The following is a 72,089-nucleotide window of genomic DNA, read 5'->3' on the forward strand; positions in this document are numbered from 1 at the left end:
CAGGAGGAATGTCCTGGAGCTGCAGGGATAATTGGGATTTCTACTTTGTGCTAAGGATGCATTAATAAGTATCTATAAACACACATTACTGAGGCCTGTTATTAACAGTTCAGTACAATCGTATCACTGCACGCTGTTTGTGGAAAGTGTTTTAAAATGTTTCTTTTTGAACACCTTAGTTTATTACTGGTTTTATAACCCTGTATTACTATAGTATATTTACAGAGGGTTTACCCATTTGTAACAGATTTGTCAGCTCAGTGACAGAGTCAATCCAGGCTTCAGGACTGGCATTCAGTCATCTTTAGGGTTATTTTCTTTAGAGTTTGCCAATACATTTTTTTTAAAAAGCTTATCAAATAATCGAGTGGTTGGTCTCTTCCTGTTTGTGGGTCTTTTGGTTATTTATTATTTTCATCTGTGATGGAAACCTCGGTTTACAGTAAATAAGATGACCTCATCAGAGTATTTACACAGAAAAGCAGTCGGTGTGCCTGCTGTGTGTATGCTGGGATCTGTGCAGGAATGTTTCTTTGTTAATGTTTCTTTGTACCCCCCTCATTTCATACAGGTGTGTTTGTTTCAGGCTGTTTTTCTCTCGTCCAGGCTGGAGATGCCAGATCAAAACAAGCGGGGTCCTGAAAGAGAAGAGGGCCGTTGCGTTGCCTGCTTGCCTGTTTGAAGTGTCTTCTCATTAGAGAGGGAGAGCAGCGCTTGCTCAGGCTCACAATGGCAGCAGACCGTTTCCTAATTGCACATTCTACCTGGCCTGTCGCGAGCCTCCGCCCCGCAGAGTAGAAAGCCATTTCGAGATTACCAGGCCGGATGGGACGGAGCGGTTATCTTGCTCCTGTCCCGGCGCCAGCAGCGACACAACGGAGTCTAATTAGAAGCTGAATGATTTGCTTCCCATGGTGCACTGCGGGGAAATTCAAATGACTCTATTTCTTTTGTTTGGCTTTTTTTAGCTGGTAGCTATCAGTTTAATGTATTCTTATTCACAGGTAGGCAGCAGGGAGCTTTCTTTAGTCATGTAATTGCTGTGTAATTTTTTTGCCCTAAAGGTGTCACTTACCAGGATATTAATGGCTTACTTCATAGTGCATATATTCTATTGTCTGCTCAATGATATTATTATTGCTGTAGTGTTTTACATTGGTCAGCAGAGCCTCTGCCTGAGTTTGTGTGTCAGACGATAGTGTTAGGCAGTGATTGATATGGATTTGAGGCAGTCAAGCACTCTGAGTCTGTGTTTCAGACGATAGTGTTAGGCAGTGATTGATTTGAGGCAGTCAAGCACTCTGAGTCTGTGTTTCAGAGGATAGTGTTAGGCAGTGATTGATATGGATTTGAAGCAGTCAAGCACTCTGAGTCTGTGTTTCAGACGATAGTGTTAGGCAGTGATTGATTTGAGGCAGTCAAGCACTCTGAGTCTGTGTTTCAGAGGATAGTGTTAGGCAGTGATTGATATGGATTTGAAGCAGTCAAGCACTCTGAGTCTGTGTTTCAGACAATAGTGTTAGGCAGTGATTGATATGAGGCAGTCAAGCACTCTGAGTCTGTGTTTCAGACGATAGTGTTAGGCAGTGATTGATATGGATTTGAAGCAGTCAAGCACTCTGAGTCTGTGTGTCAGACGATAGTGTTAGGCAGTGATTGATATGAGGCAGTCAAGCACTCTGAGTCTGTGTTTCAGACGATAGTGTTAGGCAGTGATTGATTTGAGGCAGTCAAGCACTCTGAGTCTGTGTTTCAGACGATAGTGTTAGGCAGTGATTGATATGAGGCAGTCAAGCACTCTGAGTCTGTGTTTCAGACGATAGTGTTAGGCAGTGATTGATTTGAGGCAGTCAAGCACTCTGAGTCTGTGTTTCAGAGGATAGTGTTAGGCAGTGATTGATATGGATTTGAAGCAGTCAAGCACTCTGAGTCTGTGTTTCAGACAATAGTGTTAGGCAGTGATTGATTTGAGGCAGTCAAGCACTCTGAGTCTGTGTTTCAGAGGATAGTGTTAGGCAGTGATTGATTGATTTGAGGCAGTCAAGCACTCTGAGTCTGTGTTTCAGACAATAGTGTTAGGCAGTGATTGATTTGAGGCAGTCAAGCACTCTGAGTCTGTGTTTCAGACGATAGTGTTAGGCAGTGATTGATATGGATTTGAGGCAGTCAAGCACTCTGAGTCTGTGTTTCAGATGATAGTGTTAGGCAGTGATTGATTTGAGGCAGTCAAGCACTCTGAGTCTGTGTTTCAGACAATAGTGTTAGGCAGTGATTGATTTGAGGCAGTCAAGCACTCTGAGTCTGTGTTTCAGACAATAGTGTTAGGCAGTGATTGATTTGAGGCAGTCAAGCACTCTGAGTCTGTGTTTCAGACGATAGTGTTAGGCAGTGATTGATATGATTTGAAGCAGTCAAGCACTCTGAGTCTGTGTTTCAGACGATAGTGTTAGGCAGTGATTGATTTGAGGCAGTCAAGCACTCTGAGTCTGTGTTTCAGACGATAGTGTTAGGCAGTGATTGATATGAGGCAGTCAAGCACTCTGAGTCTGTGTTTCAGAGGATAGTGTTAGGCAGTGATTGATATGGATTTGAAGCAGTCAAGCACTCTGAGTCTGTGTTTCAGACAATAGTGTTAGGCAGTGATTGATTTGAGGCAGTCAAGCACTCTGAGTCTGTGTTTCAGACAATAGTGTTAGGCAGTGATTGATTTGAGGCAGTCAAGCACTCTGAGTCTGTGTTTCAGACGATAGTGTTAGGCAGTGATTGATATGGATTTGAAGCAGTCAAGCACTCTGAGTCTGTGTTTCAGATGATAGTGTTAGGCAGTGATTGATATGGATTTGAAGCAGTCAAGCACTCTGAGTCTGTGTTTCAGACGATAGTGTTAGGCAATGATTGATATGAGGCAGTCAAGCACTCTGAGTCTGTGTTTCAGACGATAGTGTTAGGCAGTGATTGATATGGATTTGAAGCAGTCAAGCACTCTGAGTCTGTGTTTCAGACAATAGTGTTAGGCAGTGATTGATTTGAGGCAGTCAAGCACTCTGAGTCTGTGTTTCAGACAATAGTGTTAGGCAGTGATTGATTTGAGGCAGTCAAGCACTCTGAGTCTGTGTTTCAGACGATAGTGTTAGGCAGTGATTGATTTGAAGCAGTCAAGCACTCTGAGTCTGTGTTTCAGACGATAGTGTTAGGCAGTGATTGATATGAGGCAGTCAAGCACTCTGAGTCTGTGTTTCAGATGATAGTGTTAGGCAGTGATTGATATGAGGCAGTCAAGCACTCTGAGTCTGTGTTTCAGACGATAGTGTTAGGCAGTGATTGATATGGATTTGAAGCAGTCAAGCACTCTGAGTCTGTGTTTCAGATGATAGTGTTAGGCATTGATTGATTTGAGGCAGTCAAGCACTCTGAGTCTGTGTGTCAGACGATAGTGTTAGGCAGTGATTGATATGAGGCAGTCAAGCACTCTGAGTCTGTGTTTCAGACGATAGTGTTAGGCAGTGATTGATATGAGGCAGTCAAGCACTATTCCAGTCACACCTACTGTAGGGTGTTTATGTAACAGACAGGACCCTTGTTATTAAAGGAATGCATTATCTTCATACAAAACCATCATCGTTTCCTTTGTGAGCTACTCTTCAGAGACCATCAAGAACAATCAGGTTTACCAAACTCCAGTCATTGCCAAGTCTGTTTTTCACATGGGGATATCCGAGGATTGGAGTTCATTTTATTCCTATAATGTCTTAATACCAGAAGTATTCCTGCTTGTGCATTTGAGATATCAAAGCTTTGGCAGGCAGGTCATTAAACAAGATCCACTAATTTACCCCACAGCTGTTGAGGAAATGATTGCTATCAGTATATCTGAGGATCATTCTGGCTCCCTACACAGACATGCTCTACCAATCTAACAAGCTCTTTCAGAGACAAGCACAGAGTCTGATGATGGGTAATTAGCTTTGCTAAGTAGTTTGGGGGGGTGGAACCAGGCCATTTCCAAACATCCATGATCTTTAAGCCACTCAATCTGGTTTTCAGATAGCAATTCAAATGTGCTAGTCAAACGTTTCCAACACAATTCTCCCTCAGAGCCAGTTAGAGGGGCACACAGGTTGAGTGTTGGATCATGAATCTGAGGCGAGGTCCTTCATGGACAGCTCTCTTTGATTGGAAGCGGTGCTGGTCTTGTCATGGAAAGCCCCGCGTATCGGACTGCGCCTCTGCCAGGGAGTTTCTGCCTCAGTGGCAGACGCAGTCAGGGCTGGCATCACCCAAAGCAGGGCTGAGTCGAGGCCTAATGTGTGGAAAGCCAATTAGTCAGCTTCAGTGATCAGTTCCATTGCCACTGCATCACTGGGAATGTCTACTGACGCTTAGAGACTCACACAAGTGCTGAGAGCAAATCCACCTATTCACAGTCAGGAAGTGTTAATATGATAGGAATTCAATAGGAAACCATGCGTCCGTATTGGTTCAATATTATTATTATTATTATTAGTAGTAGTAGTAGTTATAGCAATAGTAGCATTTTGCTGCTTCTAGGAAACTGCACTGGAATAATACAAAATATACCACATTACTAAAAAGCTTCTGAAATACAAAGTTTTATAAAACTCTAGAACAGTTACTGTTAGATACAGGGCTGCCAGCTCCATGTGTGTGCATCACAGACTGGGTGCATATTTGACTCAATACAAGACAATATCAGATGTGGAACTAGAGGTCATTCGGTCACCCTTAATATAAAGTCCATTTGTAATTTCAGTTTCCCATGCTTTACCAGATAGTTATCTGTGATTTTGACATGCATGCCCACACTTAATCATACAATAATGTCACTACTATTTGTCCTATGTTTAGTATGGCTATCCTTCGACTATAGTATACCAAAGGTCACTTACATAAGGGCAAGACCGATCTGCCAAAGGCTAGCTGCTACAGGACTGGCAGCCTCCGACCCAGGGAAAGAACAAGCAACTTTCACTGAAGCTGTGTCACACAGTCTTTCATGCAAGTAAGGAGATGATGTCTGTTTCCATGGGTGGGCGTTAGTATATTAAAGAAATCAAATTAGTGGGGTAAAAGCAAGAAAACAGAGCTCACCTGAGCTAAATGTTTATTTGCGATGGATAACCCACTTTCTGCATTATATTGAGTTGCATAACGCTGTTGAAATGTCACTGGGTTTAAGAAGCAAAGCAGCGGCTGAAGTTTTGTCTTTATCATTGATCTGCTGCAGGAAAAAGCGAGGACCCTCGTGGAGGGAGAGAGGTCATCTTGTTAATGTCTTTGAATTTGTTCAGTTCCATGACTTGAAGCTGCTGTGTTCATCCACCCAGTTTTACAGGACTCATCGGGGTCTCTGCACTATAGTTTAGCATTGCTTTTTTTGTTTGTTTGTCTTGTTTTTTAAATTATTGTTGATAAGCAAAAATTAAATATCTCTCTCTGTCTCTCCCTCGCTTTCCATCTCCCCCCCCCCCTCTCTCTCTCTCTCTTTTTATTCTTCCTAGTACAAGAGTTAAATGTCATGAGTTTTTCATGCTTAATGAGACCTTTTAGCCTGGAGTGTGTTCACTGTAACATTTCAATGTTTGAGTTCTGGTCTTCAGTGGGTTTTCAGAAGCAGTTCAGGGGCAGGGTGGCTGTTCTCAGGATTGACCTGCTCTTTTCACTGGTTCCCTCCTCCCTGTGCCCCCTTTTAACCCCTTTAAACTGTCAGTCCTTCTGTATCTGCTTTATATACACATTAATTCTGCTTCATTTGCAACTTTTGAAATAAAGTAATCTGGTGTACAAGGTTTCCATGGTAAATTAGCATAGAATGTTGCTGCTGTTTGTACAGAGAATTTACTCTGCTGTGCTTAACCTTCCTTCACCTTGCTTTACCATGTCTTGCAAAATGACCTGGATTCGCAAAGCTCTTTACTCCAAATCCACATTCAACAAGCCCAGTAAAGTTACCAAACTAGAAACCAGAAACTCAGTTAAAGTTAGGGCTAGGGCTAGGGTTAGGGCTAGTTTGTAAGTGGTCTGTGGCAGAGCAAAGCTCTGCCCTTTTAAATTGGCAGGGATGGGGTTAACTTCCCCTGCCTGCCTGGGTTTATTATGTTCAGGTGGCTGGGGTTGATTAGTTGATTAGGTTGATTAACGATCAATCAGCGCCCAGCCACCTGATATAAAAGGAGGCCTCAGCTTCTCATTTGGGGAGAGGGAGCTGAGGAAGCAGGTTGGTTTTTTTGGTTGTGTAGAAAACTTGAATCCAGTGAAGGCATTGCCCAGCCTGGAAACTGTTATTTTTGTGAGTTTTGTTTTTGCTTTATTTGTGTTTGAGTATTTGTTATTTTGCCCGTGTGCACTTTATTTTTGTTTATTTATAATAAAATAGTTATTTTTTTGAACTGCAGTCTGTCTCTGGGCCTCTATCCACTCGCCAGCCTGCCACATGGTCTTAATGTGTTTTTTTAATTAGTTGTAAAACTGGAATTTCAGCAAATAAATGGTGCTAAACAGCTTTGCGAATCTAGCCTTAGTGTAATTTACTCATAATAAAGGGGGTTTCTATTGCACCTCGCTCCCTGGTCCCAATGGGGTTCTGAACACACTCTCCTGTGTGATGAGCAGCGCCTTGACTAGCCAGGCAGGAGGGATGCAGTGACAGCCTGGGCGCCAGTGTGAGGGGCTTGTTTTTTGTTTGTTAATTCATAAATGTCACGCTATTCATATAGTTTCATGCATCATAACTACCTTTGGGATGCGCTTCTGCGCAGGCCAGTATGGTACGAGGACTGGAGAGTGGCTGCACAATGCACGCTGAGTCAGTTTTCAAACAGATCTCTCAAGTGCCCTGGTCAATACCTGATGCGATTATCATTGTAATACAAATATCAGATTTGAATCAGGAGCAAAGTCTTAAAGGTTAATCAATAACTCTGTTTTGCTTGTAGACAATTACCCAGAAATATTATGCTGTACCACTGCAGGCAGTGTGCCTGAATCCAAATCCTCTGCTCATGAAGACTGCAGCCCTGGCTGTGCAATTGAAATGTATCCTCTGCTCATGCAGACTGCAGTCCTGGCTGTGTGATTGATATGTATCCTCTGCTCATGAAGACTGCAGCCCTGGCTGTGTGATTGATATGTATCATTTGTGGCTGCAGCCTGATGACTCCAGCTGCTCTCAGGCTCATCCAGCTCTGCCCATTATATCTGCCTCACCGCCCCCAATGAGTTTGAGTGCGGCCAGGTCAGCCCTCAGAACCCAGCCAAGGCAAACACTCCTAACAATTCCATACAGCAGGTATCATTTCATCAGCAGGGTTGTGAGGGGTGTTGTTGAGCAAGTCCATCAGGGCTCTGAATTACCCAGGCTGCTATCAGCGAGTCCATCAGGGCTCTGAATTACCCAGGCTGCTATCAGCAAGTCCATCAGGGCTCTGAATTACCCAAGCTGCTATCAGCGAGTCCATCAGGGCTCTGAATTACCCAGTTTTGGAGGAGGCTGCTATTGCTATATCCACTGCTGAGCTGCCTCAAAGAACAAGAACTAAACAGAGAGAGTGTGTGCAATAGATTAGGAGCGGGACAGCTGACCAAGCCAACCAGGCATTGATTCTCACACTTGTTGTTTTTTGTATTTGATTGCTGACAAGGTGCTTGGTGTCTGTCTGAACTGCAGTCAGTCTCCACGTCCCTGTGTGAGTGAGGGCCGGGCTCAGTGAGAACAATTGCAACAGGAGGCCTGCAGTCACACGCGCTTCATTGACTCCGCTGTTTACAAGCTTCTCTGTGCTCTGCCTGTGGGCATCTGCAATTAAACCTGGGTTGAATGTGTGTGCTTAAATCTGTGAAGGGAATCGAAGAGCATGTTCAGAGTGCCTCCTCCATGGAGAGGTATCAGCGTCACTGCTGCCCTGTTCAATACTGTCGCACATTGTGGAGGGGGGTTACACTGAGAAACAGCTTGGGAATCACGCAAACCTAAACTAGAATGCTGGCTCAAATCCCCTGTATTGGTTTTTTCATTTTGAGCGACGCATTCTGTTCCTGTCCTTCTTGTGTATTTACTAGGCTTCTGCTTAGAAGGCTGTTGAACTTGAATGAGATTGGATAACACATTATCATCCACTTAACTAACATGCTTTGTTAGCCTATAATCATGTGGCCATGTTCAGTCAATAATGACACGTGGGGTTTTTATGGTATTGTGCACGTTGCTCTCAGTAGAAACATCATTTGAACTGTGGTTCTATTAAACCCTGCTGGTTTGGAATGGGAATTTTATTGGCGCCTCTTCTTAAATCTTTACCCCATCTGCAAAGGCTCTAGTCCCGCCACCCCCACCCCCCTCGTGGTTTGGGGGAGTAAGAGGCCTGCACAGCTGGGGAGTGTGGCGCTTCACATAGAAACACAGCTGGTGTCATCAATGTAAAAGTTCAGAGGATAAGGACACATTGCCTTTATACAGATAAGAAGAATGAAATGTACTGTAAGATGTCTGGTAACCAAGGCAACTGACGAAGTAAGACATTGGAGCCTGGATAGCATTGTTAGGAAGCATATCAGAGCAAATCTGAGTATTTCTGCTTTAAGTGAGTGAAGAGGCCCCAGCAAGGGCTTTAGTGGACAGCAGAATACATCAGAATTAGGCTGAAATATGGCAAATTAAATGTATTATTATTATTATTATTAATTATTATTATTATTATTATTATAATATTATTATATAATAATAATAATAATAATAATAATAATAATAATAATAAATTAATCATATTAATAAATATAAAGTGTTGCATATCAGTTGCAAAAAAATTATTATTAACAAAAACAAACAGATGGTGCAGTACCAAACTAAAACAGGCCCGCCATGAGAAAGATTGGCTTTGCAGTGAAAGGGTTAACAGAGTGCTTGCTTGTATTTGCAGTGAAAGGGTTAACAGAGTGCTTGCTTGTATTTGCAGTGAAAGGGTTAACAGAGTGCTTGCTTGTATTTGCAGTGAAAGGGTTAACTGAGTGCTTGCTTGTATTTGCAGTGAAAGGGTTAACTGAGTGCTTGCTTGTATTTGCAGTGAAAGGGTTAACTGAGTGCTTGCTTGTATTTGCAGTGAAAGGGTTAACTGAGTGCTTGCTTGTATTTGCAGTGAAAGGGTTAACTGAGTGCTTGCTTGTATTTGCAGTGAAAGGGTTAACTTGCTTGCTTGTATTTGCAGTGAAAGGGTTAACAGAGTGCTTGCTTGTATTTGCAGTGAAAGGGTTAACTGAGTGCTTGCTTGTATTTGCAGTGAAAGGGTTAACTGAGTGCTTGCTTGTATTTGCAGTGAAAGGGTTAACTGAGTGCTTGCTTGTATTTGCAGTGAAAGGGTTAACTGAGTGCTTGCTTGTATTTGCAGTGAAAGGGTTAACTGAGTGCTTGCTTGTATTTGCAGTGAAAGGGTTAACTGAGTGCTTGCTTGTATTTGCAGTGAAAGGGTTAACAGAGTGCTTGCTTGTATTTGCAGTGAAAGGGTTAACTGAGTGCTTGCTTGTATTTGCAGTGAAAGGGTTAACTGAGTGCTTGCTTGTATTTGCAGTGAAAGGGTTAACTGAGTGCTTGCTTGTATTGGCAGTGAAAGGGTTAACTGAGTGCTTGCTTGTATTTGCAGTGAAAGGGTTAACTGAGTGCTTGCTTGTATTTGCAGTGAAAGGGTTAACAGAGTGCTTGCTTGTATTTGCAGTGAAAGGGTTAACTGAGTGCTTGCTTGTATTTGCAGTGAAAGGGTTAACTGCTGCTTGTATTTGCAGTGAAAGGGTTAACAGAGTGCTTGCTTGTATTTGCAGTGAAAGGGTTAACAGAGTGCTTGCTTGCATTGGCAGGATTGCAGAGTATAAATCCACTAAGGCTATGGGAGGTTTTGTAACACACTGGGGAGGAAGCAGACCAGCAGTGATGGGCTGCACCGCCTCATCTCATTTCATTACCCAGGCAAGGAAAACCTATGTCTGCTTCCACCAATACAGCCCTGCATGGAAAACAGGGAACTCTCCGGAAACGTGTGAATACATGTTGTTAGATGTCCAAGCTGCTTTCAAGTCTGTCAGAGAGCCCAGTGTTTCCACATGAAGTGGAGGTGCCAGGAATCTACAGCACGGGAAGGTTTGCTTGTTATTTAACACAAGCTCATGAACAGAACGCTAAAGTCTTCAGCACAGCGCAACTGACAGGCAGGTTGGGTCTAACACATAAACAATGTAGTATGTCCTGTTTCAAGCACCTCAGGTTGGAGGTACAGTGTGTGTTCATGACAGCATCCCAAAACAGTTTAGTTGCTCCCAGTTCGTTACATTACTGAGGCTCTATATAACTAATGAAAAGGGGAAAGACGAGCCTGTCTACAGATTGATGGTGCTCTAAGGGTTAACACATTCTCAACTGGCTCTCGGTCAAACCCAGTCTTTGTTTATTAAAAAGAACCACAGAAACAATCCCTGGGTGGGGAATTATTATGCTTTAAGTGAGTGAAGAGGCCCCAGCAAGGGCTTTAGTGGACAGCAGAATACATCAGAATTAGGCTGAAATATGGCAAATTAAATGTATTATTATTATTATTATTATTATTATTATTAATTAATATTAATAATAATAATAATAATAATAATAATAATAATAATAATAATAATAATAATATTAATAAATATAAAGTGTTGCATATCAGTCACAAAAAAATTATTATTAACAAAAACAAACAGATGGTGCAGTACCAAACTAAAACAGGCCCGCCATGAGAAAGATTGGCTTTGCAGTGAAAGGGTTAACAGAGTGCTTGCTTGTATTTGCAGTGAAAGGGTTAACAGAGTGCTTGCTTGTATTTGCAGTGAAAGGGTTAACAGAGTGCTTGCTTGTATTTGCAGTGAAAGGGTTAACTGAGTGCTTGCTTGTATTTGCAGTGAAAGGGTTAACTGAGTGCTTGCTTGTATTTGCAGTGAAAGGGTTAACTGAGTGCTTGCTTGTATTTGCAGTGAAAGGGTTAACTGAGTGCTTGCTTGTATTTGCAGTGAAAGGGTTAGCTGAGTGCTTGCTTGTGCAGTGAAAGGGTTAACTGAGTGCTTGCTTGTATTTGCAGTGAAAGGGTTAACTGAGTGCTTGCTTGTATTTGCAGTGAAAGGGTTAACTGAGTGCTTGCTTGTATTTGCAGTGAAAGGGTTAACTGAGTGCTTGCTTGTATTTGCAGTGAAAGGGTTAACTGAGTGCTTGCTTGTATTTGCAGTGAAAGGGTTAACTGAGTGCTTGCTTGTATTTGCAGTGAAAGGGTTAACTGAGTGCTTGCTTGTATTTGCAGTGAAAGGGTTAACTGAGTGCTTGCTTGTATTTGCAGTGAAAGGGTTAACAGAGTGCTTGCTTGTATTTGCAGTGAAAGGGTTAACAGAGTGCTTGCTTGTATTGACAGTGAAAGGGTTAACTTGCTTGCTTGTATTTGCAGTGAAAGGGTTAACAGAGTGCTTGCTTGTATTTGCAGTGAAAGGGTTAACTGAGTGCTTGCTTGTATTGGCAGTGAAAGGGTTAACTGAGTGCTTGCTTGTATTGACAGTGAAAGGGTTAACTGAGTGCTTGCTTGTATTTGCAGTGAAAGGGTTAACTGAGTGCTTGCTTGTATTTGCAGTGAAAGGGTTAACAGAGTGCTTGCTTGTATTTGCAGTGAAAGGGTTAACTGAGTGCTTGCTTGTATTTGCAGTGAAAGGGTTAACAGAGTGCTTGCTTGTATTGACAGTGAAAGGGTTAACAGAGTGCTTGCTTGTATTTGCAGTGAAAGGGTTAACAGAGTGCTTGCTTGCATTGGCAGGATTGCAGAGTATAAATCCACTAAGGCTATGGGAGGTTTTGTAACACACTGGGGAGGAAGCAGACCAGCAGTGATGGGCTGCACCGCCTCATCTCATTTCATTACCCAGGCAAGGAAAACCTATGTCTGCTTCCACCAATACAGCCCTGCATGGAAAACAGGGAACTCTCCGGAAACGTGTGAATACATGTTGTTAGATGTCCAAGCTGTTTTCAAGTCTGTCAGAGAGCCCAGTGTTTCCACATGAAGTGGAGGTGCCAGGAATCTACAGCACGGGAAGGTTTGCTTGTTATTTAACACAAGCTCATGAACAGAACGCTAAAGTCTTCAGCACAGCGCAACTGACAGGCAGGTTGGGTCTAACACATAAACAATGTAGTATGTCCTGTTTCAAGCACCTCAGGTTGGAGGTACAGTGTGTGTTCATGACAGCATCCCAAAACAGTTTAGTTGCTCCCAGTTCGTTACATTACTGAGGCTCTATATAACTAATGAAAAGGGGAAAGACGAGCCTGTCTACAGATTGATGGTGCTCTAAGGGTTAACACATTCTCAACTGGCTCTCGGTCAAACCCAGTCTTTGTTTATTAAAAAGAACCACAGAAACAATCCCTGGGTGGGGAATTATTAGAGGTCTACCTCCACAGCCTTCTCAATTGTTACAAGCCCAGGCCTGACGAGCTCTGGGTAATGAATGGTCATGTCAGTGCCGGGACTCTCCCAGACAGGGAGCAGTCTAGTGGAGTCACTTCACCTCAGATCACTCATCGACATCAAAACCGAAGCACTAAATTAACCAAACCCCTCTCTACACTGACAGCAGAGAGAGGAGTCTAGGTGCAGCGTACAGCTCTTAAATGAATGAAATTCATTAGATAAACGAACAAGGAGAGGAGTGGGGTACCATAGAGGGAGTGTGCAGGCAAAGCAAACCTGGGTAACAATGACATCAGGAAGTTCCTAAACGCCCAATTAGCAAAGAAGACCCTTCAGCACAGTGAGACGTGTGTAAAGAGCGGCATGGCTTCACTATCTTCCTATCTAATTAATATGCAGAGGCTGCTGATCACCTCGTAATTAGGTAGTGTGGCTGCATCTCCAGCTGCCTGCTCTGGTGCTGGACTGACTAACATCATTAATATCTTGGTTGATGCATCAATGAGTCTGGGGATTGCAGAAACCTCGGTCTGGCTGAACTCAGAGCTGCTTGAGGTAATTATAGAGATAATACCCTCAAAAGGGGCTGTTTGCTGCTTTAAATCCAGCTTTCCTGCTAATTGCTATAAATAAAAAAGTCTGGAACAGCCAATTAAATTTTAGCTGCTATAATCGAATGAAAAAAGCTACAGAAAGTGTCCGAGATATTTTCCTCAAGAGATAATACTTAGACTTCCCATGGAACACATTTTTCAAACACAGAGTTTGAAGATAAAAAGTTACCTCCTGGCACCTAATCACTTCCTGTGGTCCTGCTGCTGTTAGCTCATGTGACAGGGGATCACTACAGGAAGCAGCCGTTTAATCTTTTACTTTGCAGAATTGCATTTGAAAAATCTGTGCAGCAAAATTGAAAAAAAAGAACAAAAGAACACAACCATTGTGACTCAAGGAAGGTTTCTGGCATTGCTGAAATCGCTGAGCACCTCCTGTACCTTTATCTAATCTCCACTTTTTTCAGGTCAAAAAGTCCCTTGGGTCGACATTGTCAATACCTTTTAGGATTTTGAATGCTTGAATCAGATCACAGCGTAGCCTTCTTTGTTCAAAACTGAATAGATTCAATTCTTTAAGTCTGTCTGCATATGACATGCCTTTTAAATCCAGAATAATTCTGGTCACTCTTCTTTGCACTCTGTCCGAGTCTTAAGTATGAACCAACCCTTACTGCGACTGGTGCTGATTGCAATGATGCATTACAGCAGTCATTACACCTGAACCTCTAGAAGAGTCTGCTGTCTTTCAAATGGAAGCAGAAGTCCACTGTCTTACACTTTTCTGAAACTAAGGTCATGTTGAAACATTACCACTAGAGGAGTGAATCTGGTGTTTCTGACCCCTCTGAACCAAGACTTTTCTGTTGCCAGATTTTTTTTTACATTTTTGCTGGAATAGTCAGTAACTTAAGCCTGTTAAACAATGAAGCAGAAACAACAGAGCAGAATGGCAGAGAGCACCCACGCAGTATAAGAATATTATTCAACAGTTTTACTTTGTTGAGCTAGTACAATATTAGTAGTAAATTACAGGTCTTTCTCCTAGTTACTCAGAGCACCATTGAAAATCATAATAACAATACAAATATATGGATATGTCATGAAAATCCACCAGGTATCATGAATCACAGTGGGTCATTTGCCCGTTGCTATGTTTTAAGTATTTATACCATTTCCATTCACTCGAGATTGGTATTGGACGTTTTCAATACAGCGAAACGTTGATGGAACCTCTAAAAGCAGAGGCACGTCCTGCTCTTGAAAGAAGGGCAGTCTATCTTACTGAGGTTTGCACTCGCCCAGTCAGCAGCATCAAGTTTATTATTATTATTTGCCACTTACGAGGCAGCACTGCTGTTCATTTCAGTTTAAGGATCACTTTGTGTTTGAACCCCTCCCGAGCCGCTGTGCGCTGTGAATTTTCAGACCTGTTCTTGTCAGGTTTACAAGGCCAGTGGTTAAGGTGTGATTTCTGCAATAGGCAGCTCCTGCCAACAAATCTGTTTGTACCATCAAAACGGAGCACACTGTCTTTACCGCTGTTATTCTCCTATTAAAATTGATTGCTTTCAAAACTACACTCCCCAGAAGCCCAGCAATGACGCTTATATGATATGTTTTTGTATCTTTATTTTATGGGGTGTCATGTCAAAAAAAACGTCTATATATTAAAATGTATTTTTTCCATATTTAACTTAAATCTTGTATTTTTAATTCGGTAGAGCTTTCTGATTTCTGAATATTACCATTAATGTGTTCCTCCTCCTCTCATGGTCATGACAATGTGTGTATTGCAGGGAGTCTAACATAAAGACAAAGACAGTTTGAATACCGTAGCCCGCCGGGGGATCTATTGTCCTGGCAGGGTAGTAGGAGTCTAAAGTCCAGCTGAAATGTGAGGAAAACCAATTTCTATTCAATCTCCTTGTATTTCTCTTCAGTAAACACTTCACTGTTTACATTAATGGTATCCCAAAGCAATGAAAATCTAGCTCCACACCTGGCTAGGACCATATGTGAAGAGGTCCTGTTTGTCTTTCTAATCAAACACGAGTTAACGTTTGCATTCAGGCAGCTGCATATAATAATGCTTGGCAGTTCTGAGTCAGTCAGGCTGCATTATCATTAATCACGATTAAGCAAAGCTTAGTGCTTGTCACATGAATATTTACAGTTTGCGGGCACAAGCAGTATTGTAAATTCATAAATCATTGTGCTGGAATGCACAATTTGTGGCTGTTTTATTATTCATGATTTTGCTATATTTTTCCACATCTGTCTCAGTAAATCCCCACCCCCCTTTCACCCTGACAGTCTCCTCCTTATTCACTCTCAAGAAGTCCAGACAAAGGGATTTCAGCAGACAGAAGAGCAGCTTTTAAAGAGTTGAGGCATCAGAAATCTTTGCAGCCTCAAGTCACAGAAATGCAATCATCACTGGTGCTTTTAATGATCAGGGATCATAGTTTTCTGTAATAAAATAAATTAAATTCTCAGATAGAAAAAATAAAAATCTGTGTTATTTTGCAAGTAAAATGAAATGGCTAAAAATGAGTTTTCCTGCCACGTTATAAGACATACAACAGTACTATTGGGTAATAGTTAACACAGGAAGTATTTATTGTTGTTTTTGTTAAACTTATTGTGTCTCTTTATGTTGTATTTTAGTTTATAACTTGAATTATTATTGAACTGTAACCTCGTATTACAGAGTAACATGTCTAAGTAGTTTTGAATAAATGCATCTGCTAAATAAATAATTAAAATAAAAATCACTTTCAAATTCTAAACAAGTTACAAGTTTCAAATATTACAAAGAGTTCCCTGTTGTCAAAAAAATTGATTCATGTTAATTCAACTCCGAGTTAGTCTTGGTCATCCAGACAGCTATGGTTAAAATAGAGCTGCAGTATTCCAGCTACAGTTGGTCGTCTTTTGGAATAGCACCACCTCTCTAATGTGCTTGCTGAAAAAAATCTCAATCTGCCCGTTGATCCACTTCGTACAGAGGAATGTTGGCTTTTACACACATTTTGACAAAATCTGAAGCAACAGTTTCCGACTGTTCTTTGGCAGTTGTACGACGTTGAAATGATCCAAACACAGTGGTCTGTTTCAGTGTTTTCGATGGCCCTGCCGTTTCAGCCTCATCTTGTTTACGTTTCCTTGCATTATGTTTAGAGCTTCCCATGTGTTCTGCAATGGTCAGAGTACGAGTGTAACAGCACATTACCATAGACGTGAAATTCGTCCTTGCCAAACCCCTTGCCCTGATCTTTAAGGTTGGTTTTTAATGTTTTCGGCATCTTTGAACAGCTCTGAATGCTGAAGTAAACTGAACTTGAATTCCAGAAGAAGTTATATTAGACAGGTATGTTTATGTAAATGTAAAGCAGAGTTGCCTGTGTTCGTGTTTATGTATTTGTGACAGGCTGGTGAGTGGACAGAGGCCCAGAGACACTGCAGTTCAAAAAAATTATACTTTTATTATAAATAAACACAAAATAAAAGAGCACAAGGGCAAAAACAAAGATATTTAAACACAAATAACAAAACACAAAAGCAAAACTACAAAAATAAAGGTTTCCAGGCTGGGCAATGCCTTCACTGGATTAGAAAATTCAAAAAAACCACAAAACCAAAAACAGCAAGCACAACCATCTGCTTGCTTCCTCAGCTCCCTTCTCTCCCTAATGGGAAGCTGAGGCCTCCTTTTATGTCAGGTGGCTGGGTGCTGATTGATCGTTAATTACTCCAATCAACCCCAGCCACCTGAACACAATAAACCCAGGCAGGTAGGGGAATTTAACCCCATCACTGCCAATCTATATAGGGCAGAGCGCTGCTCTGCCACAGTATTATACTATTGATTTGGTTATTATCAAACAAACAAAAAAAGCCTTGCATGTTTCTTGCCCCTCCCCAAGAGTAAAACTAAAAAAACACTTAAAAAATAGATAATCTGCATTTTTCCGTGTTATTCCACAGCTAACTGATTCCTAGGATCCCTGGTAATGATGATTAATAATCTGATCCAGGTCAAAAAATACAAACAGACTCAGAATCAAACATAGACTCAGAATTGAACATAGACTCAGAATCAAACATAGACTCGGAATCAAACATTGACTCAGAATCAAACATAGACTCGGAATCAAACATTGACTCGGAATCTAACATAGACTCAGAATCAAACATAGACTCAGAACCAAACATTGACTCGGAATCAAACATTGACTCGGAATCAAACATAGACTCAGAATCAAACATTGACTCGGAATCGAACATAGACTCAGAATCAAACATAGACTCAGAATCAAACATTGACTCGGAATCAAACATTGACTCGGAATCAAACATTGACTCGGAATCAAACATAGACTCAGAATCAAACATAGAATCAAACATAGACTCAGAATCAAACATAGACTCAGAATCAAACATTGACTCGGAATCAAACATAGACTCAGAATCGAACATAGACTCAGAATCAAACATAGACTCAGAATCAAACATAGACTCAGAATCGAACATAGACTCAGAATCAAACATAGACTCAGAATCAAACATAGACTCAGAATCAAACATAGACTCAGAATCAAACATAGACTCAGAATCAAACATAGAATCAAACATAGACTTAGAATCAAACATAGACTCAGAATCAAACATAGACTCAGAATTGAACATAGACTCAGAATCAAACATAGACTCAGAATCAAACATAGACTCAGAATCAAACATAGACTCAGAATTGAACATAGACTCAGAATCAAACATTGACTCGGAATCTAACATAGACTCAGAATCGAACATAGACTCAGAATCAAACATTGACTCAGAATCAAACATAGAATCAAACATAGACTCAGAATCAAACATAGACATAGAATACGATCCTATAATCAACGAGACCCTTAAAAAAGTTTACCACAGTATTTTTGCAGTTTTCCCATAATTTTCCCTTGGTTATCGATGTATTTACCAGAGTTTACCCTGGTTTGTTATGTTTATTAATATGCTTTACCATACCTCACTATTCTTTACTATGCTTACCTATGCTTTATCATGCTTTCACTGTGTTGTATTACACTTTGCTATGCTTTTACTATGGGAAACATTTATAAGGGGAGGCGTTGCCCTCTATAAGTTTTATTAAACTGTCATACTCCCTATTAACCAAACACATGATACTTTGCAAACATACACAACAAGGTTTGCAATACTAGTGCCCTAAAGATGATGATAGCATGTTGCGAAGGATGCATGTTATATAAATTAGCAGGTTATTTTTGAAGTGCTATGAGTTTTTAATGCTGCTGCATTGTGTTAAAAAGAAAAAAGGGATTGCTGTAAATCAGCCGGCTTTATTCAGTCATTTTCCATTGGAAATGCCATCAAACACCATGGATAGTATTTAGAATGGCAGGGAACAGCATTTAGTGGGTTAAGATCCACATTGATTGGATTGAAATGTCTGGAATCTACCCCCCAGTCTAAGAGCAGGTGATGAACAATATTCTGAGGAATGAGGAGTTCCCTAAAGGGGAGTGATGATGAATGTGGCTGCAGCCCCAGAGAGTGGTACAGGATGATAAATAGCATTGTGTTCGGGTCAACAGTACTGGATGTCTTTATTGCCAGCCGGAGCCCTGTGTTAACCTCACTGCTTCCATTGGAAATACAGTGTCCCACAGAGACCCACACTAATGAAACAACGACACCTAGAGCTATGAAGGGAAGCACAGCCTGATTCACAGAACCACCATCCTGGAAGTGTGCTGGACAATCGGAATGGTGAGGATTCCAGTTATTATTCAAAGTGCTTCATTGTGAAGGGGAGAGGGACTGAGTGGCTCAGAGGTGCCTGCACATTCCCTCCTTGCCCCAGGTGTGAGCAGCACCTTTAAACAAGCTGCAACTCTCTTACTAACTTTTTACAATCATGCACCAAGGTGTACCTTACAGCTTTCGTTTACAGCTAAATCTGGCATAGACCCCAGCATCTGTTAGTTTGACTGTCTTTCAGTGCTGTGAGTTTTTCTGCAGCAACAGAAACTGATATTGGCAGAGTTCTGTATTGAAGCAGCTGAACTCAGTTTTGAAATCAAGCAGAGCCAAAGCTTTGTGTCTTTCTTGCTGAGTGTGGCCCCTGCATGTGTGCCACACAACCCAGTCACACAGCAGCGTTGTAGAAGATAAGAAACTGAGGAAAGAAAGTCCAAGATTAGGGTTAACTGGGGTCTGGGGTACGAACCCATAAGAACCCAAAGGGTTGTTTTAAACTAAACCACAGAAAGTGGGACCAGGTGAACAAATGGAAGATGAGATCTAATACAGCAAACTCTGAAGTGAAAGTAAAGGCAATGAAAAGAGTGACCTTGATTGAGCTGGACCTGAATTCAGTATAACACCCCTTTTAAAAGGTGCAGTTTGGGTTTATTGTTGGTAAATTCGAGTAACTACGTGCTGTAGAATCTTCTCAGTCCTGACCTTATCGTAAATTACACTGTAGAGGAAAGCCCCTCAAGACTCTCTTGATTTCAGAGAACCACACTGTAAGCACATTTGTATTTTTTTATAGCAAGCTTGATTTTTTAAGTACCAAAGGCAAAAGCTCTGCTGTACAGACAGCAGTTTCCACTTGGAATGAGTGCTAGCCGCACGCCTATTATCATTCCTCGGGTGCTTCTCTTCGGCAGGAGCGTTCCGGCCGTCTCAAACAATACCAAAAGGCAGTTTGATTTTGTCAGTAGCAGAGCAGACAGAGTAGAACTGCATTGGAGCAGCACAGGCTTGGCTGCCCGGCTCCTTTTTACTCAGTGCTGTCAATTTCCGCGCAGTTGTTTTTCTGAGCGATTACCACAAAACAGGAGTGTTCACATTAAAACGTCCTTGCGTTGGGATCCATTCCCAGATCAAGCAGGCAGGAGAGACGCGTCTGCTTTCCATGTGAGCACCTGGAGCTCGGCCTTGAAGAACTGGCACAGAGTCTGAAGGGTAACCCTTTCACTTCATACACTGTGAGGTTACCAGTATAGCTACAGTTACCAGTATAGCACTGAAATCCATGCCCTCTTCAGCTGGTAATCCTGAAACATCCTATTCTGAATCACTGCCCTGATGAATTACTAGGATATTAGGGGACTACACTAGTCATCCACTCTTCCCTGAATGACTGCTTACTACAGAAATATCAGCAGTCTCAGTGGAAAGAAGGTGCAGGTCAAAGCAGGACATATTATTGAGACTTCAGGAGACGGGTGAAACCTCTACATACTTGTGACACTGCAGACCTGTCACAATATATATATATATATAAAATGTAACTTAAAGTAAGGCCCACAGTATAATAGAAGAGAATGGCAATATCAAGCGAGTCCTAATAAAGTGTCACTATGGGGATGGAGCTGGACTCATGACTTTGTTGCTGAATTGAGAGATTTGTTCTTGTTATTCCTGGCCTCAGTGAGCTGAGCCTGTCTGTGGAAACGGCTCACATCACAAGATATTACAGTCTGGTCCCAATGGGAGCAGCTGCTCTCTTCTTGTTAAATAACATTTCCCTTGAATGAACTGTAATAAAGAAAATATTCCCAAGTTCTATAAGTTTGAAGCCCAAATAATGAAACATATTGATTTCAGCATTACAACATGTCAATACACTTACCCAGAAAGAAAAGTCGGGACCTGTGTGTTTCATACAGAGAGGGAGAGTGCACCCTGGAGGTCTCTGTGGGTACAGCACCATATGCACTAGGCTCAGGGAATATTAAGACAAACACAGAACTGCACTTTAACCCAGCAGCGCCCCTCGCTCATTGTGTCCTTGGTGCAGCCATGCGCTATTGGAATGCACTCCAAGATGCCAACATGTCTGTGGACAAGCTTCCAAACATCTGTCTGCCTGAACAAACATCTGCCTGCCTGCCTGCCTGCCTCTCTGCCTGTGTCTACAACACAGTTGCTTTCAATATGCAGCTGATTGCTTCTTGCTCTGACTTATAAGAGTTTACCAATTCAAAAACATAGCAAAGTCTAGTAAAGCACAGTGTAATAAAGATCAGTGTAATAAAGCACAGTGTAATAAAGATCAGCGTAATAAAGCACAGTGTAATAAAGCACAGTGTAATAAAGATCAGTGTAATGAAGATCAGTGTAATAAAGCACAGTGTAATAAAGCACAGTGTAATGAAGATCAGTGTAATAAAGATCAGTGTAAAACAACACAGTGAAAGCATTGTAAAACCCAGAGAGGTATGGTAAAACGTGGTCAAGTATGGTAAATGTATAGCATAGCCATGGGAAAAGCATGAAAAAATTGCAGAATTACTGTGCAAATTTACTGTGGTAAAGTTTTCTAAGCGAACAGGCATGGATCCCTACCTGGGCACTGCAATAGGAGACTATCACTGTGCCTGGAGGAGCCCCTGTGGGTCTGGGCAGTCTCTGAAAAGCCAAGTGCTGCTGTAGCTATGGCTGTCACTGTGCCCCAGAGTCCACTCATCAGCACAGCACACACTTCTATACAGCAGCTTACACACAATCGTGCTGTAATTTCAAAGAGCCCGTCTCTAATGGAAACCGAGGATTCAACTGAAAAAGGAATGTTAATGTTCGTTCTTTAATATCCTCTTTGTGGCAACAATTACCACACAAGCATCTGCCAGCGACCTTGCTCTTAAGGCTTCTCTGCAACACAGTCAGAAAGCAGAGTGCATTCCACTTCTCAAACAGGACATTATTGTGAGACTGTAGCTTCAAAAAACATGTTCAAGTAAATGTTGGTTTTGAATTCCTTTATTTTAACCTTTGTTTTCTCGAGACAGAATGTAGATATTAATGTTTTTGTTGGGTTTTTTTCTGTTGTTGTTGTTTCTACTCGTCGCTACCTTCTTTATCCACAAGAGGGTACCATTATCATAATTATCATTATTTGAAAAAACAAAAATTATTCATTTTTTTTAAATCCGGCTAGCCTCTTTTAATAATGCATTATTGTCCTGTGTTGAATATTAAAGGTGACGACTGTTCTGAAGATGTCACAACTATGTCACAGCAACCTAGTTTTAAAAGAACTCTATCATGGAAACCACGTGTCCAATTAAACTGTGCATGCAGGGCCCTGTTGTTGTAAGGTTATAGTCCTCTTGCTATTTTACTGAGGCCTGTCACGTGTGGTTTGTATGGCGAGTACGTGCAATGTGTTTTCCGTAAAGAAATTCTGCTTAGTTGTCTCATTTAGACTGGGGAAATGAGGCTACAAACGAAACTCACTGCGCCGTACGGTTTAAACAGCCCAGGCTGCAGAGTAGATCGATGAGCAATGAAAAAAAGTGTTTTATATTATTTTGCAACCCGTTGTATGTCTTGTAAAACTTTTTTTTTTTTTTTTAAATTGAATGAACCGCGCTGTACATAGTCGTTGGTCGTTGTTTGGTGACGTTGACAAGGACTTTCAAAGAGTCGTTGAAACATGAAAAAGATTCGAACCTGCTGTCGAGTTACTTTAAAGAAAGACCAAGAATAGCGTTTTTTGTGACATTTACAAATAAATATAAAAAATGTCAACAGGGCTTGCCAGGGGGGCAAACAGCGAGTTGCCTTGCTGTTCTACTGGCGGTTCTGGGATTTACAGCAGCAGCATGTCATGTCCAGCAAAACAACATCCACAGATGCTTACTGACGAATTCACAGTCCCCGAGGAGAGGCAGAGCTTTCTGGCATCTATCAAACCTAAAGTCGAGTTGCTGTTCAGGGTGGATTTCACAATCGTAGGCCTGCTGGACCCGGGTCGCGGAAGCAAAGCGACGAGGCAGGTTTCGCTTCAGTTGACGGGGAAGAAGGAAGATGTATGGAAGGCCAAGGTACCAGGTCTTTGTGTTTTATACGTTGGTATTAGTCGCAGTCGTAGTGTTAACATTACTCGTGACAGAACAAAAAAACCTCACAGAACCACTTACTGTAAGCCTTTGGCGTTGCTGTACAGAGATAGATACGGTCATTCTCTTTACAAACATAGTTTATGAAACTGCAAACGTCACCCTTCCTAGCGTAACTTTTGAAAGTTTTGGCAAAACCCCTGACCCCATGTGCGCGTGCCAACACAATAACATTCCAGAGGAAGAAAGAACACGTGGTCCGGGCCTACAGTACTGTTCAAGAACCGGTATGGTGAACATTGGTGTCTGCTTCCAAATGATATATGAATGCAAGAAACGACCATTGGCAACCCCTAGATCATAAGCAGGTTAAATACACTGATATATGGATGCAAGAAACGACCATTGGCAACCCCTAGATCATAAGCAGGTTAAATACACTGATATAGGAATGCAAGAAACGACCATTGGCAACCCCTAGATCATAAGCAGGTTAAATACACTGAAGGCGTGTAGCTATTTATTTCTTTATTTTTATAAAGCGCCTTTCGTAGTGGACCATCATCACAAAGCGCTTTACAAGATAGGATGTGTGAACAATGCATCACTTGCAGTCACTTACAACGTTTCACCTGAAATTTAAACCGAATTTAATGAGGAAGTAGCGGGGTTCTGAAAAATATAGCGTTGGTACAACTGTTTAAATAACGTACCTGTAATTTGTATTTTCATTGTTAACATTCTGACAATTTTTTACACTTAACAACTTTAAAGTCTTTTTCAGAGCTCTTTTCAAAATGGCTGCACTAGTGCACTGAGGTTTGAAATGTGTCCTCCACTGCAGGAAGAGCGATTTAAAAAAACAAACAAAAAAACTACAACATAACACATGCTCTGTCTTTTCTGTTCCGTACCACATTGTGGATCGTTGTTGCTGTGCTACCTGTTTGACAGTGTGGGCAGTAATCCTGACACTATCAGTGCACTAGAGCGGACATTTTGAAAAGAGCTTTGAAACAGACTTTAAAGTGTATAAAGTTGTCATGATGTTAAAAATGAAAAAAAAATGACAGGAGCTATTTTTAACAGTTGTAGCAAAACGTGGGGACGTGTAACGTTATATTTTTCAGATCCTCGCTACTTACTCTTTAAGTTATGATTACTTTTTTTCACCTCAAATAAATAGTCCAGTTGGGATAGTTTTCCACAGCTTTCTGAAATTAAAGTTGTCTTCTGAACCATGGCTTGAATACTGTGCTGTGTCTCCTTCTGGTTCCAGGAATACATCAAGGGTATCTGTAACCCAGATCTGCAAGAGATGGAGAAGTACCCCAAGGACATGCACTGCATATTTGTTGGCGCACAGAAATTATTCATCAACTGCCTCGTGCAGGACACGAGCGCCGATGTGTCGGTGGTGGAGATGGGCTTGCTGTGCATTCGTGGTGGGACTGAGGCCGTGGTGATGGCGCAGAGTCAGATTCAGCAGTTTGTAAAGCTCTTCGTAGAAAACCAGAGCTTGCCGAGTAAAAAGGAGCCTTTGGTGAAGAAGGCATTTAAGAATTTTATAGAATCACATGCTGATAAGTATACCATGGAATTGCTTCTGTTGCCAAGCACCTTAAAAGGAGAACTTTTGAGTTTCACCAAGAGCAAGGTGCAGCGGGTTACAGGGCTTGAGTTTCAAGACACTTCAGACAAAGTGCAGTCTCACCCGAGGTGCGGAAACAATGTATCCTGTATAAACACAGAAAACCAGCAAGAGGCAGAGAGAGGAAAAGCCTGCACCCCTGTAACAGAACTGTCAAACCAAGTACTGAACGCCTTTATCGCAGAGTTTGAAGAGGATCCGCCAGTGGAGTCAGCAGCACCGAAGGAGAGACAGTCTTGCAAGAGGAGATCTTCGGGCAGTGAGGATCGGGATACAAAGAGGAAGTTTTCACTTGAAAGCAAAGACAGCGCCTATAGTGTCGTCAAGTCTGGCAGCCCCACATACATACTCAGTGATGAGGACACTGATGGCTCGGTCATTATGGTAGACAGCAACATGGACAGTGACGAGTTTTTGGTTAAAGTCATCAAGGAGATAGGCCAAAGGGGGGAACCCATTGTGCTTCTCAAACGTATTGAGGAAGAAAATCAACAGCTGCAAGGAGGGGAAAAAAAGCATCACATCTCCCAAGCTCCTAGCTGCTCAAAAAAGACTTTATGTGAAGGATCGAAAAAATTGGTCCAGCCAGAGGTGCGTTTGGGCAAGGGCAAGGAAAAGCGCAGTAGCATATTAAGTGATGTGAAGAACTGCAAGCCTTTGAATGCCTGTCGGCAAGAACAGCAAAGTGACTCCCTCTGGGTGACCAAGAACATATCCTTGTGTCCGCGCATAAAGCCTTTGAATGCCTGTCGACAAGAACAGCACAGTGACTCCCTCTGGCTGACCAAGAACATATTATTGTGTCCGCGCATAAAGGCAACAATCGGTGACGATGAAGATGAAAGTGATATAGAGACTGACGGGTCCTCGGTGGAACCTGCTCTTAGATTAGTGAAAGAGAAGGTGACTCTGAAAGAAACAGACTTCAGAGGGAGCTCTGGGAAGCTGTTGTTTAAACCGGTCCCGGCTGAGTCCGTCACTCCTGTGCAGAGCTCAGCAGGACTCTCTTCCAGACAGGACGCCAGCCCACCCCCAGATAAACACTCTGGCTGCTCCTCCTCCTCCTCTTCCTTTCAGGCTGTACCTTCCGGGCAGACTTTCATCGCAACAATGCCTTCCCATGAGGCAGCAGCATTCGTACCTGCGACTGAACCTAAGAAGCCAAGCACTTCATGTGTGACGGGAGAGAAACGCTTTCAGGAGTCTCTGAAAACAAAATACAAACTGAGTCTCGAAAATAAACCGGGAAGGCTGGATCTAAAGAACGTCATAATTGATGGCAGCAATGTGGCCATGGGGTAAGTATTGTGAAACACGTAGCCCCTGCAGTGTAGGACTGGGCCTCTCTTCCAGTGCCCATGTTGGCTATTGGTGTTTCTGTAAGATCAGCAGTACCTAACGGATAGTGTAACTGTGACCTTTGTGTTGCTGTGAGTCATAAGGAGGTCTTGCTTGTTGGCCAGCACTCGACCACTCACTATACACTTACGTCTCGGGCTGTCCCCTCCCAGTACTATGTTGAGGTGGTGATGTTACTGTGTGTAGGCACTGTGGTTTGTTGCTCTCCCTTGCCCAGTATTATGTCTTTTGTATGTTTTTCGGTATCTGTTGTCGAGTAACTAGGGTCATGATATAGCCTGTTCTTTTGTAAAACTGATTACGAAAAACTAGTCCCCATAATTTCGGAGAGTTACAGATGCTGTAAGGTTAGATGACAGATTAATATTCAAAGATAGAGGTTGAGTCGTGCACTGCAGTTTGGTGTGCTGTGCAGGTGCAATGTGAAAAATTCTTGATTTCGTAGAAATTAATTCTGAGAAAGACTTAAAAAATAAATAAATAAATAAATAAATAAAAGATTCCTGTAAATCAGAAGACTCATTTGTTAACGTTTTTTTGTTAGTAAAAGTTCCCTGTCTTTGTTCACCTGCTAAAATGCACAGTATTGGGCTGTAAGATGGAACCACAGCCCACATACATAACACTGTCTACTTCCTCACTGAAAGAAGGGTTATTTTTGGATTCAAGCTGATCCAGGTCACAATGTTAGAAGGGGAGGCGCTACTTTTTCTTCATCTTTTCTTTTGCTGTAAGTTCTTCAGTGCATCCGTTTTGTGTGAATGCTCCTCACCCATTCCTCACATTCTCTTCCAGGCATGGGCTGCACAAATACTTTTCGTGTCGTGGGATCGCCATTGCAGTAGAGTTCTTCTGGAAATACGGACACAGACACATCACTGTGTTTGTTCCGCAGTGGAGACAGAGATATGATCCCCTCATTACAGGTATGGGTTCTTTGCTCCGAGTATCTCAGGAGCAGAAACGCAGGTGGCAGTATTCAAACCAATAGGGGGAACGCTTTGTGTTCCCGTCACACACTATCAGATCAATATATTCTGGATATGATGTATACTAATGTATCACAGCTCTGCTACACGGATTGTTTGTGTCTCATTTGTTTGTATTTTTTTTTTTTTTTTTTAACAGAGAAGCATTTTTTAGAAGAGTTGGAAGAGCTGGGGATTCTGTCCTATACGCCTGCTAGAATGTTTTGTGGACAAAGAATCGCATCTCACGATGACAGGTAGGAGTTCTATATCTATATATCTGTATAACACCAAAGCCATATTCACTGTAGTGAAGGGAGATGCCATTGAGAGCTTGCTTTCAAGGGCAGACCCGCGTCTAGTCTGCCTCTAGCCAGTGCTGCTGCTCCCTCATCTTTTCATGAGCAGCTCATTCAAACAGTGGAAAGGGATTCCTTTAGAAACCTTCCACCACTGGATCCGCAAGAGGCAACCAAAGCCAATAGAAAACACAATGCACTGTAGCCTAACACAATGTTACCTGACCTGCGTGTCTTCATTGTTTACAGGTTCTTGTTGCACCTGGCAGAAAAAACTGGGGGAGTCATCGTCACAAATGACAATTTAAGAGAATTTGTAACTGAATCCAAAGCATGGAAACAAATCATAAAAGAAAGGTAACCTGCCTGTTAGTAACTGAGAGGGTTCCTTGAGTGTCTGAAGCAGTCAGAGATGAGTGGCCATGCAGGACAGCAGCCTGCCTGATAGACGGGTAAATTGTACCTGGTTAGAAACAAGTGATAGATGGCCCTAACCCTAGTCCCAGGCTAGAGAGACTATCAGTGGTATCTGTATCTGAATGAACCCTCCAAACCAACACCAAGTTTATCAACAACAGGGGTTAAGGATGGGAAACTTAGTGAGATCTTTTTTTGCTTGCTTGCATACATTTATCAGCGATTCATGCAGCTCATGTGTAATTTTGTGTTTCAATAGGCTTTTACAGTATACATTTGCTGGTGATATATTCATGATACCAGATGATCCTCTTGGGAGATTTGGACCCAGATTGGATGAGTTTATGCGTAAAGACTTAAGGTACCTATTGAATACTGCTTCTTTTCTAGAATATGAATCTACAAAACTATATCATTCTGATCATATTTGAAGTATTTTCAGTGGAAGTGTGTATTTTTGTATTTGCCTCTAGACGTGGACCTCCACAAATACAGCTCGGATCTCCAGCAGCAGCATCCACTGGACCTGCACGAGCACGGCTTGGACCTCCAGCAGCAGCTTCCACTGGACCTCCACAAACGCAGCTCGGACCTCCAGCAGCAGCTTCTGCTGGACCTCCACAAACACAGCACGGACCTCCAGCAGCAGCTTCCACTGGACCTCCACGAGCCCAGCTCAGACCTCCAGCAGCAGCTTCCACTGGACCTCCACAAACACAGCTCGGACCTCCAGCAGCAGCATCCACTGGACCTGCACGAGCACAGCTTGGACCTCCAGCAGCAGCTTCCACAGGACCTCCAGCAGCAGCTTCTACTGGACCTCCACAAACACAGCTCGGACCTCCAGCAGCAGCTTCCACTGGACCTCCACGAGCCCAGCTTGGACCTCCAGCAGCAGCTTCCACTGGACCTCCACGAGCCCAGCTCGGACCTCCAGCAGCAGCTTCCACTGGACCTCCACGAGCTACAGGGCCTGGGCTTCAAACCCCCCCTCTCCGAGCGCAGAGCCCCGATGAGCCTTCGCTCAGATCAGCCGCAGACACGGCAGACACCAGGAAGCACCTCTATAATATCTTCCCTCAACAAAGGCTGAAGATTGATCAGATCCTCTCTGAGCACCCGCACATGAGAGACCTGAATTCACTGTCCTCGCTGGTGCTGGGCCTCCAAGGACAACACTGGTAGCAAGCACAGGAAGAAAGGCACGGACTGTTGTGCTTTTCTTTTTGGTGTGTGTGCGTGCGAGAGTAGAATGTAAATTCAGCTTCTGAGTTCGAAGTGGTTCGTGTTTATTAGAAAAAGAAAATATTTTGTTAATGGGCTCCACTTAACAGCTGTGTGTTCAAAATGTGTATATTTTCTTCTAATTAACATTTAATTTATTGCATCAGGGAACTAGATTTGTCGTTAATCACTGTGTTCCAATGCTCGTTTCTCTGTTGAAAAGAAATTTATATTTTTTGTTGTAAACCATGTACATTGTCTGTCCTTGTAAAAAATGATTGTACACCAACTTGTACATTTAAGTACCACACTCATTGGGTACAGAATTTTTTTTTTATCCATTTATGGCAAACCCTTTCTAATGAAACACTGGTTACTTGTTTTTGTGTGTCTCAGATTTGAACAGCTGCTGTTTTAATTCATTATAGTGTTACTGAAAGCACTTTTGAACAACTCCAAAAGTTTTGCATCCCCCTATAGAATTAACTAATTTAGCTTCGTAAAGTCAAATGAAACCTCAATAATAATATGTTAACATAATGAATTACAGACTGCTTTGTAGTTTTCTTTATACCTAACAAAAAAGTGACAACATTGGCAAATAGTCATGAAAAATGTTAATATAGTTTATTAAAAATTTTTGTGATGCAAAACTTTTGTCCATAGCGTTGCAGACTGTACTAAAGTGTGCGTCCATTGCAGACTGTACTGAAGTATGCGTCCATTGCAGACTGTACTAAAGTGTGTGTCCATTGCAGACTGTACTAAAGTGTGTGTTCATAGCGGTGCACACTGTACTGGTGTTTGTTCATAGCGGTGCACACTGTACTGGTGTTTGTTCATAGCGGTGCACACTGTACTGGCGATTGTTCATAGCGGTGCACACTGTACTGGCGATTGTTCATAGCGGTGCAGACTCTACTAGTGTTTGTCCATAGCGGTGCAGACTACTAGTGTTTGCTCATAGCGGTGCAGACTGTACTAGTGATTGTTCATAGCGGTGCACACTGTACTAGTGTTTGCTCATAGCGGTGCAGTCTATACCAGTATATTTAATCTTTATCCTAATGTTGCTGTTTAGGTCTTTGTGACCCTTGTTCTGAAGTTCACTGATCTTGAGACCTGGAAGTAGTGAAGTCTGTTTGTTTGTTTCTGTTGAGGCTCTGCTGTAGTGTCTGTTGTTGAAAGTCCACATTCGTTTCTTGTGATTATTGTGAGGTGTTTATTTTAAATGTTTATGAAACTAGTCTCAGAATGTTCTATATAGTTATAGTTGGCTGGGAGGAGTGTATTAAAGATAATTTCCATTACACTTCCGAAAATATTTTGCAGTACATGCATCACTGTCATTAAAAAAAATCTGTTTTGAAGTTCTTTATAGTTCTGTGTCCATGAGTCAATTGCAACGAACTAAAAGGAGCGTCCTAACTGGGTGAGCCTGTGGTTAGTACGGAGAACTAAAACATGTTACTGAGTTATTCCAGCAATTTCTGTGGACTAAAGACTTGTGGTATCGTACTAACTGGAACAAAAATGCAAACTTCTATGAAACTGATGAAACTGAACTATTCATAACCAAAAATTATATAAAATGATATGAAGTCTTCTGTGGGAAAATCAAACCAAAAAAAGTATGTTAGTATGCCTGGTAAAAGCACGACCACGCAGTGTGCAGGGGGAGTCACACAGTCAGGGGAGTGCAGGGGTCCCTGACAGTCTCCCCTGGTAAAGGCACGACCACGCAGTGTGCAGGGGGAGTCACACAGTCAGGGGAGTGCAGGGGTCCCTGAGAGTCTCCCCTGGTAAAGGCACGACCACGCGGTGTGCAGGGGGAGTCACACAGTCAGGGGAGTGCAGGGGTCCCTGAGAGTCTCCCCTGGTAAAGGCACGACCACGCAGTGTGCAGGGGGAGTCACACAGTCAGGGGAGTGCAGGGGTCCCTGAGAGTCTCCCCTGGTAAAGGCACGACCACGCAGTGTGCAGGGGGAGTCACACAGTCAGGGGAGTGCAGGGGTCCCTGGAGAGTCTCCCCTGGTAAAGGCACGGGGGTGTGCAGGGGGAGTCACACAGTCAGGGGAGTGCAGGGGTCCCTGAGAGTCTCCCCTGGTAAAGGCACGACCACGCAGTGTGCAGGGGGAGTCACACAGTCAGGGGAGTGCAGGGGTCCCTTAGAGTCTTCCCTGGTAAAGGCACGACCACGCAGTGTGCAGGGGAAGTCACACAATCAGTGTGAAATAAAAATAGAAAAAATATATTCACTAGGGTTGTAAAGACAGACATATAGATATCAAGGGACAGGCTGCCCTCCAAATAACTATATAGAATTGATAAATAAATAGAGTCAGCTATTGCCCCCGTGACGCTGATTTCGGTCAGTAGTTTTTTTACAAACTCTCTGAAATTACTGGTCTTCATGCCGGGCCTGTTTAAAAATCAAACAGTCCATGATGCCAGAGTCCAGCCTGTCTCTTACAGCCTGGTCTTCATGCCAGGCTTGTTTAAACTGGCAGGAAGTTGAATGTGATGGAAGTCACCACTCAAGGCTAAACGTTTTCTGCTTGAATTGTTTTCCAGACTGAAGAGGGGCTGCACGGAAGTGTTCTTCACATCCTATCAAACTGGCTGCTTTGTAAGTGACTGGTATGAGTGATCGACACATCCTGCACCCGTCAAACTGGCTGCTTTGTAAGTGACTGGTATGAGTGATCGACACATCCTGCACCCATCAAACTGGCTGCTTTGTAAGTGACTGGTATGAGTGATCGACACATCCTGCACCCGTCAAACTGGCTGCTTTGTAAGTGACTGGTATGAGTGATCGACACATCCTGCACCCGTCAAACTGGCTGCTTTGTAAGTGACTGGTATGAGTGATCGACACATCCTGCACCCATCAAACTGGCTGCTTTGTAAGTGACTGGTATGAGTGATCGACACATCCTGCACCCATCAAACTGGCTGCTTTGTAAGTGACTGGTATGAGTGATCGACACATCCTGCACCCGTCAAACTGGCTGCTTTGTAAGTGACTGAAAAAAGAAAACAACAACAAAAAAAAGCATAAGATACCTAACTGGAAGAAATGAACAAGACACCCTAATAATAACATTATTATTGTGAGAGAACGATTTCTTTTTTAATATGCATTATTGTGACAGAAAGCTTTCTTTTTTAATATGTATTATTTTGAATGATTGATTGTGTGTTATTTAAATGGTCTGACTGTAGCAGTTGTATGTGTGCCATGCTATACAAATGTATTGTGGTTTGTTCTATTTTTCTGCCATGTACTGTAGCATGCTTTGCGATACTTTAATATTTATGTAATACCATAAATAAACAAAAAAAAATAAAAATATATATAATATATATATATATATATATATATATATATATATATATATATATATATATATATATATATATATATAATATGTGCACGTATCCAGACATGTATTCTGTAATACAGTGTTAAAAGCATCATGTTTCAGATGCAATGGGCAGGACAGCAGGGTTTCAAAATGTGTCTTAATAGTGTATTGTTGAACTACTTCAATTAGTTTCTTATAGTTTTCAGTGTGTGTTATTGATCATAGCATGCAACCTGACACCTGCATTCCTGAGAGCTCAGAACCGCTCCACTCATTAGCTAATGGATCATTATAATTAGAAGGCAGACACCAATATCACAATCCAATCCACTTTACTTCAATATATTTTTAATGCACGAATGCTGTATGTTGCATGCAAATTGTGATATATAGATATTTATAAAAGGGCCACTAAACTACAAATGTGGTTTTGCATATTGGATTTTTATTTCTTTATACTAACAAATACAAATGGTGCAAACCTTTACCTTGGAAATGGTTCCTGCTCCAGTAGTTCAGTCCCAGCACAACAATCTCCACCCAGTATAAACGCAGGTGAATCAGTGAACCCTCATCTCCACCCAGTATAAACGCAGGTGAATCAGTGAACCCGCATCTCCACCCAGTATAAACGCAGGTGAATCAGTGAACCTGCATCTCCACCCAGTATAAACGCAGGTGAATCAGCGAACCCTCATCTCCACCCAGTATAAACGCAGGTGAATCAGTGAACCCTCATCTCCACCCAGTATAAACACAGGGGAATCAGTGAACCCGCATCTCCACCCAGTATAAACGCAGGGGAATCAGTGAACCCGCATCTCCACCCAGTATAAACACAGGGGAATCAGTCAACCCGCATCTCCACCCAGTATAAACGCAGGTGAATCAGTGAACCCGCATCTCCACCCAGTATAAACGCAGGTGAATCAGTGAACCCGCATCTCCACCCAGTATAAACGCAGGGGAATCAGTGAACCCGCATCTCCACCCAGTACAAACACGGGAATCAGTGAACCCGCATCTCCACCCAGTATAAACGCAGGGGAATCAGTGAACCCGCATCTCCACCCAGTATAAACGCAGGGGAATCAGTGAACCCTCATCTCCACCCAGTATAAACACAGGGGAATCAGTGAACCCGCATTTCCACCCAGTACAAACACAGGGGAATCAGTGAACCCGCATCTCCACCCAGTACAAACTCAGGGGAATCCTAATATTGTGATCTGCCTAGTTACAGTCCCGGTCACTGGTCTCTGGTTGGCTGAACTAGTATCTACTCACCACTCTGCTAAACATGCTGCTAACGTTACATAGGTATTAGATAGACCTGAAAACAAGAGAGCCTGTAACTGTGTCACGATCATAATGAAACAGAAACTGAAAAAACATTGTGTCTGCTTTATCTTAAACGGCTTGAATTATTCAGGCCTGGTGTTTTAGCATCCTGGCTGCTAACAGTGCAGGTACCCCGCCTCCAGCTGGCAGGGGTTCAACAAAGGGTCATCAAAGTGTCAGTGACATGGCGTCCTGGAATCCGACAGTGCGGGCTCAGCCCAGGCAACACGAGAATCAGACAGGCCTGTCAAACACAGAGGTGACTCACAATGCATTCACAGAGACTGCTGAAGGGGCTGTACAGAGCAAGGAGCGGGCATGACCATTATTATTGATACCTGACACTGCAGTCCATTATCACTGATACCTGACACTGCAGTTCATTATCACGGATACCTGACACTGCAGTCCATTATCACTGATACCTGACACTGCAGTCCATTATCACTGTTACCTGACACTGCAGTCCATTATCACTGATACCTGACACTGCAGTCCATTATCACTGATACCTGACACTGCAGTCCATTATCACTGATACCTGACACTGCAGTCCATTACTGATACCTGACACTGCAGTTCATTATCACTGATACCTGACACTGCAGTTCATTATCATTGATACCTAACACTGCAGTCCATTATCACTGATACCTGACACTGCAGTCCATTATCACTGATACCTGACACTGCAGTTCATTATCACTGATACCCTACACTGCAGTCCATTATCACTGATACCTGACACTGCAGTTCATTATCACTGATACCTGACACTGCAGTCCATTATCACTGATACCTGACACTGCAGTCCATTATCACTGATACCTGACACTGCAGTCCATTATCACTGATACCTGACACTGCAGTCCATTATCACTGATACCTGACACTGCAGTCCATTATCACTGATACCTGACACTGCAGTCCATTATCACTGATACCTGACACTGCAGTCCATTACTGATACCTGACACTGCAGTTCATTATCACTGATACCTGACACTGCAGTTCATTATCATTGATACCTAACACTGCAGTCCATTATCACTGATACCTGACACTGCAGTCCATTATCACTGATACCTGACACTGCAGTTCATTATCACTGATACCTGACACTGCAGTCCATTATCACTGATACCTGACACTGCAGTTCATTATCACTGATACCTGACACTGCAGTCCATTATCACTGATACCTGACACTGCAGTCCATTATCATTGATACCTGACACTGCAGTCCATTATCACTGATACCTGACACTGCAGTCCATTATCACTGATACCTGACACTGCAGTCCATTATCACTGATACCTGACACTGCAGTCCATTATCATTGATACCTGACACTGCAGTCATTGATACTGTACCTGTTTTACATCTGTAAGTGAGAGGGTCGCACAGCCCTGGACAGCCCTTGTGTCTTTGTTCTGTGACGAATCAAGCTGACTTCTTTGGTTTTCCTCTGCAGTGCTGAGTAAAGGATCCTGCTATATAACCTAATTTGGACAAAATGAAGCTAATGGTTTTAAAGCTCTGCAATTGTGGCCTGACAAAACCGCAAGCAGCTTTAATCAAGGCAATTCACATTCACTAGTACGTGATCATCGGTATAGTATATATATATATATATATATATATATATATATATATATATATATATATATATATATATATATATACATACACACACACAAACATTTAACATGATCTAATAAACAGAGACAGGTAGATTTCATAGATTCCAGGCTACAGCAGAAAAGGTTTGATTGGGGATGCAAAGGGGTTTCATCTTCAGCCTTTCACCCCTCGAGGCCTGTGTTAAAAGATGGCTCAGTTCACAGGTGATATCAGACAGATTGCACTTTCAAATACAGCCTGAGGATTGGAAGGGCATGGAGACTGCACTGTGGTATCAACACTGGGGCAATGTGTGCTCCCATGTGATCCAATGTTGGTGCTCTCCCATTGTTTCCATTGTAACCAATAAATCTGCCACTTTCAGAGAAATGTAAATCATTAAAAAATAAACTAACCAGACAACCAAACAGAAAACTGCTTTGCACACTCAGCTCACAATGTAGACCAGGCAGTGCCATGGCAACAGTGAAGGGGCAGGGCATTACACACTGACAGCAAGCAACAACTGCCAGGGCCAAGCTCATGATGTAATTTCTCTAGCCAGCCTGGCAAGTTCCTTGAGATCTGCGGGAACAACCTCCAAAGCAAACAACAACCAGTCAGTAAAAACACAAACTACTCACTACAGAGGCAAGAGCAGGCTTGTAAACACTGAACATGAGACTAAAAAACACATTTAAAAAATATATTCTCTTGGTGTTTTTGTAATGACATCTACCACATGGTTTTGTCAATACTTGCTGTGCTTGACCACTGTTTATATAATGCTTTGCCGCGGTTTCCTGTGCTTTACCATACCTCACCAAAGAGAAGTTTTTTTAAGCCTGTAATAATTGTTCCAATAGCAGAAACATTGCTACATTTATTTTACAAAATGCTTAATCAGCACATGATGTTCAATAAGTTCCCATTCCCATTGACCACAGTCTCCTTGGTATTGCTCAACGTGAACACAAAGGATTAACTGGAGCTCAGCCATAGAGATTAACACCAGGATGTGTTGTTTGTGCAGGGCTGCCATGCGAAACCTCAAGACAGCAGAGTGCACATGCTGAACAGCAAACTCTCCAAACCTGCAGTATAGGAAGGTGGTGTCCACCCCTGCAGGCATTTAAAAACAGCACTGTCTGAACTCAGTGTGAATCACTGGCTGCTTGAGGTGTGATGGTAGTTCCCATAACAGTACATCATGTAAACTGCGAAAAATGAATCGACAGAAACTAACAAACCTTAAAGGACGGTGTGTAATATACAGGTTTATAGGTATCTCAGCCGTGATGTGAGCAGTCAAGAGAGCTGATCTGCTGCAGACATACCTGAGCAGTCAGGAGCGCTGATCTGCTGCAGACCCACCTGAGCAGTCAGGAGAGCTGATCTGCTGCAGACACACCTGAGCAGTTTGGAGATGCTTTGGTCCGGAGACAGTCTTGTAAAAGAGATTTGAATGGCTTGGACCTCCGTGGGTTCATCCCACAACCACAGACATGTGTCTATAGCTCCACTCTCAAGAAACAGCATGAATTCCTTGACAGTACATTCACCCTACAGATTAGGTTAGGTACAGTACATAGCTCTGAATCAGTTTCCCAGGGCTTCAACCCTCTTGATCTTGGGTCTCACTGGTCAAAGTGACTTTTCAAGATCAGTGTCAGTACAAATCTGGTCCCCTTATACAAAGATAAATACATTTTTTATGTGATTATAGTCATGATGTGTTTCAATCTCTCACTTTGATATACAGTAGTGTGTCTGTGTTTCTGTGTGTGTGTGTGTGTGTGTGTCTGTGTGTGTGTGTGTGTGTGTGTGTGTCTGTGTGTGCGTGTGTGTGTGTTGAGCCACACCAATGGGAAAAGGTTAATTCGGTGGAATTTGTTTCTGACTATGTGACCCAGCTTGGCGCTAGTAAGTAAATGGGGTCAGGCAAGCATTCCTACAGCGGCTGTCCGCACCTGTCACACTGCAGTTCGGTCACAGATACACTGCACGAGGAATAAGTAACAGAAGGTTCATATGGCAGTGTTAGGAAGAGGAGGATAAAGAAAGCAGCAGCATATAAAATCAAATGTTCTTATTCTATACAAATTAACATGGTGACATTCATACAGCACATCTTGGCAATCTCCATCCAGTTTATCTGCGGAAAATTCAGAAACAGGATTGTATGTTTCTTTCAAACATTTGAGTAACAATTAAAGTACCTGGTAAAAATGTCAACCTCCTGAAGCAGTACATAAAACTTTATATATATATATATATATATATATATATATATATATATATATATATATATATATATATATATATATATTACGCCTTGTATGTAAAGTGTTTTGTGGTGGTGGTCCACTATGAAAGATACTATATAAACATAACATTATTATACATTTATATTATCATGCAATGCTGGCTCTGAGGATCAGCCTGGATTTGGCCTCCCCAGCGCATCAGCATGCACAACTTTTAAATGAATTTTGTTTATTTAATAATTTTTAACTTTGATATATTTATTGGAGTTAATTAGTTCGTTCTTTTCTGTTGAGCCCCGCTGGCATAATTGAGTTCATTCTATTTATCCATTTACTTTCTTTTATTCTTCTATATGTCACATTGTCTAATTTTAGCTATTCTAATACTACAAACTTTACATCATTGATGTCATGTCCTTGACTGGTGAAGTGCTGTAATGTTGGTTCATTCATTTTTTTTTTATTATTTCTAATTAATGAAAGGTGGTTCTGAATTATTTTATATAAAGTTGTCCCAGTCTCTAGAACATATTTCATTTCATCACATTTTTCACACATTTTTCACAATAAACAACATTGTTAAGATTAGGCCTGCCTAATCCGCTTGAAATGTTTAAACGGTATTTGCTTGGCAACAAAACCTGAAAGCGAGTTTGTCTACCTGCCTGGGTTACGTTGTCTAGTTACGGTTGCTAAGACAGAAGCGCGCCCCCCCGCCCCCCGGCTCCACGCTCTCAAAGCGCGCGCCAGACGAGAAGTATCTCAAAAACAGCCAGTGCGCGAGTCCGAGCCCGGCGGTAGTGTCTCTGTATAAACTGTAGCGTGAATGTGGAAACCAAAAAAAAAAAACATTTAAGAATAAAATATTTAACACCGAGGTGGATTAAAATAACACATTTTGACAGAGGTAAGCGGTTGTCTTTTGGTACACTTCAACCGAGTGGTTTTGGGAATACAGTTAAAAACAACGCCGTAGTTAATTTGAAGAACAAGGAAGGGTTCCCTAGCCTAGTGTTACAGAGCGCTTGTCATCGCCTTGATGATGTCTGAAAAAGGTAAACAAATAATAACTAATAATACATTTAAATAGAAACCTACGCTTGCGACATATGCATATGTTGTTGTTGTTATTATTTTCTGTTTTTAGCAGTCCAGGTTTTATGAATGTTGTGCTGGGTTTATGTTTTACTGCAGATGTGTTTGAGTGTTCAGTTAAAGGAACACACGGACCCCGGTGTTTCGCCCAGTGCTAAACATTACATTACTAGCTGCACAAAAGGCGTGTTTTGGATACACTTGTGTGATTTACGGGTGTTTGTTTATTTTGTGTAGAAGTCTATGTGAGAATATCTGCTTTAACCCGACCTGCTGCTTTTACATTGTGCTAAACAGTGTGCTTGAGGGCTTGCGGCCTAGATTTGTATTTATTGATTTGGCACAGCTGTGACACCAGCAGTGTTTTGTTCTTGTATTTAGATTCGAGGTGACCTCATTTTCAAAGATGTGATAGTTATAAGCAATTTGATAATTTCTTGTCGTAACTAGGTTCGGCAAATGCTTAATGTGGAATTGAAAAGATATCGGCTGTGCAGTATGTCTTGTGTCCATGCATCTCTGTACTGTGCTGAACGACAAGAAAGCCGCGTCTAGTATTGATATAGTGTAAGGGAACCGCTTCACTTTCATTATTAAAGAGAACAAATAACCGTATTTTTTTATGGTCGCGTGTATCGCTACATCCCACCCAGTGTGTGTCTTGGTTTGAATCGATCAGCTGTGTAAGCGGTGTGGTTACGGTTTTGATTTCTGTTGTCCAACATGGCGGAGGTCAGCTAGGCCTTGGATCGGCTGTGCAGACTATTGCTCTTGAGTGCAAGACCGTCCTTCTGTTTTAGATTGTTTCTTTGTTTTTAAATCTCGAATACGAGTACTGTAGCGAGGAGACGCACGTACAGTATCATTCTGCTCTACATTTAGACTCGTTACGACTATAGTTAGGGGTTTAATGCCTTGGTCTTGACTTTTTTCATTTGAAACTTAAGACATCCAGTTCAGAGGGGGCGTGGAGTTGTAATATGATATCTATCTATCTATCTATCTATCTATCTATCTATAATAAATAAGTATATATAAATTTATATATTTAAATGTCCTTTCTATCTATCTAATATAATTATAGGGGGGGGGGGGGGGGGGGGGGGGGGGGGGGGGGGGGGGGGGGGGTGGTAATTTTAATTTAGCGTCCTGATTATTTGTGGGTATGGCCAAGCATTAATTTTGAATGAATAGCGGTAATATGGGCATCCTGCTTGAATCCACAGGAGGGTCAGCAGGAGCTATATTGAAATTGAATCTTTTGAGAAATGACACTTGGTAGTAAGAAGATAGCCTGTTTGGAGATTTACATACACTTTGGCCATGGTTCTGGCCCAGGTACAGGAGCACTTGCTGTCAATGCCTAGTGTAATGGACTAAAAAGCAAATCAGATAGATGGATGGGTCATGGCTCTCCAGTCACTAGATTGAATGAAACCATTTAGCGCTCTAGTTTATCGAAAATCATCCGAGTTGTGTTTATCCAATAAAAGTGGTCAATATATGGAATATATCATTATTCCTCGTAATACATGCATGGAAATGTTCTTTTTTGTTAGATAAATGCATATTCAGAATTCATTATTATTCATTAATATTGTACAAGGTAACTATCCCATCTATCTATATAAATGTATATTTTGTATAATTTATATTTATAGAAATAAAAAATCCTACATTTCAAAAACAGTAAATTAATGAAGTGTCAACAGTGAAGTATACACTTCAATTGTTGTTACAGACTAGCAGTGAATTAGTCATGCTATGTTGAGAAAGCACAGTACACAATTCCAGCAGACATGAAGAATATGGTTAATTTTGCAGCTATTGTTTGATACCTCTGTGACGGTGAAGTGAAGGAAGTGTGCATACTGGTACCCTGAAGTTACATACAGTAATGTATCATGTCCAGACACGCAGGTCTTAAGCAGCTGAAACATAAAACAAAACCTGTTTAGTAGGCATTAAATCTCTTGTTTGTTTATTAATTATAATTTCCTCTTTCTCTTGTTCTTGTCTGCACCTCTGTCAGGAATTAATTCTTTACTAGAGGGGAATCGCAACTAGCTGTTTGCTTTTAGTGTTCTCTTCATTAAATTGATCTGTGTTTTAAATGTGGACCCCGAATCCCCCCAGTACAGTGTAATATTCTCAGAAGACAGGCAGTTCTGACTGAGAGTTCTGTAAAAGGCTGCTTTGTATCCAAGCCCCTTTTGTGGACCTGTGGAATGTGTGAAGTGAACAAACTGAACAATATGAACAATACCGTAGTTAGAACAGACTGCATTGACAGGTACATAAGCTAAACAGTGTAAAGGAAACAAGCTCTTGCTGCCTGTTTGCTTTACACTGTTTAGTTCATGTACCTGTCAATGCAGTCTGTTCTAACTACAGTATAAAACAGTAGCCTTATGCTGAAAAAGAGTTGGTGGTACTATAATGTGCACAAAAGAGATATGCTGCCTAGCTTTATCTGTAAGCCAACACAGAATTTTTTACTTTTGTCAGTGTTGTTTTTTTTTCTGTCATACATTCTTTGATGCATTCCTCTTTAAATCACGTTTATCACTCTGCTTCACATCACTGGCATACAAGTCCCCTCTTGTTTTGTTGATGGTTCAGAAGCTATGTTTTAAAAAGTATTTAGTAGTGAAAATGTGTGTGTTTTTTTTCTTTCTGGGGCGGGTGGGCTGTCTGACTCTCCAGCATGCAGTGTCATTCACCACAACAGGATTCCTCTGGATTGGGTATTAAAATGTAATGAACTGATTGTGTTTGACTGTTACACACTGGGGACCAGGACAGTTTTCCATTAGTTTCACTTTGACTGTAACCTTGTTTTAGATTTTTAGTTGCAAGTGAAAAATGTCCTAGTTTTGATTTGTTTCCTGTTTGATAAGTCATCCAGAATTTTAAATGCTGCATTATTTGTAACTAGTTCATGGATTGCCATGTTCCTTGGGTCACATGTTTTATAATTTTAAAAAGTCTTAAGAAAATGTAATAGTAGTTCAGCAGTCAGCCTTTTTTAATGGATATTATTCCTCATTGTAGCAGTCAGTCTTTGCCTGGTGGTCTCTTGAAACTGGAAGCATTCAGCTCAGTTTCTTTGTCTCTTGTGTTACAGTTGTAGGTGGAGCCACAGTGCTATGTAATATGAACCATGCAACCCCAAGCAGTGACTCCTCAAGGGGAGTGGGAGAATGTTGTGGAGAACGCTTGAAACTTTTTTGCTGGTTGCACAGTACACAAGGCTGCATTGCTCCGTACTTTAGCAAAGGCTAATGCAGATGGGCTGTATTGTTTTATGGCTGGACTTTCAAGGAAGAATGAAGTTAATTCTAAACACTATTTAAGTAACAAGGAGCAACTAACTTTTTTCTTCATATTTTATATATATACATTGACACAAAGGCTGTTCATATTCCACAGACAGAAGAGCAAAGTGGTCTCACCCTTTGGGTTAATCAGGGTTTTTTTTTTGTTTTGTTTTTTCCTCTGTGTGGTGGTGGTGACGGCGGCAGTAGGTTTTTATTCCAAATGTTTGCGTGCAGAGTGAACTCCACACACTCTCCCTCAAGGCATCTCGAATTGGATGTCTTGAGATTGAGGTTTATGAGGAGGGGCCTTTGTTATGGTGTGTTTTGTTTCTGTAGAAAACAAAATGAAGTCTTTAGTTACTCATGACGGGTAAAGCTACATTACATTGTCTGTACTCATGGAAAGGAGTCCTTGAACTGTTTACATGCCTATCAGGAAACAAAGCAAGCACAAGTAAAGGTAACTTTTCTAATCCTTCTGTGTCTTCTGTCACTAAATCTTCCCAAAGTGACTAAGAGTCACATGGTTGAACAAAGAACTTCTACAATAGAAAGACAAGGCAATAGCCCAACAAAGGAGTTTATAAGGCCACCCATGGCCTAATCACATTGCTGTTCAATTCTGCTTTTTTTAGTAGTTTTGTACCAAAAACTTGGTTTGCCAGTTGAATTTGTTAGTAGTTTAAATAGCCTGGGATAATGTAATAGAAATCATACAATGCAATGTAGCTTGCAGTATGCAAGTACATGAATAGACAGTCCTATATAAGCTGCTGTATTTCAGTCTGAATCAAGTGATACGGGACATATTGTGTAGCTAGAGTCCTTAATGTAATATGTTGTTACCTGGATTTTCCGACGCTTGTTTGTGGCATATCTCGAGCTCATTTTCAGTGGTGTTGAAACTCGCTGAGGACATTTTTAGCACATGTTGAAAATTTTGAATAGCAAAACATTCTTCTCAATCTTTTTCTCACATGCGGAACTTGTTAACAAACACAAAAGGATTGATGTTGTTGAACTCCAACTCCCACGGACGCTGTGGGACATACAGGATTACATGAGCATGCTTGTTATCCAGGAAGAGTTTTGCAGGAAGTTGGAATGCTGCTGTGCTTCTGTCTGTCTGTTTCTCCTCAGTATAATGTATGGCAGAGAGGTATTTGTGTGAAAGCTGTGTGTGTGATTCATTTAGCATTTCTCTTTTGTGTTTATTTCCATCCTGAACCCTTGTGAGTTTCTCTTGGTGACAGTGTTGACAATCCTGGCATCATGCTTCAGTTTACAGGCTCCACTTTTCTTCTAGACTGGCACTGGTGGGTTTTGACAGGAGACAGAGTGCAAGGCTAAATAACTGCAGTATTTCAGGCCCTGCATCTTAATGTACTTACTGTCATTGTACTTACCATGCATAGACAATATTTGGCAATCCATGCAAGCACACACACAAGCTCAGTTAATGTTAAAAAATCCCATAATACTATATATCTAAAAAATAAATAAACACTAGACTGTATGCTTCCTCACTTTAGTCTTGGTAGATTCTGACAATTAGACCTGACTTCTCCTTCACGATCTGTATTGTCATCGACGTGACCAAATGCTCATATTTCACAGTGTGGTGTTTATACTGCAGCATGCCAGGTGTGATCGGCTAAGACATGTTGCTGCAATGTTATGTTTCTCTACATTTCTCTGATTCAGTCCTTGGCCTTCTTCATTTCAGTCTATATATGCTCTCATTAGGTAGCGTAGTTAGAGAGCATGGATTGAATTTCCACTCTTATGTGGATGATACACAACTCTATATGGAATTAACCCCTGGTTACATGAGTACTGACTCAAGGTTATCAGCCTGCTTGGGTAATATTGCTGTTTGGATGATCTAACAACTTCCTACAGCTGAATTCCAACAAGACTGAGTTTCTATTTGTCGACAGTAGGAAACAACTCCAAACTACATCACTATCTGTGATGTCCTGTGGCCGTGATATAGCTATCAACCTCAGCCAGGAATTTGAGAGTTGTTTTAGAATTTGGGGCTTAGTTTTGAGGCGCAAGTCTCATCGGTGGTTAAATCATCTTTTTACCATCTACATAATATTGCCAAAATTCGTTCTCACCTTTCACAAAAAGTAAAAAAGGTGGAAATGGTGTTGTAAAATGCAGGGTAAAAAAACTCACCATTTTTGGTTCTCATACATTCCACATAACAGAAAGTTGCAACAAAACATATATAATATATACCATCTATATAAAAATTACTACACAACATTTCCAGCAAGTTGGGCACTGTTTAAGTGAGACATTTCAGAATGACATGCTTGCCTTTATTCTGACCCGTGAAATTGACTCTCTCTAAAGAAGCACAAAGTTTTTTTGACCCAGATGGCCTTCCATAGAGAACACTGTGCATACGCATAATCTGGTTTGTTTCCATTTTTGCTGCCTAAAACTTTTAAATAGAGGCTCGAGTTGCTGTTGATCCTGTATTGTGTGTGTGTGTGTGTTTTTTTTTTTAATATGTCTCGCATCACACGGAGCTCTTTTTCATTTGCCATTTTTCAAACTGTCATGCAACTTCTGGTGAGGCTGTAAATAAGTACAAGGTATTTTTGCCATTTTCTAGCTAAGTCAATTGTCTGATTTTTTTTTTTTCTGTATCCGAATGCATGTCAAAAAATATTTGTTCGGCTATTTGTCCCAGCACTACTTAACACACTTATTTTTCTTGGCTTTTGATAATTAAGTTTTTTTTATTATAATGGATGTTTCTGATGTATTTATATATTGTTATGGCTTTTGCATTGAGTCTTTTAAAATGGCTTTGTTTTTAAATGCTTTTTCTAATGTGGTTTTTTAATGTAGTAGTCATTTTTTTTTATGTAACTTGCAATGTGATTTTAATGTAAAGCTATGAACAGTGTTTTGAGATGTTTTACAGGATAGGTGCTGTATACAAATAAAATTGATGTAATACTGTACTCAAGTTAGCTAATTCAGTAATGCTCTGTTAATGTTGTCTACTTTATACAAAGATCTTCAGTCAATATATTACTTTATATTCCTCCAAACCCAGAGCAAGCAAAAACCAATCCAATTACATAGAATGTGTTTGAAAGCCGCATTTTACTTGCATGTGAAGAAATACTTGTGCAGATGGATTGTAGTAGAAACCCAGTTTTTACTGATCACTGTTTTTGTTGCTTATTTTTGTTTGCAGAAATGAGTCGCCAGACTGCCACAGCACTCCCAACAGGTACATCGAAGTGTGCTCCATCACAGAGGGTGCCCGCGCTGCAGGGCACCACAGCTTCCAACAATGACTTGGCCAGTCTCTTTGAGTGTCCTGTCTGTTTTGACTATGTACTGCCACCCATTCTTCAGTGCCAGAGCGGGCATCTGGTTTGCAGCAACTGTCGCCCGAAGCTCACGTGCTGTCCAACATGTCGAGGCCCACTGGGCTCCATTCGGAACCTGGCTATGGAAAAGGTGGCCAACTCTGTACTGTTTCCTTGTAAATACGCCTCTTCAGGATGTGAGATAACGTTGCCACACACAGAGAAAGCGGACCACGAAGAGCTTTGCGAGTTCAGGCCTTATTCTTGCCCTTGTCCTGGAGCCTCGTGTAAATGGCAGGGCTCCCTGGATGCCGTCATGCCTCATTTGATGCATCAACACAAGTCTATAACAACGTTACAAGGGGAAGACATTGTCTTTCTGGCCACAGACATTAATCTTCCAGGAGCAGTCGACTGGGTTATGATGCAGTCCTGTTTTGGGTTCCACTTTATGTTGGTCTTGGAGAAACAGGAAAAATATGATGGCCACCAGCAGTTCTTTGCTATCGTCCAGTTGATTGGAACACGCAAGCAGGCAGAAAACTTTGCCTACCGACTCGAGCTGAATGGTCATCGCCGGCGGCTGACCTGGGAAGCAACGCCTCGCTCAATCCACGAGGGGATCGCCACTGCGATCATGAACAGCGACTGTCTGGTTTTCGACACTAGCATTGCACAGCTTTTTGCTGAGAATGGAAATCTAGGCATAAACGTTACAATCTCAATGTGCTGATGCAGCGGGTGAATGTTTGTTTGTTTGTTTTAGAGCAATTCTAACAGTTCTAGTATCACATTTCAAGTAGATTTTGAGGAAAAGACATTTATTGACATTCACTGCCAAGTGTAACCCCTGTTTTTCTAGATGGTTTGGGCTCAAGGTTTAAAATGTTGGCTGAAAAAAATGAGCTGCATCTGATAACACTAATGTATAAAACACCTTCTGTAAACCACTGATACCTACCCTAAATGGGCAACTTTTGTAATAAAATAAATACTAAAAAACAAAAAACAAAACAAAAACACAAGCTATAAAAGCTTGTAATTTCTGAATGAACTTCAGTGTTGTAGATAATAATGTTTTTTTCTTTCCTTGACCAGCCAGGCTGGGCAGTACCATTTCAAGTCACTGTTCCTCTCTGGTCACACTACATAGTATTGCTGCTCTTTGTATTTCTGTGTATTGATATTTTTTAATAACTTTTTTTTTTTTTTTAGTTTTGTTTGTTTTCCATTAAATACATTTAAATTTATTTTTCATACTTTTGGTCATTACTTAACTGATGTGATTTATTTTGCTGTCCCACAAACACTTATTATTTTTTACATTTTATTTTCAAATGGATGTAGCCGTACATTTCCCTTCCAGTAAGAGTTTTTTTTTGTTTAGGTTCTGACAGCTAGTTGGAAAATACGGAAATAACTTTATTCTTCTTGGTAACCGTTTTAGTGCTATTCCTGATATGTACTGTTGATACAGGGCACATTTTTGTTTTTGTAAATCTGGCTTGGTACAGTATATTATGTTTTGGCTGAGCAATTTAGATTTTTTTTTTAATGTTTTATGTGTTACAGTGGTTGATTGGTTGCTCAAGGCGCCTTTAATCAATGCTGTCTTTTTAAGTAAAGCAGAGGCTAATATAGTTAATCTTTTAGCATTTCTTGTCCAGTTTCATTAAGAAAAAACATTAAGGTATCTCTCAGCAATAACATATGGCTACAAAAATAGGTTCTGTGACTTTTTTTTTGTTTAATGAAAAATTCAGTATTATAAACATTGCTTCTTTTGTTGGAGCTACATTACTGACAAGAATATGACTAATACAGACAGGTGGGGAAAGTAAGTAAAACTGTTCAATTAAACAAACCATAATATGCTGTAATTGAAAGCCATACACAAGCATTGAGATAAACTAGATTTTCATATTGGCAGTTCTTACAGATTTAAGATCTATTTGTATTGCTAATCTTTAATTGTGTTCATTATAGCCAAGACTCTTTGTAAGTTTTGTTATTGCCACTTAAGAAATAACGTAACAAATAGCAGTTTTGTTCTTCATATTTTCAGTGGTTTATTTGTATTTATAATAAAGTCAAATGTTTCTATAGTCTTTCTGTCCTAGGGCCTTTTTCTTTTTAGTCATTGTTTGTTGGAGTCTGATTTATTGCAGAGCAAAATAGATGCACCAAGGGAGCTTGTGCAGGCTGTCCCCACTGAACCATGTCTGAAATGAGATTGTATAAGTTGTCCCCACTGAACCGTCTCTGAAGTGAGCTTGTGCAGGCTGTCTCCACTGAACCGTGTTTGAAATGAGTGACTGCTGTTCTGCCTGTTCTAATCTGCACTAATGTCCAGTGCTCCCTTGCTTTTTGGATTAGTGACCAAGACGTGAGATGTGTCCTCAAGCACCAGACAGTTTGCAGTAGAAATCAAAAAGAAAAGGGTACCATCTGAAACCTGCTTCCAGGACTGAAGTAATTCAAATGGCTTATTTTTGTATTGATTTGTTTTACTTCTTCCATGTAACAGATGCATAACAGTAATAATGGAATTTGTTTCTGGTAGCTTCTTGTGTGTTTTCTCCATTTTGTCCACAAACTCACTCAAGACTTGACATTACATACCTTGTGCCTGAGCTTTATGGACTACAGCACAAACATCAAAGGATTTTCATATTATGCAGTAAGTTGCATTTGTTTTACATTCAGACAACAATGAATGGGTTATGAAACTTGCATTTATACAATAATACCTGCAGTAAACCTTTTGCTGTATACAAGAATCAGAATGGACTATTTAATGTCAGCACTGCGTGTGTTTTATTTTCTTATGATGGCCCTCATCTTGATTTGCATGTCACAAATGTGTATTCCAATAAAAATGTCAAATTGTAAGTGCACATACAGGTAGATTTCTCTGTCGAGTGCACAAAATAGCAAGCAAATACAGACCCACACATGTGCAAGGAATACAGCTTTATTGATGGCTCACATCTGCAACAGCTTAATTGCATTAGTCAGTTAATCTGTTTTCCAAAATGGTTCCATATAAGTGCTGCATTGTTAATGGTCACATTATAAGACAATGGCTCCGCAATGGAACTAAGATACATTGCCCTTTATTATCCCCCCATCTAAAAGTAACATTTTAACAACTTGCAGTTAAACCGCTAGAATTCATTACATGATTATATCACAGCCCTCCAACAGAATTACCAATGTAGTATTAATAACTTGCATCTGATCCACCAGACATGTCTCCATACAGAAAGAGCATCTCTGACAACGTTACCCTTCTCTTTCGATAAAGACAAAGGCCTTCCTACCATTTTATGGTAAATTCAGAATTTGACACAACTGAAGGTGAAAGGTAATGGCCTCACTGCCCCTAGATACATTATTGTGATATGTAGGCACTACGACAAAACAAGGTGCACAGGATGTTCCATCCATTAAAATTTAAGAAAAGCCTTTTCAAATGCATTATCTAGCTTACATGTCCCTTTATTGTTTAAGTAGGAGTGTACACACAATAGTAATAACTGAACAGTTTTGTGATCAGAGATCAAGGCGATCAATGTTTTGTGCCAATACTGAAGACTTTAATCAATGCTGGAAGGTAAAAATTTAATTCCTTGTCACCCTGCCAAAATGTACCTTTATTTAGTGAATTATCTGATGGCCAGATCATTTAATGCCAACGCTTCTTTAAATATTACTGGTGTGATGAGGCTCGGAGGGCAGGGTGAGCTGTATGGTTTGGTGTTATGGGGCTCGGAGGGCAGGGTGAGCTGTATGGGTTGGTGTGATGAGGCTCGGAGGGCAGGATGAGCTCTATGGTTTGGTGTGATGAGGCTCGGAGGGCAGGGTGAGCTGTATGGTTTGGTGTAATGAGGCTCGGAGGGCAGGGTGAGCTGTATGGTTTGGTGTGATGAGGCTCGGAGGGCAGGGTGAGCTTTATGGTTTGGTGTAATGAGGCTCGGAGGGCAGGATGAGCTGTATGGCTTGGTGTGATGAGGCTCGGAGGGCAGGGTGAGCTGTATGGTTTGGTGTGATGAGGCTTGGAGGGGCAGGGTGAGCTGTATGGGTTGGTGCGATGAGGCTCGGAGGGCACGGTGAGCTGTTCAGAGTTTGCTGTTCAGGAGATCATGTCTGCTCGTCGCTGGGAATCCTCCGTCGAAAGCAGCGTTAAGCACTTCATCCAGACAACCTGCCATGACGAAATCCAGATCCGCTCGCACAGTGGCCGGGATTTCCTCCAGGTCCTTCTCGTTTCTTTTCGGAATTATAATTCGCTTTAATCCCGCTCTGTGTGCAGCTAAAGCCTTATCCTTAATTCCTCCCACCTATTTAAAACACAACAAAGAAACTTGATCATCCGGGCGCATGGCACGTTGCAAACATATGGCAGGCTGCTGTGTTCACATAGACACCTGTGCATCCAGCCAGGGTGCATGATGGAGACATTTTAAACAATTTCAAATGTACTGCTCCTGAACACATCGGGGAAATAGAGACCGCACTTTAATGTAGAAACAACAACATGGTACTGGGAAGTAAACAAAATCACACGTGTTTCCAGACAAAAAAGCAGATGTCAGTGATTATGAAAGTCAGCCACAGTGTCCTACATACAGCTTGGATATCAGATCCCATGTGATTCCCAGGATAGACTTCACTACACTGGCCGTGTCAGTTCTGTGACCTCAATAAACAGCCTTCAATAATGTAAGTTGTGTGAAGAACTAGCCTCAGTCTCTAATGACAATTAAATACATTAACAAAACTGTACCATCATTATTAAAATAGATCTACTAGGGGATTTCATTAGAAAAGGCAAGACACTTGTAGCTAAATAGTAATTAGGAAATAATTCATAGGTAACCCTTTAATAGGAAAGCTATGATGCAATCAATCAGTGTTACCCAATAACTACATTAGTAATACTACAACTTATTCAGACTTGCTGCCTGTATCATCCATGTGGGAGTGTGACGCTTGGAAAACTCGGCTACTTCTTGATATGAGCAGCTGTCAAAACACACCTGTGACCTCCTGGAGTGACTGAGGACATGTTTAAATTGTGATGCAACTGCAGAGTAAACGCTGAAGACATGCTTATCCTCCGAAGAAATACATTTGCTCCTGTGCAAATTGTTCTAAATACACTGTTACAGTGCAACAATCCATGCATAACAAAGACATGTACAATCATGCTATCTGGTGTATGCGTTACAGGTCTGTAAATTTCTTTAAGCTAATTGCAATAGCAAACACTCCCAATGTATTGAATGAGTGCACGCTGCAGAACTAGAGCAAACACTCCCAACACATTGAATGAGTATGCGCTGCAGAACCAGAGCAAACACTCCCAATGTATTGCATGAGTGAACACTACAGAACCAGAGAAAACACTCCCAATGTATTCAACAACTGCACGCTGTAGAACCAGAGCAAACACTGCCAATGTACTGAATGAGTCACGCTGGAAAATTGCTGGGACATTTTCAAGCAAAACTCTCCCTGTATTTTGGATTGCTTTGCAACCACAACAAAAAAAAAGACCTCCTCAGTTTCCCTTCCTAACTGAAAGCACAGCGATGAGAGGGCATGGTACTCACCGGCAGCACCAGCCCCCGCAGGGTGATCTCCCCGGTCATCGCCAGGTCGGAGCGCACCAGCCGCCCGCTGAACAGAGAGGCCAGGCAGGTCACTATGGTGACCCCGGCAGAGGGGCCGTCCTTGGTGACGGCGCCGGCAGGGAAGTGCAGGTGGATGTCGGTGTTGTCAAGGAGATCGAAATTCCCGGAGGCTGGAGGAGAACAGAGAGGAGCAGCTTTAATACCTTCCAGTGTGAAAACAAGAACTGCCTCGCTGTAACCAAGTGTGAACATCTTTATAATGAGAAAAGTGTCATAATACTGTCATAACAACAAACACACAACACCGTGCTGCCTTCCAGGAGCTTCTGTCACGCACATCACTGAGAACGTGGAGAGGCTCCTAGAACCAACATTAGATGACCCAGTAGCAGTCGTACAAACAGCGTTGGAAGAGACAGACCAAAATACCTGCAAAACAAATTCAGAGAGCTAGGAAGGAAATTAAAAGACAAGACAAGGTATTTTCTGGGATACTGCCGGCACCTTGCAAAGGAGCATACAGACAGCTGGAAATACATAATCAAAATGCATGGCTGAAATCGTGGTGTACACAGGAAGGCTTCTCCTATCTTGAACACTGGACCACATTCTACATCAAGGACTATCTATATAGGCAGGACAGACTGCACTTAAATAAAAAGGGAACCAATCTACTCTGAGAACATATCCTTGAGGAGGTTCAGAAGCATTTAAACTAGAAAGGAAGGGGGGAGAAATCAACAAAAAAACAGAACGGAGACTACGTCAAAACAAGGGCAACAACTCAGTTAAGACAGCCATTAAATGTATTCATCTAAATGCTAGAAGACTCAGAAACAAAATGTTAGAACTTGAAGTTACTGCAATAACAAGTAACTACGATGTGATAGGTGTTACAGAAACTTGATGGAGACGAACATAATATTAGTGAGTATACACTGTATAGGAAAGACAGGCAGGACAGAGGAGGTGGTGGGGTAGTGCTAAATACATCAAAAACAGTCTTGAATCCCAGATGTTAAACCTGGAAGAACAACCAGAATCAATATGGGTCAGAATAATGGACAAAAATACAAAGGGCATAATAATAGGGGCATTCTATAGACCGTCAAATTCAGGCACCGAGCAAAATAATCTGTTATACAATAACATTAGAAATGCGAGTAGCAAAGGAGAAGCCATACTGATGGGGGATTTCAACCTCCCCCATATAAAATGGGGAAACCCAGTTGGGAGCACAACAGACAAAATTGAAATAGTGGAAATGACAAATGACTGCTTCCTAACACAATCTGTCAAGGCACTGACTAGAGGGGAGGCATGCCTTGATTTAGTCTTTTCAAATAATGAAGACAGAATAACTAACACAGAGGTCAGAGAACCATTGGCAAACTTAGATCACAACATGGTCTCATTTTAAGTGCTTTTTAAAACCTAAAAAGTAATGACTAAAGCTAAGGTTTACAATTTTAGAAAGGCAAACTATGAAGGTATGAAACAGAGACTAACAGTGGTTTTTTTTTGTTTTTTTTTTAAATGTATTACTAGAGGCGCAAAACAATTAGTAGACAAATCTAAATCTAAAACAAAAGCTGCTTTTTGAATGGCTTTTGCAATTCAAATTTAAATATCTCTGCCTATGTGAATATCTTGTGCATGTCCATTCTTAAGTGTTACTAAATATTTGAATTAATTACCCATACACTGTTTCAGCTGCAGAATCGTAAAAATGAATAAGTTATCAGTACTTGCATATGCAACCACCAGACGCACAGTTTATGCGGCATACTGAAATCAATACAATATAGCCGACAATTTAGGCTTTGTAATAAAATCAAAGTCACTGTGAAAGATACTCCTGTGTTATATACTCCTGTCGAGTGCTGAAACACTAATGAAAGCCATTCTATACATCATATATTATTATTTATTTTATTAGCAGTTGTCACAAAATATACACATTGAATCACAATACAGTGTGATATAGCTATACTATCTGCTTGTCCTGCAGTGTGATATAGCTCCGCTACTTTTTTCTCATCTGCTTGTCCTCTGAATAGAGTTACCACCAACAGCTCAAGCCGTGCGAGCCCCCCTGCACTCCACTCCACTCCTCAGGCAGACGACTGTGCCACCCTGAGTGTGTACAGGTGTAAAAAAAAAGAATAAATAAAACAAATAAAAGCGCTTATTCTAAGCTCTCTGCTCAAATCATGACTGATGCTACACAAAAGCCAGAGACTGTTGCATTTTACAATGCAACAAAGTACGGTGTGGATATACAGGATCAAATGGCACGGCTGTATTCTGTCAAAGGTGGTTCTCGCAGGTGGCCTGTGGATGTTTTTTTATAATGTTTTGGACCTGGCAGCCATCAACGCTTTAGTTTTGTACAAGGAGTGCACCGGTAACACAATCACTCAGAGGGACTTCATTTTGCAGCTAGCCCTGAAGCTACGGCAGAAACATTTTGATAAAAGCCAGGAAAGCCGGCTGACAAATGCCCCTCAACCTTCAGCCAGCACTGCACCCACTGACACACAGAATAAAAGACAATGCCAGGTTGCTAAATGCAATAAAAATAGAACCTCTGTTTTTCTGCGCCCGTTGTGAAAAGACTGTGGTTGCAGCTCATTGTAGTGCACATTACTGTTGCCTTGCCCCCCCCGCCGGTTACTCACGTACCGTTGGTCAGGTGGTAGGTCTTGGCATTGCTCCGGAGCCAGCTGATGGCGAGATGGGCCGACTCCTTCATGACATCGCCCAGCTGTCCCGTCAGAGTCAGCTGGCCCTCCCCCTCCATGCGACTGGCCTCGACGAACATGATTTCCCCTCCCATGGGGGTCCAGGCCAAGCCAATCGCCACACCCGGCTGGCTCAGCCGCTCTGACACCTGCCAGCACAGACAGTGTAGAGAATCAGAGCTCAGCAAAGAACACACTCTCAAACACACTGTAGAGAATCAGAACTCAGCAAAGAACACGCCCTCAAACACACAGTGTAGAGAATCAGAGCTCAATAAAGAACACGTTCTCAAACACAGTGAGAGAATCAGAGCTCAACAAAGAACACGCCCTCAAACACAGTGTAGAGAATCAGAGCTCAGCAAAGAACACGCCCTCAAACACAGTGTAGAGAATCAGAGCTCAATAAAGAACACACTCTCAAACACAGTGTAGAGAATCAGAACTCAGCAAAGAACACGCTCTCAAACACACTGTAGAGAATCAGCGCTCAGCAAAGAACACGCTCTCAAACACAGTGTAGAGAATCAGAGCTCAACAAAGAACACGCTCTCAAACAAACAGTGTAGAGAATCAGAACTCAGCAAAGAACACTCCCTCAAATACACAGTGTAGAGAATCAGAGCTCAACAAAGAACACGTCTTCAAACACACAGTGTAGAGAATCCGAATTCAACAAAGAACACTCCCTCAAATACACAGTGTAGAGAATCAGAGCTCAACAAAGAACACGTCTTCAAACACACAGTGTAGAGAATCCGAATTCAACAAAGAACACGCCCTCAAACAAACAGTGTAGAGAATCAGAGCTCCACAAAGAACACGCCCTCAAACACACAGTGTAGAGAATCAGAGCTCAACAAAGAACACGTTCTCAAACACACAGTGTAGAGAATCAGAACTCAACAAAGAACACGGTCTCAAACACACAGTGTAGAGAATTAGAGCTCAACAAAGAACACGCCCTCAAACACACAGTGTAGAGAATCAGAGCTCAACAAAGAACACGCCCTCAAACACACAGTGTAGAGAATCAGAGCTCCACAAAGAACACGTCTTCAAACACACAGTGTAGAGAATCAGAGCTCAACAAAGAACACGCCCTCAAATACACAGTGTAGAGAATCAGAGCTCAACAAAGAACACGTCTTCAAACACACAGTGTAGAGAATCAGAGCTCAACAAAGAACACACTCTCAAACACAGTGTAGAGAATCAGAGCTCCACAAAGAACACGCCCTCAAACACACAGTGTAGAGAATCAGAGCTCAACAAAGAACACGTTCTCAAACGCACAGTGTAGAGAATCAGAGCTCAACAAAGAACACGCCCTCAAACAAACAGTGTAGAGAATCCGAGCTTGAGCGACGAGGACGTGTGAATTGCGTCCCATGATTGTGACAGAGGATCTCGTCCAGATCACATGTTCAGTGTTGGTATGTATGAGAATGTGTCCTTGCCTGTGCCTCTGGGACCTCCATGTGGTGCATCCTGTAGATAGATCTTACTGGACTTCATTACGAGGACTACATTAAGTGTCTACTGATTTAGAGCAACAGCCAAAGAGCTATTATCTTGAAATATGAAATTCACTGCTCCATAATAAAACATGTTCAATAAAATCAGGAAACTCTTTTTGGGTGGAGGTTCCTGCAGATTATGCCAAACGTAATAAACTACCTGTGTTCCATTCCCTCCATTTCTAATGCTGTCCTGCTGATAAACCGCCACCCAATCACTGCTCATTTAAAAGCAACCGAAGCTGTATTGACATATGATTTGGGGCAGTGCACAATTGGCTGAGCGTCACACAGGTGGGGAGGGCTTAGGTCGGCCAGGCTGTCCTCAGCTCACAGCGCACCATGACCCCTGTAGTCTGAACGGGCGCCGGCGGGCTTGCCTGTAAACTGCCCAGAGCTGCATTGTCCTAAGACGCTGTCGCTCTGAGGTGGCTGCATGCTGAGTCTGCACTGTGAAAAAAAGCCATCGGCTGACGGCACAAGCTTCGGAAGATAGTGTGTGTTCATCTTCGCAGCTCTTGAGTCAGCGCGGGGGTGGTAGCGGTCAGCTGAGACTAAAAATAATTGGATGTGCCAAATTGGGAGACAAAAATAAAATAATTGGCAATTACTAAATTAAAAAAAAATAGAAAAAAGCTGGAATGAGACACAGGCCCTTTCACTTGTGGCAGATGTCCCCCCCACCCCACCCCACCAGGGAATCCAATCCTTGAAATGCCTGTAATGGAGTGGGTCCCGGGCGTGCATTCCTGCCCTGCTCTACGGTACATTCACACAGACTCAGTGTGTGTTTAATGATAGATGATCGTCTGCCTGAATGGAAAGCAGAGCTATAAAGGGTAGCAGGTGGCGCTTGTACAAGCCCTTGACAAGGAGAATCTCTGCAGTTTCACTTTCAGTGTTGAGCAAACAGGCCAGAAAAATGAAGTTAAACATGCTGCACTGCCATACCAAGCATTACTAACATCTCCACTGTGTCAGAGATCTGTGCCTTTAAACTCTACTCCCCAGCTAGGAAACCTGTTCCTGCCTCACTACAAAAAGACTGAAGGCTGAAGTGAAGTGTGAGAACTGGCTGAGGATTTCCTCCCGTCTGTGCAAGGCTCGCTGTCACTGTGTCAGCTTATTATTTCAGAGGCCTGTGCCTTCAGTCAGGCTCAGCAGCAAGCTGTAAAAACAATGTGCTCAGAGAATAACCACCGGTGAGACAGGTTAAGGGGTTCATCTCTAATGAAAGGAGCCCACAAGAGCACACTGAATAGAGCTCCACCAGAAGAGCACACTGAATACAGCTCCACCAAAAGAGCACACTGAATACAGCTCATAAGAACATAAGAACATAAGAAAGTTTTCAAACGAGAGGAGGCCATTCGGCCCATCTTGCTCGTTTGGTTGTTAGTAGCTTATTGATCCCAGAATCTCATCAAGCGGCTTCTTGAAGGATCCCAGTGTCCAGTGTGTCAGCTTCAACAACATTACTGGGGAGTTGATTCCAGATCCTCACGATTCTCTGTGTAAAAAAGTGCAATTTCCCTTTGTCTAATCTCCATTTGTGACCCCTGGTCCTTGTTTCTTTTTTCAGGTCAAAAAAATCCCTTGGGTTGACATTGTCAATACCTTTTAGAATTTTGAATGCTTGAATTAGCTTCACCAAAAGAGCACCCTGAACAGAGATCCAGAAGAGCACACTGCATACAGCTCCTCCAGAAGAGCACACTGCATACAGCTCCACCAGAAGAGCACACTGCATACAGCTCCTCCAGAAGAGCACACTGCATACAGCTCCACTAGAAGAGCATACTGAATAGAGCTCCACCAGAAGAGCACACTGCATACAGCTCCTCCAGAAGAGCACACTGCATACAGCTCCACTAGAAGAGCACACTGCATACAGCTCCTCCAGAAGAGCACACTGCATACAGCTCCACCAGAAGAGCACACTGCATACAGCTCCTCCAGAAGAGCACACTGCATACAGCTCCACTAGAAGAGCACACTGCATACAGCTCCTCCAGAAGAGCACACTGCATACAGCTCCACTAGAAGAGCACACTGCATACAGCTCCTCCAGAAGAGCACACTGCATACAGCTCCACCAGAAGAGCACACCGCATACAGCTCCACCAGAAGAGCACACTGCATACAGCTCCACCAGAAGAGCACACTGCATACAGCTCCTCCAGAAGAGCACACTGCATACAGCTCCACCAGAAGAGCACACTGCATACAGCTCCACCAGAAGAGCACACTGCATACAGCTCCTCCAGAAGAGCACACTGCATACAGCTCCACCAGAAGAGCACACTGCATACAGCTCCACCAGAAGAGCACACTGCATACAGCTCCACCAGAAGAGCACACTGCATACAGCTCCACCAGAAGAGCACACTGCATACAGCTCCACCAGAAGAGCACACTGCATACAGCTCCACCAGAAGAGCACACTGCATACAGCTCCACCAGAAGAGCACACTGCATACAGCTCCACCAGAAGAGCACACTGCATACAGCTCCACCAGAAGAGCACACTGCATACAGCTCCACCAGAAGAGCACACTGCATACAGCTCCACCAGAAGAGCACACTGCAGAAGAGCACACTGCATACAGCTCCACTAGAAGAGCACACTGCATACAGCTCCACCAGAAGAGCACACTGCATACAGCTCCACTAGAAGAGCACACTGCATACAGCTCCACCAGAAGAGCACACTGCATACAGCTCCACCAGAAGAGCACACTGCATACAGCTCCTCCAGAAGAGCACACTGCATACAGCTCCACTAGAAGAGCACACTGCATACAGCTCCACCAGAAGAGCACACTGCATACAGCTCCTCCAGAAGAGCACACTGCATACAGCTCCACCAGAAGAGCACACTGAATAGAGCTCCTCCAGAAGAGCACACTGCATACAGCTCCACCAGAAGAGAAGACTCCCCGACACCAGCCCCCCCCCCCCCTTTGATTTTCAAGCCATACTTTACCCTTTTTATTCATTTTTTTATTGCCTCACTGATGAACCAGATCCATTCATGTTGACAAAGGGGGCCATGTAAGAATCTTAATAATGTGATCAATACATAATGACTACATAAGTAGGGCTTCTAGTTTTCAGGTTTTATTTTTAATCACGTGATATCCCTTTAAACATATTTTGAACCAATTTGCTTTCTTAATCCCCCCTTTAAAAGCCTAATTTTTTATTCATTTTTTGATTGTTGTTGATCTTTTCCATTCATTTGACCTCTTAACCTAATAATGTGATCAATACATAATGACTACATAAGTAGGGCTTCTAGTTTTCAGGTTTTATTTTTAATCACGTGATATCCCTTTAAACATATTTTGAACCAATTTGCTTTCTTAATCAAACACTAATTACCAAAGAAAGTTGTTTCTTTTTACCCTCATTATCTTAACTGAATTAACTAACAACGTGCATTAATCTCACCTGATTCTATTTGAACCTACATTTCATTCTGGCTCTACTCGCCGAATTGAGCTTATTAATTTCCACTGCGTTAGTTTCTAGTAGTGTGTCACTAATTTAAACAATCTGGTATTCAGTTAAGGCTTAACAACTATTAATTAAGGTTTAAAGGGAAGGAGAGAGATGGAGACTGACATACAGCAAACGAAATGAGCAAAATGCTTTTCACAAATTTCTTACTGACTCCCTATTACCTGCATTTCGAAGATGGGCGGGCCCAGGATGTCTTTAAGCGCGTGCCGGTCCATTACGATAGGCATCTCCGGAGGCAGGGCCAGGTCAGCTGTGCTACTGAGGGATTCCAGGATCTTCTCCCTCCTCCCTGCAGAGACAGAGCAGAGCCGTTAGAGCAAGCTGCAGCTGAACACTGAAGCATAACCAGCCGAGAAAAAGGAATGTCACTGCCAGAAAGAAAGCTACTGAAAACACTGAGATGGCTTGCGTGAACAATGAACACCGATTACCACCATCATATTCATAAACCACTTTAACACCGACATCAATTGATTTAAATGGGCTTGTCTGAAAGACGAGATCACTAGGAGAACCTGTCACTCATTCATTCTCTCTTGAGTTCTCATATATATATTCAGAATGGATGATTCAGTGTATTTAGTTCATATTCTGCTGGTTTGACTGTCTGTGCTATTGTGATATTGGGACCCTGTCCAGCACCAGCGACCGTCACACATTTAAACACAAGGCTTACATTAGCCTACGATTTGATTCTGTTCCCTCATCACACAGCGACTCTCTGATCTAGTTGGGGTAATGTTGTCAGCTTGCATTGCTGACACAGGGGAATATAACCTGTGGTAGGAGAACAGGCTAATTAAATTATATGAGCAACAGAACAAATGGGAGATACTCCTGTATACAGCTCACAATTCAATTTGGTACAAGTCCTAAATAATCCTGGGTGGAATAGTTCTTGTACTCCTCTCCAGTTCTGTCTTGAGTAACATCAACCCAGGTCAGCTGAGAAGACAAAATCATTAAAACTGAGATCTGATTCTGTGCCACTTATAATCTCAGAGCTCAGGTTACCTGATACAGGGCCAGCCGCTTGCATCACTGGAAACCATGCAGCCCGACACCTGCACACATATTACTAATGTGGGATTCATCTGGATATAAACAGAAAGGACCGTGCAGCTGTGTGTGTACAGGGTACCGAGAACACTCAAACAATATCCTCTTTAGTTTGTACACTACAGCATGCATTACACTCCCTATCCCAAACCTAAAACAACACTAACACCACAATGTCATCAATGTGGCATTGTCCACTTGATTGTCAGCTTCAGGTTGCGTCCAGCCTCTTGCTATAGCATGTGGTCACTGCATGTTCTGTTGCTGAACTGGAGGGTTTCCAGCACAGACAGACCCTTTCAGTGCTGTTACCTCAACATTCCGGGCGCTTATCTTTCTTATTGGAGTTTCAGGGAGTATTGAACTGTGTGTGTCCTACTGAGATCTGCACTAAAGAGAGTGAAGAAGATCAATTCAAACTCAATGAGGAAAGCACTCCAGAATCTGAACACTTTCTGCACTGACACACACTGCCAACTGCAGGGAACAGAAGCTGCTGCTGTACACACCTATCTCGCGTCTCACGCAAGACCTCCCAAAGTGTAACAATACGTGTGCATTTCAGTGGGGGCTCCACGCTTGTGTGCGTGCGGTTCAGTGGAGCCCCACGCCTGTGTGCGCGCGGTTCAGTGGGGGCTCCACGCCTGTGTGTGCTGGTAACACAAGAGCACTTTCCAGACAATGAGATCCAAAACAAGTCCTGGCTGTAGGATAGGCCTGGTTAGATGCACAGATCAGGAGGGATAGCGGAGGAGACACACAGTGCGCGGAGTGCAAGCTGTGTCAGTGCAAGCTGGAGCTGCATTAAACTATGCAGGCATGTGTGATTCATATCCTGCTATACTCACATATCTTACTCTGACCCTAACCCTCCACTGTGTGCTCTTTACACAGCTCTCTGTCAGCTAACCCTAACCCTCCACTGTGTGCTCTTTACACAGCTCTCCATCAGCTAACCCTAACCCTCCACTCTGTGCTCTTTACACAGCTCTCTATCAGCTAACCCTCCACTGTGTGCTCTTTACACAGCTCTCTATCAGCTAACCCTAACTCTCCACTGTGTGCTCTTTACACAGCTCTCTATCAGCTAACCCTAACCCTCCACTCTGTGCTCTTTACACAGCTCTCTATCAGCTAACCCTCCACTGTGTGCTCTTTACACAGCTCTCTATCAGCTAACCCTAACCCTCCACTGTGTGCTCTTTACACAGCTCTCTATCAGCTAACCCTAACCCTCCACTGTGTGCTCTTTACACAGCTCTCTATCAGCTAACCCTAACCCTCCACTCTGTGCTCTTTACACAGCTCTCTATCAGCTAACCCTAACCCTCCACTGTGTGCTCTATACACAGCTCTCTATCAGCTAACCCTAACCCTCCACTCTGTGCTCTTTACACAGCTCTCTGTCAGCTAACCCTAACCCTCCACTGTGTGCTCTTTACACAGCTCTCTATCAGCTACCCTTTCACTGTGTGCTCTTTACACAGCTCTCTATCAGCTAACCCTCCACTGTGTGCTCTTTACACAGCTCTCTATCAGCTAACCCTAACCCTCCACTGTGTGCTCTATACACAGCTCTCGATCAGCTAACCCTCCACTGTGTGCTCTTTACACAGCTCTCTATCAGCTAACCCTAACCCTCCACTGTGTGCTCTATACACAGCTCTCTATCAGCTAACCCTCCACTCTATGCTCTTTACACAGCTCTCTGTCAGCTAACCCTAACCCTCCACTGTGTGCTCTTTACACAGCTCTCTATCAGCTAACCCTCCACTGTGTGCTCTTTACACAGCTCTCTATCAGCTAACCCTAACCCTCCACTGTGTGCTCTTTACATAGCTCTCTATCAGCTAACCCTCCACTGTGTGCTCTTTACACAGCTCTCTGTCAGCTAACCCTAACCCTCCACTGTGTGCTCTTTACACAGCTCTCTATCAGCTAACCCTAACCCTCCACTGTGTGCTCTTTACACAGCTCTCTGTCAGCTTTCAATTCCTCTGCAGCAGCCACTTCATTCCTGATCATTATGTGACCTGGTTACCAACTGGATATAAATAAAGCACAAACATGCTGAAAACAGCGAGAGCATCACAAAGCAAGCTGAGAGAGTGAACTCTACTACTCTACTGAACTCAATGAGACTGCTAATAGGATTTCAAAGAAACATGCGGCAGGGAGAACTTCTTTACACACAGAGCATCAGTACAGAAGCACAGCAGGGTCTCGCTGTTTTGTGAGAAGCAGCATACAGGAGTGAGGCTCTGTTAGGAAGAGTTTAAGTTTCTAGAAACAGCAACGACAGCTGTACCGAGTCGGGCAGCACTGCACTGCTCACAAGCTCTCTTAATAAGTCTCTTTGTTGGGGTGTCTAATGTTGTCATTGTAACCTAGCAACAAAAAATGTTTACAATGCGCTGAAAAGGGAGATGGTAGTTTTCTTTTTCCAAACAAAGGGCCTGGGGGTGGATCCGCCTCTCCTGATTGGTGCTCTTCAGAGAGCTGCGACTGTGCCAGTGAACATGTTCTGCAATCTAATCTCAGCATCAATACCAATAATACTGATCACACCTTCCACAAGTATGCAGCACATGTCACCCGGACTCAAGCACTGAATCTCAGCTTATTTATACTTCACTGAGCCTTTTTAAAGAGCAGTTAACTGTGCAAACACTGACCTTAGATACAACTGACATGAGACACCAAGCCTGTTGGGATTTAAAGCTAAAATACAGACAGACATCTGGAATCTAAAGACTGCTCCTTGACCAGCAGAATGATTTCACTGTGATGATTAGACAGGCTTGCAGTGAGGATCCTAATATAGAAACCACACAGTCCTTTGGGACGGAGCTGCAGTCAGGACTGAAAACGCATTGCTGGACGCAGCCGTGCTACAGTATGCAGGATGCACATTGAAAATGCTTCAATAATATGTGTTTGTAAATAAGCTCACTGACTTATTCAACAATCCTGTCATCTGATATTCCCCTTTCTGTATGGTAGTAATAACATTACTTCAGATGAGTTACACATGTCAGCTAGGCTCAGACCTGAAACCACTGTATATGCAGCAGATATACTGCATCGCACTGAAGTGTGTGTGTATGTGTGTGTGTGTGTGTGTGTGTGTGTGTGTGTGTGTGTGTGTGTCAGGAAACGCGTCTCAATAAATTCCCCTGCATAAATACACCGAAATACATGAGGAGGAACCCCAGCCCAGCTGCTTATCCAGGGAGGAAGATCACACGAGTATAGTTTGTGTTGCTGCAGGACTCTATTAAACCAGCTGGCTTTCCTTTACTTGGTTCACTGCCATGGACAGTTGGTCGCTCACTCTTGTGACAATAGGCTTCAGTGAATGTGTGGTACTCTACTATGAAACACCACAATGAAGTTCTGTGTATATTAATGATTCTATACATAGCTGCTCCTCAGTGGTTTAAACCGACCGCCCTCGTAACAGTTTGCTGCATTAGAAGTGTCTCGTCTGAAGTGTGTGGCAAAAATGCAGTGTAGTTCGAAGTCTGACACACTTAGCAATAGCATGTACGCACTGTGCTAGAGCATGGATGACACACTTAGCTATAGCATGTATGTACTGTGCAAGTGCATGGTTTCCATAATGCTTGAGAACACTCCTGTGTCTTGTTATCTACACTGTGCACATGAGCACACTGGACGGCGATAGAGCAGACAGAGGGAAGCCCCTCCCCGGAGAGCCCTGCTGGTTATTGTCATAGAGGTGAGCTGCAGACTAACAGGACTGGCGGACCCCAGAAGATAATAAATCAAACACACATGAAACAGAGAGACAGAGTCCTGCAAGGTGTACTTTCATACACACCAGCACAAGCATGCACTGACACTGGACAACCCTAACCCTGGACAGGCTCCTCCCAGCACCCAGCATGCACTGACACTGGATAGGCTCCTCCCAGCACCCAGCATGCACTGCAGACTGGACAGGCTCCTCCCAGCACCCAGCATGCACTGACACTGGACAGGCTCCTCCCAGCACCCAGGATATGCATTGTTAGGCACTAACTAAGCGAGCATGAAGTATAGCAAGGACTGCAGAAAAGAAATGAGCCGTCATTCAAGACTACACACCGTCACTTCCATTAAAAGATGAACATACTGCGCTGTCCCCTTTGATATTATACACACCCCTTTCCAGGCTATATAACTAAACTAAAACCTCATGTGACTGTGCCAGTGCGTTCAGGGGCAGGGGGTATAACGGGCACCTACCTGCTGAATCAGGCCCCGGTGGGGGGTCAGTCTTGGTCAGTTTGTTCCCCTCTGCCACCTTGACCGCCACGGCCCTGCAGATTGCCCCGAACTTCCTCTCCAGCGAGCGCACGCCAGCCTCTCGAGTATATCTGTGGAGTGGAGAGGAGCCACTGAGAGTGTGATTGGGGGAGCACCACACCTACACCCAGTCCTAAGGTTATTATTAAGGGATAGAAAGAAGACTCTTATTGCATAGCAGTTTCACCCATTCCAGGTTTTATTAGCGGAGTGTGTAGGAAATAAGCTCAGGCGTCTCTGATCAAATGCAACTGGAGTCTTATTTCCATCCTTGTCATTAATTCCTGTCAGTGATTCTCGACTCCCAGCGAGTCACTGGAAGTGAAAGGCAGCCCTGCCCCTCCCCTCCCCTTTGCTTCGCTTCCCTTCCCCTTCCCCTTCCCCTTCCCCTTTCCTCTCCTCTCCTCTCCTCCCCTCCCTTCCCTACCTGCTGATGATGTCGTTGATGGCTTCCTGTGGGATTTGGATCTGCTGAGGGGTCAGACCATGCTGCTCCAGCTGCTTGGGGATCAGGTGCCTGTGAGCGATCTCAATCTTTTCCTCCTGGGTGTAGCCTGCAGCACAGAGGCACAGACAGAGAGACAGACACACACACAGACAGAGAGACACACAGACAGAAAAACACACAGACACACATACAGACAGAGACACACAGACACAGAGACAGACACACAGACAGACACACATACAGACAGAGAAACACACAGACAGATAGACACACACACACAGAGACACACATAACAGACAGACAGACAGACAGACACAGACACACAGAGAACAGCTTCAGTCAGCAAGTCCAGATTACTGACTTACTGAATAAAAGACGATAACAAAAGACCCTTCCACAACGTGCAAAACAGACACTGTTTCTTCTAACCTGCTCAAGCTACTCTAAATGATCTTAACTATATTCCATCAAGAAATCTGCTTGATTTGCTCATATCAGATTCCGGCCCAGTAGGTTCTGTGTGCAGCAGTGTGTCACGGCCTGGCTCGGCTCGGCTCACCTGGTACCTGCAGCACCTCCATCCTGTCCAGCAGAGCCGGCGGGATGGTGGCCGTGGTGTTAGCGGTGGCAATGAAGAGCACCTGGGAGAGGTCAAAGGCCACGTTCAGGTAGTGGTCAGTAAATCCGTGGTTCTGTTCCGGGTCCAGGACCTGAAATAAAGAACATGTTTAAAGGAAGTTAGCAAAACAAAGAGCCGAAAATCACCCCTTCTGCAGGGCTGGCCAGGCAGTCACTCAGCAGCACCCCAGGCTGTCTCTTCTGAGATTGTGGCTTCTGCAGAGTTTGCTTGGTTTGGGATGTGGTTGTTTGAGTCAGTGTGAGGACTCCTGCAGACGGACAGTGCTCCCAGTTCTGGTCAGTGAGATGCTGTATTACTCCATAAATGCAGTAGCAGTTCATCATTGCACTATCTGAACAAATGAAGGCTCTTTTCTGTATTATTTTTGCGGCAGGTTTTCAAATGGCTGCTTCAGGGGACTTATCCCTGCAAGAAACAGAATCATAAAAACAGGCAGCAGCCCGTACCCCAGGGCCAAAGCACTTCCATTACTGTCCCCTCTGCCTACCCCACATGATTGGGGCATTGCACCTTCTGTTGCTTTGTTCACAGGCTTGTTGCCAAGGGATGGTTCACCTGCATGGAGGAGGGTTCACAAGCTCTTGCTTGCAGCCAATTGGCTACTTGCCATAATGACAGGATGACACCATTATTCCTAGAAAGGTTTATTGAAAACATTTTTGGGAGCGGGGCACTGCAGGCAAAGGAGATACACCCTTAACAAGATACCTGCTATTTCCCAGCAGGCACAGCAAACACCCGGCTTACAGCACAGGAATAGACTGGGCTTCTTGTTTAGTCCCATTTCTTCAGATAAAGAGGACACCAAGCACACACCTTCTTTAAGCTTTGCTTTCATGCAAACATCAAGATGACAAGTGTAAGCACCCCGATCCTGGCCAGGCCCAGTTTCAAAGCTACTTCAGTGAAAGAGAACATGCTTTTGAGTGTGACTGATCCTCCTCCAAAACAACACACCACAAAGAGACGAAAGAATGCAAACAACTGACATCATGGTCTGGGTTTCATCAGATTACTGAAAAGATAAACGCATGCGTGCAGGAGTCATGGTTACTGCTGCCGTTCTCACTTAATCATCTCAGTAAGTGTGCGTGTTTATTAAACATAAAGACAAGCTACAAGTAACCTCTTTCCAAAGCAAGGTGAAAATCATTGTTTTCCCTGATTGCTGTTTTGCAACACAGAGGCATAAGGCAATTTATCTCATTATCTCCCAGACCGTAACCAAGCATGCTGTCATGCTACAGGAATTAGATGTAAAAGGTGTTTAATCTACTGAATGAAGCCTCGGAGGACTGCAATCACATCAGCAGATAACGTTAAAAGAAAGAACCAAACTGATATACAATGGAGGGCTCAGAGGCCCTGCAGTAACAACACGACTGCTGGCTGGCTGGCTTGGATATTTACGATTAAACATGTCCCCAAAACATCCTCTCTTAATTCAGTTACAAAACGCACAGCTTGTCAGTTAATAGCTCCCAGCTAGCCAATGCTGAGGAACTGTGATTGTGAGCAGAGGCAGCAAACACAGGGCTCTCTGTCAAAGCATTTTATATGGCTCCAAATCAATGACGAAACATAATAATGATTCCTCAGTTCAGCAGCCAGTCCCTGTGGTGTCAAAGATTCAGAACAGTCTACGATGAATAGGGGGGGTGCTGATACTCATACTCGGAATTACCTTTAAGAAGCATTTACCTGCATGTAAAAAATACATTCATTCATTCATTGATTTCAAAACCGGAAAAGCTGGCCCTCCCCTCACCTTTACAATGGAGTACACTCAATGGCAACTAGCTTCTGCATTAAGCATTTTAAAAGAAGTCTGAAGCAAATTTACCTCTCATCCGGGGCGCTGACATTTTTACCGCTGCTCCCAAACCACATACTTACTTCACGGTCCCCAGCCCAGCTAACATGCCTGTGAGAACCTGCCGGGGCTACATGTTCAGGATATCAGGGGCGGAGGCAGAGGCCTTGGAATGCACAAGTTTTTTCACCTCCAGTCAGGGAAGCACTACTGACCGCAGGAGAGGCGTGCTCTGCTGAGCTCTGTGTAACTCTGCAGCTCCAGTCAGGGGAGCGCTACAGACCGCAGGAGAGGCGTGCTCTGCTGAGCTCTGTGTAACTCTGCAGCTCCAGTCAGGGGAGCGCTACAGACCGCAGGAGAGGCGTGCTCTGCTGAGCTCTGTGTAACTCTGCAGCTCCAGTCAGGGGAGTGCTACAGACCGCAGGAGAGGCGTGCTCTGCTGAGCTCTGTGTAACTCTGCAGCTCCAGTCAGGGGAGTGCTACAGACCGCAGGAGAGGCGTGCTCTGCTGAGCTCTGTGTAACTCTGCAGCTCCAGTCAGGGGAGTGCTACAGACCGCAGGAGAGGCGTGCTCTGCTGAGCTCTGTGTAACTCTGCAGCTCCAGTCAGGGGAGTGCTACAGACCGCAGGAGAGGCGTGCTCTGCTGAGCTCTGTGTAACTCTGCAGCTCCAGTCAGGGGAGTGCTACAGACCGCAGGAGAGGCGTGTGCTCTGCTGAGCTCTGTGTAACTCTGCAGCTCCAGTCAGGGGAGTGCTACAGACCGCAGGAGAGGCGTGCTCTGCTGAGCTCTGTGTAACTCTGCAGCTCCAGTCAGGGGAGTGCTACAGACCGCAGGAGAGGCGTGCTCTGCTGAGCTCTGTGTAACTCTGCAGTTCCAGTCAGGGGAGTGCTACAGACTGCAGGAGAGGCGTGCTCTGCTGAGCTCTGTGTAACTCTGCAGCTCCAGTCAGGCGAGTGCTACAGACTGCAGGAGAGGTGTGCTCTGCTGAGCTCTGTGTAACTCTGCAGCTCCAGTCAGGGGAGTGCTACAGACTGCAGGAGAGGCGTGCTCTGCTGAGCCCTGTGTAACTCTGCAGTTCCAGTCAGGGGAGTGCTACAGACTGCAGGAGAGGTGTGCTCTGCTGAGCTCTGTGTAACTCTGCAGCTCCAGTCAGGGGAGTGCTACAGACTGCAGGAGAGGCGTGCTCTGCTGAGCCCTGTGTAACTCTGCAGTTCCAGTCAGGGGAGTGCTACAGACTGCAGGAGAGGCGTGCTCTGCTGAGCCCTGTGTAACTCTGCAGTTCCAGTCAGGCGAGTGCTACAGACTGCAGGAGAGGTGTGCTCTGCTGAGCTCTGTGTAACTCTGCAGCTCCAGTCAGGGGAGTGCTACAGACTGCAGGAGAGGTGTGCTCTGCTGAACTCCGTGTAACTCTGCAGCACACGATAAGGGTTGCCATGCATCATTGTTCACTGCATTAAGCCAGGGTGTCCTTCACTCTTATCTCAGGTATCTCAGAGAAGCCTGCTTCCCTCTGACTCGTCACAGCCCCTGATCTTGATAAGCACAGCTAATCTACAGTCAATAACAACAGTCAATGTAAACTGCCTAAAGGTATAGAGTTAATCTGCCAAGAAATCCTTTGCCTTTCACCTACGTGATCCCAGGAATCAAGCTTAACAAAGTCATGCGCTGGTTTTGTGCAGGCCTGTCACTATTGTGTGTGCTGTAACCTCGGTGTACCCTTCCTGAATTCACACAGGGAACCTTTACAAACAAGGCATCTCAGTGCGAAGATAAACAGATGAAATGTAAAGTGTAATCATTTACATATTAGAAGAAACACAGCAGACCTTCCCTCTCTCATCTCCTTCAAGCAGGACTTTTTATTTCAGGTGGGCAATCCGGAGCAAACAGGACTTTGTGTAATTAGCTAATGAACTCACAGTTTATTGAAGGCCATTGCTCAGCTCTGGAAAGCAGTTATTTACTTGCAGGACTAATACTCAGCAGGGCTATATGTCAGGGTTACAGCATCATCCTCCTCCATTGTGCACTAGGAATTTCAGTGATACTCTCCCTATCCAATGACACATTTTACAAGTCATAAAAACAGGTCGCAAAAGCACACAGGCAAACAGATCAAAGACATACCAGCCAGCTTCAATTTCTCATTTTCACCATCTCATCAGTGGAAAACGCTGTAGAAGTCTTTACCTCTATACAAGCAGTCAATGTTTGATATGTTAAAGAGGTAATATAAAACAAGCCCATTCAGGTTTCAATAGCAAAAGGATGGTTTCTCAGTGGTGATGTATGGACTCCTGTAACAACATCACTGAATGCGCAGGGCAGTGAGGTCCAGGCCAGAGCATCTGTACTCACATCATTAAAGCAGAAGCCTAGGAGCTGATGAACCCTGTGACTCTAAAGCACAGTGTGTTATTAACATCTCAAAAAAGAACATGGGAAACAGCAAGACCCAGCTCTAAACAGGCTAGATACACAAGCACAAAGAACCAGACAGACACTGTGCATTACGCTGCAGGAATAACACCTGCACTCCTCAATAACCCAACCCAGGGCAGTGATGTTTAGAGGGCAGCCCAGTGCTAGTAACTGGCCCAGAGAGGTGAAGGACAGCCTTTCTGCTGATGTGTTCCGTGGATAAACTGGTACGTGTGGTTAAATCAAGTAACCCCCCCAAATGATGAACCAATGAGCACACCAGGCCACACCCCCTCGGACCTACCTCCAACAAGCACGCCAGGTCACGTCTCCTCGGACCTACCTCCAATGAGCACGCCAGGCCACGTCTCCTCAGACCTACCTCCAATGAGCACGCCAGGCCACGTCTCCTCAGACCTACCTCCAATGAGCATGCCAGGCCACGTCTCCTCAGACCTACCTCCAATGAGCATGCCAGGCCATGCCCCCTCGGACCTACCTCCAATAGAGCAGCCGCGGGGTCCCCTTGGAGACTCTTCCCCAGTTTGTCCACTTCGTCCAGCAGGAAGACAGGATTGGCAACACCCACCACCTTCAGGCCGTTGATGATGCGGCCAGGCATGCTGCCCACGTAGGTGCGCCTGAGAAAAGAGAACGTAGCAATAAATGAAGAGGACTAGCCAAGCGCCTGGCTCTGCAGTAGCAGGAGTAATGTCTGTTTGTCATCAGAGACTCAGACATCTCTAATTTGTATTTGCGTGCACTCACATGCACACAATACACACACATCATTCAAAATGCTGGGGGGGTAATTCAAAAGGTGTGATCTACACATGTCCACAATAACAGCACTCCAGCGACACAACTACCTCTTAGTAAGGCTGTTCATCCCTCCCCAGTCAGCCCTGCAGCAGTGGCACAGGCAGGATGCCAGATTTCTCTGAGACAGGCAGTAAATCCTTCATAAGGCTGTGCAAAGCATTCATTAATATGATATACCAGCCCATGCACTACACTGTGGTATTACTGCTTAAGAAGAATTCCCACTCCTCTCAACAGCTGGGAATACAAGGGACTAAGAAATCTCATTTCTACAGAGACTGTACAGTAAACTCTCTATATAGAGTAAAGTGAAGGGAGATATCAGTTGTTGTGTTTGCATGCTTGCTCATTCAAGCTAACCATTGAGCTAAATGCTGCAGAGTTCCTCTCATTTAATGAAGACTCTATTGAAGCTGCTGGCTGGTTACAGGCACTGCATGCTCTGGTGATCATAGCGAGACAAATGCTTAGCTGTCCATGTGAACAAAAAGAGGCCTGCTCGCTTGTTTCTTCGTTTGTTTTTTAATAATATTTGCATTTCGAATCAGCATTATCCTCTGGTGCTGTTAAAAATACAAGGACAGGATGTTTACAGCTTTCCTCGTTCTCTTTCTCTATGCGGTTGCCATAGTAGCAGGGCATCCCATGCTATTTGGACTCCTGCTGGTTTACAAGTAAACTCAGCTTCTTCCTGAATTTGCCTGGGAGGAGCCCCTCAGTCTCTGTGATTCCCAGCGCTGCTCCCCAGGGCGCTGGAAACAATCCCACAATGAGACAGCCCTGCACAATACATGCAGGCGCTCTGTTCATTATTTTAACTAGACTGAATCATTAAGGCTTGAATGTTACAGTGCGATGCAGCAGTTTACCAAGGCAATCACACAGTGGCCTTCTTTAACAAAGCCTGCTTCACAGTGAGCAGCGCCGGACTCTGGAGGCTGCAGTGCCCTGTGCTATACCTGTGTCCTCGGATGTCAGACTGGTCGCAGACTCCCCCTAGAGCGATCCTGTGGAACTCCCTGCCCATCGTCTTGGCGATGGAGCGGCCCACGCTGGTCTTGCCCACGCCAGGGGGCCCCACGAAGCACAGGATGGGCCCCTTCAGGTTGTTCTTGAGCTGGCGCACAGCCAGGTACTCCAGGACCCGCTTCTTCAGCTTTTCCATGGCATAGTGGTCATTGTCCAGCAGGACTCGGGCAGCGCGAATATCCAGGCAGTCTGCAGGGGAGACCAACAAGATTTCAACATGAGTGACGTAATGCTCCTTTACAAGTCACCAAGTAGTGCTTGATGGGTCTGTAATGTCCTGAGCACAGACACAAGATCTGTGTTTAGCGTCACCTCTAAATCACTGTGCTGGGGCACTGGTTCAGAGTTCTGGGCTTGGCTACATTGCTTCACAACTGCCATGCAAGTAGTGCAGATAGACTATGAAGACAGATCACAGGGGAGTGTGTGTGTGTGTGTGTGTGTGTGTGTGTGTGTGTGTGTGTGTGGGGGGGGGGGGGGGGGTATAAGGGTATTTGCTTTTATATAAAGCCTTGTTGGGAAATGATAGCAATGAAGCTGTCTGATGTCTGTTTTCCATCTCTTGACAAGCTGAAGGCAACCTCATTCAAACAGCCTTATCTTTCCTTCACAGGACCACACTATGCAGGCAGCTTTGATGCACTCGAAAAAATAAATCCAGATAAAAAGAGGATTAGTTTGTCTTCAGACTGTCACTAAAGGAAGGTGTGGTCTGCAACCAGGCTGCAGGAATCATCAAGTCTCCTTCGCATTCCTTCACAATGAATGTGCAAGCAGATGCAGACAGCTTTGTTTGCATTCTGTATGCACCAGTAACACGTCTGTGCAACAGCCGGTATGTGGTTACCTTTCTTTAAAAGTGCTGCAACTAACACTGCAAAGAATGAAATCCATTGCCTGTCAGAGCAAGTCAAACA

At 43.1% G+C, this 72,089-nt stretch overlaps 3 protein-coding genes across 5 annotated transcripts in view; 2 read left to right on the forward strand and 1 right to left on the reverse strand.

The window, feature by feature from the left end:
* Positions 1–22,299: 22,299 nt before the first annotated feature.
* LOC121325446 (NEDD4-binding protein 1-like) lies at positions 22,300–30,167 on the forward strand. The gene is made up of 7 exons (XM_041267922.1): positions 22,300–22,905; positions 24,200–25,869; positions 26,726–26,856; positions 27,059–27,155; positions 27,447–27,554; positions 27,874–27,975; positions 28,088–30,167. Exons 1-7 carry the CDS (start codon positions 22,603–22,605, stop codon positions 28,797–28,799), a joined length of 3,123 nt encoding a protein of 1,040 aa, XP_041123856.1. The 5' UTR covers positions 22,300–22,602; the 3' UTR covers positions 28,800–30,167.
* Positions 30,168–38,210: 8,043 nt separating this feature from the next.
* LOC121325280 (E3 ubiquitin-protein ligase SIAH1) lies at positions 38,211–48,094 on the forward strand. Of its 3 annotated transcripts, none has more exons than XM_041267715.1 (2): positions 38,211–38,496; positions 45,080–48,094. In XM_041267715.1, exons 1-2 carry the CDS (start codon positions 38,481–38,483, stop codon positions 45,928–45,930), a joined length of 867 nt encoding a protein of 288 aa, XP_041123649.1. In that variant the 5' UTR covers positions 38,211–38,480; the 3' UTR covers positions 45,931–48,094. The 3 variants fall into 3 exon arrangements, with proteins under 3 accessions (XP_041123649.1, XP_041123651.1, XP_041123648.1); XM_041267717.1 differs by having other exon boundaries at positions 38,211–38,348; XM_041267714.1 differs by lacking the exon at positions 38,211–38,496 and adding an exon at positions 42,029–42,316.
* Positions 48,095–48,155: 61 nt separating this feature from the next.
* lonp2 (lon peptidase 2, peroxisomal) overlaps positions 48,156–72,089 on the reverse strand; it is a 28,983-nt gene continuing 5,049 nt past the window's right edge. Inside the window, exons 7-15 of the mRNA XM_041267713.1 lie at positions 71,103–71,361; positions 69,821–69,962; positions 65,003–65,153; positions 64,423–64,549; positions 63,936–64,066; positions 58,787–58,914; positions 53,522–53,729; positions 50,816–51,006; positions 48,156–49,540 (exon numbers count right to left, since the gene is read on the reverse strand). Of these exons, the coding sequence (XP_041123647.1) occupies positions 49,319–49,540; positions 50,816–51,006; positions 53,522–53,729; positions 58,787–58,914; positions 63,936–64,066; positions 64,423–64,549; positions 65,003–65,153; positions 69,821–69,962; positions 71,103–71,361 (1,559 nt within the window). The 3' untranslated portion in view covers positions 48,156–49,318. The remainder of the gene's footprint in view (positions 49,541–50,815; positions 51,007–53,521; positions 53,730–58,786; positions 58,915–63,935; positions 64,067–64,422; positions 64,550–65,002; positions 65,154–69,820; positions 69,963–71,102; positions 71,362–72,089) is intronic.

The sequence above is a fragment of the Polyodon spathula genome, chromosome 13, assembly GCF_017654505.1.
Source record: "Polyodon spathula isolate WHYD16114869_AA chromosome 13, ASM1765450v1, whole genome shotgun sequence".
NCBI lineage: Eukaryota > Metazoa > Chordata > Actinopteri > Acipenseriformes > Polyodontidae > Polyodon > Polyodon spathula.

Bases quoted from the DNA above. Each gene is read 5' to 3' on its own strand.
- LOC121325446 (XM_041267922.1), top strand. From the start codon at position 22,603: ATGTCAACAGGGCTTGCCAGGGGGGCAAACAGCGAGTTGCCTTGCTGT. The intron at 22,906-24,199 runs GTACCAGGTCTT...TTCTGGTTCCAG, and splicing joins AAGATGTATGGAAGGCCAAG to GAATACATCAAGGGTATCTG. The intron at 25,870-26,725 runs GTAAGTATTGTG...ATTCTCTTCCAG, and splicing joins GGCAGCAATGTGGCCATGGG to GCATGGGCTGCACAAATACT.
- LOC121325280 (XM_041267714.1), top strand. From the start codon at position 42,220: ATGACGGGTAAAGCTACATTACATTGTCTGTACTCATGGAAAGGAGTC. The intron at 42,317-45,079 runs GTAACTTTTCTA...TTTTGTTTGCAG, and splicing joins CAAAGCAAGCACAAGTAAAG to AAATGAGTCGCCAGACTGCC.